Source organism: Macrobrachium nipponense, chromosome 3 (assembly GCF_015104395.2).
Source record: "Macrobrachium nipponense isolate FS-2020 chromosome 3, ASM1510439v2, whole genome shotgun sequence".
Lineage (NCBI taxonomy): Eukaryota > Metazoa > Arthropoda > Malacostraca > Decapoda > Palaemonidae > Macrobrachium > Macrobrachium nipponense.
In genome coordinates, this window is record NC_087202.1 from 60788829 (window position 1) to 60860917 (window position 72089).

At 39.5% G+C, this 72089-nt stretch overlaps 3 protein-coding genes across 3 annotated transcripts; 1 reads left to right on the top strand and 2 right to left on the bottom strand.

Annotated features, from left to right (window-relative positions):
• The first annotated feature begins 6991 nt into the window (after nucleotides 1–6991).
• Nucleotides 6992–7678, top strand: LOC135222209 (uncharacterized). Its single transcript, XM_064260351.1, has one exon. The coding sequence runs from the start codon at nucleotides 6992–6994 to the stop codon at nucleotides 7676–7678; it is 687 nt and encodes a 228-aa protein (XP_064116421.1).
• A 14628-nt stretch (nucleotides 7679–22306) lies between these two features.
• On the bottom strand, nucleotides 22307–45367 carry LOC135222400 (myosin-1B-like). The gene is made up of 6 exons (XM_064260487.1): nucleotides 43858–45367; nucleotides 25410–25558; nucleotides 25188–25302; nucleotides 24162–24822; nucleotides 23286–23742; nucleotides 22307–22408 (listed from the first exon to the last, which is right to left on the bottom strand). The coding sequence occupies exons 1-6, from the start codon at nucleotides 45365–45367 to the stop codon at nucleotides 22307–22309; spliced, it is 2994 nt and encodes a 997-aa protein (XP_064116557.1).
• Nucleotides 45368–45789: 422 nt separating this feature from the next.
• On the bottom strand, nucleotides 45790–46470 carry LOC135222401 (protein BCAP-like). Its single transcript, XM_064260489.1, has one exon. The coding sequence runs from the start codon at nucleotides 46468–46470 to the stop codon at nucleotides 45790–45792; it is 681 nt and encodes a 226-aa protein (XP_064116559.1).
• Nucleotides 46471–72089: the final 25619 nt, after the last annotated feature.

Here is a 72089-nt window from a genome sequence, read left to right on the forward strand (position 1 = left end):
AACACTGGAAAGATAATAATTCAAGTCTCACAGACAAACTAACTCAGTTAACCCCCCAGTATTTCTCAATCAGTAATTAGTCACACCAAATCTCTTCTCCAAAATATTATAGTTCCCTCCACAGGGACCCTCGGCCCCCTAGGACTCTCGGTCCCTCACTAGAACTGCCTGTTTAAAAGACAGGAGAACACACTAGTGAGCACACACACAATTGTAAAGACAAGTCAAAAGATTAAACATCTTTACAAGATATCAAACAAGCCATCCCTTTGGCTAAAGTATGATCCACTTACCCATTGCAGCCTGGAACTTTAACACTGAAATAAAAAGACTTTTGCAGAGCTATCCCAGCATTCTGCCTTTGCTCCCACAGCTGTCTCCTCGCACAGACCTCTCCGTAAGTCTCCCATAGATTTGGCTAAAGATGCCATTATGAACGGAGGAGGCGCACACGTACACACGAACTCACACTCTTCGGTAATGCCTCAATAAAACTGGTCACAGCCAGTTTTCAAAGGCACTTTGAACAAGCCCTCGTGAACCCACATAACTACAGAACGAACGTTGACCCGCTTAACTATGCATCTTCGTATCGCACCATCCCAGAAATGATTTATCAGCTTTCTCAGGTCATTGCTTTGGACTCTGAATCTGCGCATTTTAAAAAAGTCACAGCACATCACAATGGCATATTAAATATATTATTAATTATAGCCCTCTTTCATCTGGACAGAGCTCTGCCACCTAAAATTGTTAGCCCCTGCCTAGCCATAGGTCGCACAAAACAGCTCATATATATAAAAAACATTGGCCGTCTCAAAAAAAAAAAAATATAGTAATAACTGCACGTCTCTGGCATTATAAAGTAATGTCTATCACGCTTCACCTCCCATAACACTTGGCGTATAAATTTTTTCTGCATTTTGGAGTCTTGAATATCCCTCTTTGTCTGCAACTGGCTGCACAGACGTAGCAAGCTGTAGGAAAGCGAACGGCCTCCCTCCCTGTAGAAGACTTCTAATGGTTCCTGTAGATCAAATAGTGCCGTATAACTCTGTAGACTCGTAGAAACTCTCGTAAGTACCCCGAACAAATGACAGCAACATCTCTGCACGGCTGGTGGACGTCTTGCTAGCGTCGGGGAACGATGATTATGGTGTATGTATGTCAGTCAAGTCATCGGTCAACCAAAAAAGAATTAATCCCAGACATACTACTTCTATCAAATAATGACCCCAAAAAGTCAGAAATGCTAACTGAATGTCTCCCAATTAACTCCATTTAATATGACCACTAAATCATAAGTCATTATCACAACTCGCAAATAATAAAAAAAAATATTAAGTTCTCTAACCCACTTCTCCAAACTCACACATCAGCACACACAATCCAAAACTCACAGTAACTCCACGGATTCTTTTGCACTCAACATTTCAAAACTCGAAGGTTCTCACAAGTAAACAAAAGAAAAAAAGGTAAGAGCCCAAGAAAAAAAAAATCACGTAACAAGCCCAGCCCCAAAAATCAAAAATGTTCTCTCAAGCTCTGATATTACAGCAACTCACAAAATCAGTAAAAATCTCCAATGTTTGACAGCAAAAACCCCTTACTGCTCACATAATTAATTACCAAAGAGAGACTTAATGTCAAACGCCCATTTATGTAAATCAAAACCCCGATAAATTACATCACCCGTCCAAAAAGAAATGCTATTCAAAACTGAATCCCCAATTACATCTCTCATAGGAAAAGGAGGAACAATAAAAAAAAGATAATCACAAATAAACTTCCCCCATCACAAAACACATAATATAAGTATGATATACGTATCCTCGCGTTTTCCCCCAAGAAATGCAATATGCATAGTTACGGAATTTTTGCCATCGCAACTATTCATCGACCGGACACGGCCAGAAAGCAACCCATTACACATGCACTTTCATGAAATGCTATGGTCAACATTTCCAGATATTGCAAAACTCTGAGCAATCACCACTAGAGGAAGGGAATCAGCACACCGGACTCATCACAGCACTGTCAGCAGAAAAATCCACCTGCGGACATGTGTGCTGGAACAGCAGCATGAAAAATGTCTAGTCACACTCGCAAGTTCAGAAACTCATGATTCTCAAAAAAAGGTTCTATACTGACACGCAGTAAGCACATTTCACTAAATTAACTCCAGGATATGACTAAGCTGCTCAAAGATTGTCTCGAAGACATCTCTCTCACATGTTACTGCCCAATTATATAAAAAATTATCACCTATCCAGGATAAAAAAAACGATAAACTCGTAATGCAGCAATTATATGCCTCCAAAAATAACACACTTGTGAACATAAAAAATGCACATCTCCATAGGACCACAATGCAGTAATGCCACTCATCTCCAATTAATCATGAAACCAAAAAGAAAGAACCACAGAACTCTTCTCTTGGCTCGAAAAAAACTCCAGGAATTCAACTAAAAAAAATCATAACCACAAAAATGGTCACCCACCAAAGATTAATTCCACTTCCATATATATAAATATATAAACCACACCACCATATTCCCTCTTATTTCCCCAATAACCATATGTTAATAAAAAAACCCACTTCCAGCAATAAAAAAATATTCACCTCTATTTTGGCCAATAAAAATACTTACCTCTATTTCCCCAATAACTCCATGTGGAATAAAACAAGTCTCCCAAGAAAATATTAAATCTCCAAGCATGATAATCAAAAATGAAACCCCATCTCCAAAAAAAATGCACTCGAAGCATCTAGCTGACACACCCACAAATATTGCCCCACATATCTCCTCAAAAATGTGTCTCCATTTGCAACAAAGATGGCTGCAAAATAACTGAACTAAACATAGCTCACACCACCCCAGGCAAATATCAAATAGCCAAAATATATCTCCAATATATTATATCTCAAATTATATCTCCAAAATAATATACCTCCAATTCTCCAGAGAATAACTCAATGTTATAGTAAAAAACTATAAACTCTCTCCTTAGCATAACTGCTGAAAAAGGACAAAAACTCGGCAAATAAAATTGTCTAGGAAATTCTAGAAAAAAATCACCAATGTGCCACAACTCATTATAACAAAACTCCAAATTCAAAGTGTCTAAGCCAAGACTTCTCCATATGCACTACGACATAGGCCACTAGAAGCTTAGCCAAGTTTCCTATCTCTGGCAAAGTGTCACAAATACAACAAAGGTATTGTGCAAGAAACACGTACGAATTTTCTGGAACTAATAAGTTAAGTACCAGAGAAAAAAAATGTAGTGCCATTACTTATGCATTAAAAAAAATGCAAAATTCTCCCCTAAATCTCTCTGCAGCATCAAACCGCTGAAAACACAAACACATCACCGAATAATGACTCTAAGTCACGAACTGAGATACTAAAAAATTCACACAAACTGGAGAGAAAAAATAAATACAAATTCACCCATGATAAAAAAAAAAAAACTTGTGTCAGCGATGGCTAACTTCCAAAAAAGGGAAAAAGAAAAATCAACGGTTCTGTTAACTATCCCCCATAACTCACGTATATGTCAAGCAATTATCTGCTGAACTCATAAAAAAAGGAAAACAAAAAAAATGTGTTGTTAGTTCCTTGCAAATTAAAAAAAAAACCAAAAAAAAAAAAAAAAAACACCACCACCCTTGACAGCATTACACCACCCACATATTAGTATATAAAAAAATCACCAGTATCAGAAGTATCATTATCAGCAGTAACACCAAAATTGCTATCATCAAAAATCACCAGCATTAGTATAAAAACATCACCAATGTTAATGCTTGCCCATTCACCAAAAAATCAGCACGAATTCAGCAAAATTCAGCAAAATTCACCAGGATTCAGCCAGATTCATCACTCATGAACGACTGACATATTCTCCAAAGTTACAAAAACTCAGCAAATAATTAACCACAAAACTCCTCCTATAATTCATTGTAATAATTCTCCATAATATAAATTATCTGTAATAATTATGAAATAATCTCCCATGAAATATCTAAAATCTCTCGTAAAATATGTCTCAAGTAATGATAATTCTACTTAAGTAGCCCCCTGTAAAATATCTCGAGTAATAATGATAATAAGAATTCCCCAAAACTCAACACCATTTCCCTAGTATACACCAATATTGCCAATCCCCCACAATCAACACCCACCTGACAACACCAGTCAGCAATCATCATCAGTCAGCACCAACGGGCAATCACCAACTGACAACATCAGTCATTACCACCCATCAGTCAGCACTCACCACCCATCACCACTTAGCACCACTTTTAAAGCAATCTCTCCAACACAATAAAAAAAATAATCGTTGTGTCCCCATTATAACTAAGCCTTCCAAAGCATAAGGAAAACTTACACACATCCAATGCATTTCATTTTCTTTTCTCTTCATTCAAGACAAAGAAAATCTCTTTCAAAAAAAAACCCTACGGGCATCTCACATCATCAACTAATCATTATCAGCTGATGTCCTGGCATTGAAAATTCATTATCAAGGGCAAATTCATCCCCCAACACCCCGGCACAAAGAAAGAAAGAAAAAAAAAAGGAGTTCACCCCCTACTGAAAAAAAAAAAAAAGTGTTTCACCCTCCACTGAGCATTAAAACACCCCCCTGAAAAGTGTTTGAGTAACCCCTGAGGCAGATCACTGGTACTCTCCCTTGCAATACCCCTCTGGGTCGGCAGACAATACGCTGAGCGAGCAAGAACGAGTGGGCGCTCTTTGTCTCCAAGCAAAAAATGGAATTCAAGCACAGTTTCGCATGCATGAAAACTATTCATACACACGTATACACTAAACAAAGACTAATGCGTCTCTTCCAAACATGCGCCAATAAAGAAAACATGTCACTTTCTGCTACTATGGGGGCAAAAAATGTTATATCCTAAATCAGTCCCATAACACAAAATGATTCCAAAAAAAAACCCAGGACTAAAAAAAAGGCTCTTTAACACACCCCTTCATAATGAGAAAAAAAAAAAAAAAACAGAATTTGCACAAAACACGCTAATGCACACACACGGACGTCTCCAGGAATGCACTCACAAACGTCTCAGTTCCACCTGACCAACCAGCTCTCTTGAGGCACCTCGCTCTGGGCAAAATTGATGACTCTAGTTCAATTGTCTCGGAAGGACATTTCTCATTACCTCTCAATTAGCAACTGAAATCTAACAATTTAAGAATTTTCCACAATTTCACAAAAAGCTTTGTCGTTCGAAACCACCGCTAACTATTATGTCTGTGACATGATCATAACCCCTGTCTAACTGGTCACTAGTCTCTTCGTTAGCATACCTACAGCTTATGAAATATATAAAAAGCCTCGTAAACCACCTGCCACCAAAACTGTTACCCATTCGCTAACTCCTATTACCAGCGAAGGGTATTTAATATTTGGTATGAGTTAAACCTGAGCGTTAAGGCGAACTGGTTACACTCAATCCTCAACTCCCCCTCTCTCTCTCTCTCTCTCTCTCTCTCTCTCTCTCTCTGGCATAGCCTTCTCTCTCCTCTCTCTCTCCTCTCTCTCTCTCTCTCTCTCTCCATTCTAACAGGTCATCAAATTAGAGTCGGAGTTATATAATATTTATTCAAAATAACATACTAAGTTAGAATTGACTCAAATTCTTACAAGATCAACACTGGAAAGATAATAATTCAAGTCTCACAGACAAACTACCTCGGTTAACCCCCAGTATTTAAATGTCTCAATCAATAATTAGTCACACAAAATCTCTTCTCCAAAATATTATAGTTCCCTCCACACGGGACCCTCGGCCCCCTAGGACTCTCGGTCCCCTCACTAGAACCGCCTGTTTAAAAGACAGGAGAACACACTAGTGAGCACACACACAATTGTAAAGACAAAGTCAAAAAATTAAAAAACTTTACAAGATATCAAAAAAGCCAGCCTCCCTTTGGCTAAAGTATGATCCACTTACCCATTGCAGCCTGGAACTTAAACACTGAAATAAAAAGACTTTTGCAGAGCTATCCCAGCATTCTGCCTTTGCTCCCACAGCTGTCTCCTTGCACAGACCTCTCCGTAAGTCTCCAATAGATTGGCTAAAGATGCCATTATGAACGAAGGAGGCGCACACGTACACACGAACCACACTCTTCGGTAACGCCTCAATAAACTGGTCACAGCCAGTTTTCAAAGGCACTTTGAACAAGCCCTCGTGAACCCACATAACTACAGAACGAACGTTGACCCGCTTAAATATGCATCTTCGTATCGCACCATCCCAGAAATGATTTATCAGTTTTCTCAGGTCATTGGTTTGGACTCTGAATCTGCGTATTCTAAAAAAGTCACAGCACATCACAATGGCATATTAAATATATTATTAAATATAGCACTCTTTCATCTGACATATATATATATATATATATATAATATATATATATATATATATATATATATATATATATATATATATATATATATATATATATATATATATATATATATATAATATATATATATATAGAGATCATTCATATATAGTATCCTATATTATGTTGCGTGGAATCACAATTCCCTTAAAAATCATAGTGAGTGACGGCGTAGGTAAAGTTATGGACTGTTACCTAGGAGAGGGCACAGTTAATTGAATTAGGTATTTGTTATTATTGAATTATTGCATGGTTTAGCAACGTAGTGGCCAAAATTTTTATAAAACTATTGGTAATTCATACTTGTCACTTACGATAATACAAAAAAATTTGTATTTTTAGTAATAATTTTGTTTGAATACGACATCTCTCCTCTTCCAGGAGAGCAAAATTCATGGTGCTAAATGGCTAGAGAAAATGTTCGTCTTCCACACCACCAGGACTTGGATCGGTCTATTGCAATAGCAAAGATTTTGAAGCTTTGCTTCATCGCGGAACATAACCTCCCATTTCTTTTGGCGGACCATTTCACTGAGCTGTGCAGGAACATGTTTCCCGACTCTGAAATAGCACAATCCTTGCACATGAAAAGAACAAAGTGCAGCGAAATGTTTAAGCAATTCGGTAATAACATTCATGATGATGTTGTCTCACAGCTTAGGAATAATAAATTTTCATTAGTGATAGACGAGACAACTGATGGAAGTACCACCAAATGTTTGTCAGTGCTTGTGAAATATTTTGACTCACATGGAGGAACTATTAAGACCAAGTTGCTAGATTTGATTAATGTATATGAAAACCATTCCTCAAATGTTGGCTCCAGTGGAGAGTCATTGTGTGAAATGATTATGCACATCTTAAACTCAAAAAACATTCCATTAAATAATTTGGTAGGTTTGGCAGCAGATGGGGCCTCCAATATAATGGGGGCATACAACTCTCTGTCCAGCAGGTTGAGGCAACACCTTCCAGACCTAAAAGTTTTCAAGTGCATTTGCCATTCCATACATCTTTGTGCCTCAGAGGCTTCCAAAGTGCTTCCCAGGCAGTGCGAGGACTTGCTGAGGAACATTTACACTCACTTTTCTCACAGTGCCAAACGTAAATATGAAGTTCTGCAATTTCAGAAACTTTTCTCTCTAAAACCCCACAAACTTCTTCATGTATCACAGACGCGATGGCTAAGTCTCCACCAAGCAGTAGAAAGGCTTTGGAGCAATGGGAGGCTTTGAAGCAGTACTTTGTATGTATAGAAGGAGTGGAGAAGCTTAGGTCCCTTAACCTACTAGTAAATTATCTCAACGATCCCTCAATATATGTATATTTTAATTTTTTAAACTTTATTTTACCTTTTTGCAATAATTCCAATCTCTTGTTTCAAAGGGAGACACCAACAATATATTTAGTTCATTTTCATGTTAACAGGCTCTATAAAAATACTATCCAATATTTTTGTCGTAAGGAAATTATTAACAAATCAAAATTAGAACATTTTGATCCAAGCCAGGAAGTGAACCATATACCACTCAGCAACATTTATTTAGGGGATTCAGTTCATACACTACTGCAAAAAGAGGAATATTATAAAATCGTAGATATGATCGCTGATATCGGGAGGAGATGTTTGATTGTTCATGATAAAGCTGTGTGAAGAAATAAAAAAGAGATTTCAGTTACAGGATGATCTTTGGGAAATGGCTTCGCTGTTTAATCCAGAAAAGGTTTTAGAACCAACCACTAGAGATGTAATGCCATCCCTCGCCCCTCTTGTCGCAAAGGTACCTCGACTGTATGATGGTGATCTGCAAACCCTAGATAACGAATGGAGACACCTTGACAGCACTCCCATACCCTTAGACATCACTCACCAAACTTACAAACCTGTTGATTTCTACTTAAACTTGGGTCCTATATTTGATAATACATATTTGTTCAAAAGTGTCGCCACATTTGCTCTGAATATATTGGCTTTACCTGTAACAAATACAGATGCAGAGAGATTGTTTTCAAAATTAAACCTCATTAAAACAGATGTAAGAAACAGCCTTAGTACTGACTCAGTTAAAGCACTCACATATATTTCTGAATCTGTAAAAGAACAGGGGTGTTGCTACAACTTCCAACCATCAGAAAATTTAATGAATATTTTGTAGATTGGAGATACCTAAGTATAAAAATGCAGATTAAATTTTTCAAGTTTATTTGAAGTTGTTTTGTTTTGTATATGCTGTATGTACTATAGAGTACATACTTCAACCATTGTTTGATTTTCGGGTACGTACTAATTTTGTTACTAAATAACACTAACACAGTTATTAAAATGCGTGTAAACAGCATATAGTTGCTCAGTGTTCAGTAAAACAAAGTTGTCAATTATAATATAAATGGTGAATTCTGCATGCCCTTCAAGTATTTAGTGGAGTCACCCCTTACTTTTCCTGCTACACCAGCCACCCCCCTCGCGCATTTCTCTCTCTCTCTCTCTCTCTCTCTCTCTCTCTCTCTCTCTCTCTCTCTCCAAATTTGCAGTTTAAGAGAGCGAAAGCCTGATCCAGCGGAACTTTGATTAACCGGTTAATAACCTCACCTGACATCGGATTGCAACGCAACAACATCACGCGCTGCTTTCTTTATGAAGACTAGGCCGCTAGTATACGATGCACCACCGTTTCAATATCATTCAATATTAGTTATATAAAAAAATTATTGGGAAATTGATTATTATGGTGTGACATTAAAATGTGGAACAAGAGGAAACCAGGAGGTACAGGTATTTTGATAGTAAGGACAATAGTGAAGGAGATAATCACAATGGTATTCATACTCTCATAATATTAGAATTTCATTTTATACACGGCCACGTAACAAGTGATTACGAATATGATGGAGATGACAATGGCTCAACAAGCTCAGACCAATTCATTAAAGCTCTTAAAAGGAAGAAATATTAGGTGAGTTTTTTATTAGAATTATTCATATTTTGTTAAAAATGACTGCTGCTTCAGCACTATTAATCTTGTAAAGAGTCTTCTCTATCTTCTGATGACGGCTTTCTCGTTGTTGCTTAGACTGGCGAGCAACGCACCAAAGGGCATGGTAAAATTCGGTTGAGTCATTTGATTTATTATTACTTATACAATTCTCTCTCTCTCTTTCTCTCTCTAACACGACGTTTCCTCCTGATTCGACAGATGGACATTAAGCGATAAACTGCTGAGGGACTGAATTCCAGTGGTTGTTGTTTATGATTAAGCTGACCTTGTGTCAGCACGGGCTCTTGCTCACAGAGCAGCCCGGTACTTTCGAAAGTACCAGCGCGCATGAAACAAACATCGGACATGAGAATAATACCAGGGGTGACGTCACTCAGGTAGAAGCCAATCAAGAGGCTCCCGGTGATACCCCCCACCTGAGAAGGTCTACAAGACTCGTCAACGCCCGCCGTATAAGTCACTTTCCCAAGAACCAATAAAAACCCGACCTGCCGGAGAGGTGCTCTGACCGTACTCAAGAGTCTCGCAACACCACGATAAAAGGAGATGGACTCGCCACTGGTATATACGGGCTGCTCTACGAGCAAGAGCCCGTGCTGGCACAAGGCCAGCTTAATCTTAAACAACCACCACTGGAATTCAGTCCTCAGCAGTTATCGCTTGATAATGTCCTGTCGATCAGGAAGAAACGTCGCGTTAGAGAGAGAGAGAGAGAGGAGAGAGTAGAGAGAGAGAGAGAGAGACTTTTTTTTTTTTGAGAGAGAGAGAGAGAATTGTATAAGTAATAATAAATCAAATGACTCACGAATTTTACCATGCCCTTTGGTGCGTTGCTCGCCAGTCTAAGCAACAACGAGAAAGCCGTCATCAGAAAGATAGAGAAGACTCTTTACAAGATTAATAGTGCTGAAGCAGCAGTCATTTTTAACAAAACATGTCTACGAGAGGGTCTCCTTCCGAATTATTCATATTATGATATTACCGTTTATGTTATTAGGAAAAGAGTTGCTGGTTTTGTAATATTCATAGGTTAATGATAGTATATGGTTAAATATAATTATTTAACTCTATATTTTACTCGGTAGTTTACTGTAGTTGATTGTGTATTGGAATTGCTGTCGTTTTTTTTCACCAATCATGCTGGAATAAAAAACGAAGGGAAATTTGACGTCACCAGCAGCTACGAATTTACGGCAGCTCTGTGTGATGGCAACATTCAGTATTCCACAGTGTTGTGTAGAAAAACGGTAACCTGCTGCCAGTCCACCCTAGACCACTCGACGGATGAGCGTCCACACGTAGAAACTGTCAGTAGGAATGCTAATTTCCCTCATTAACCCCGAACTGGGTGATAAGGAGATGGGTCGCTACAAGACTACATTGCAGCCGCGGCAATTGACTTCAAAATAGAAAAAGAAGCAAAAAGGCGTAACGAGTTTGGTGTAAATATTGCCTGGAGGTTGGTTCAGTTATTTATGAAATGGACCGTGAAGCCTACTTTCACTAGTAACACCTTTCATAAAAAGTCAGGACACTCGCCTAGGTCTAATAAATTGTATTTATCACATAGAAGTAGTCTTTATTTATTATATGAATTGGATTCACATCATCTGCAAATATCGAGGCAGGGTCTAACAATGAAATTGATTAGGACTAAATATAATTCATTCATATTCTGGTCCGGGCGGCTGCGATCCTTCCCAGGCGAAATCCAACAGCGAACTGTTATAAAATTCGTTGGTTATCCGCCCATATGTGCGATCACCTGTCAGTCGGTCGAAAGAGTCAATGCCATCCAGAGTCAAAATAAACAGAGCCTACTCACGAGGCGGTACTAAAACCTATCCCCGCCCCTTGTGAAACGTCATCAGTTACAAAAGGACCATATCTTTATGAAACTATATTTACGATAACATTTTCATTTAACTATTTTTGCGATGGCGTTTTTTTATATAAATTTTCCTTTTATTGTATGTTGCTGTATACTACGTTAAAGTACAAAGAATGTTTTTTCAAATTATGTATAGCACATTACAATTACGATTACTTTCAAACCCACAAGCGCGCACAGAAAAAAGATTAACTACGCACACAAAAATGTGCAATTAACTTCATCCGTCAACCTACATACATTCACGTTTCGTAGCGTACTGACTAAGGGATGAGAATAGAAAGAAACTGAAAAATGGATTAGAATGCTGATAAAATTTACTTTATAATGCATAAATAAAATTGATAGGTGTTCTTTGAAATTTTCGAGGAATTCTAGGTCAAAGACGGACCAAAATTTTTAAATTTATGTAAATATTTACCACATTTTTCTTACATAATTTTTCATCTTATTACGTTTTGCCATATACCATGTAAAAGTACCCTTTCAATTGGTATATGACACATTACAATTACAATTACTTCAAGCCCATAATCGCGCCCAGAAAATATTATCTACGCACGCAAAAATTATAAAAAATTAAGCGTTCGTGGGAGATCTGAAATCTAGCCCCGCCCCTTGTGAAACGTCATCAGATACATCCAGCCAGACTGACGAATGACTTTTTGTACTTTTTTCGAAAATATTAGTACCTTTATGTATACAGTTTATGTTATATGTAAACGTATGTGTTCGGAAGTATATTTATGTGATATGAAGTGCTAATGAGAAATTGTCTGGAAATGTGTTCCCTGTATCATTTTCTTCATTTATTCCTTTGATACCTTATATCGTATATGATGTAATTCTTATACTTTTGATATTGTTTTCTTTTTTGTGGCCAAGTCGTGGAAATGCAACTGCCATTTTTTACACTGCCTGTACCACATTTTCTTTGTAATTTATTTACATAACAATAGTATTTCACAAGATTTGGAAAATATAATTAATCTATCATTTTAACCTTTAATCATAAAAAAAAGTTGCTTTTCAAAGTGAGGTATGAACACAGTGACAGAACTAAATACATTTCTTAAGAATTATTTAAAATCTTGATAATATTAAACTACCTGACCAGATGAGAGAGAGAGAGAGAGAGAGAGAGGAGAGAGAGAGAGAGAGAGAGAGAGAGAGAGAGAGTTTGTCATGTTTAAAAGAAATGGACTTGAAGAGAAAAACAGCAAACCAGTAAGTAAATAAATAATTAAAGAATAAACATATGAAGAAAGCTGGAGTAGATGTGTGTTCAAACTGGTATATTTTGTGCAATAAAACAAGGTTTGGTGACTAAATGAGAGAATGGGTATTAAAAAAATCAAACATGTAACCTCTACAGATTTTATCATCAAGATTTTATGAAAAACACCATGCGACATGGATTATATGTATAAAAACTAAGGGTTATTTAAGTAATTCAGTGGAGAAACACTGGAGTGTTACTCTTGTGACGTCACAGACCCTATATACTTTGAATGGTTATTAAACAAAAAACATCAAGCATGTTCCTACCTCTATGGGTTTTATCAGATTTTATAAAAAAAAAAAAACATCGATATGGATTAAATGTATAAAAACTAAAGCTTCTTTAAGTAATTCAGTGGAGAAGCGCGAGTAGTGTTACCTTCTGACGTCACAGTATTAACTCCGCCCCCACTGCCGAGTTGAGCAGACCCTATTACTTGACTCTGATGCCATCAGTTTATCAGTTCTGTCCAGTGACTGACTCCGGCCACAAACTGTCGTCCCAAAAGTGTGTATTAACGCAGGTTTCGATGAACTAACCAACTCATTCCTAATAGGTTTACAATACTTGAGAGCAGGTAATAAGGAGAGCTCCATAATTGCAAAAATGGAGTAATTTAATGAATCGAAGCGACCGATTTAAATCAATGCGCGTAAACACCCCAGATGAACACTCATTACACGCAAGAGGAATTATCAGTTAACTTATCAAAATGACAGAGCAACGACCAGATCATCGAATGCAAGGTAATGAAGCTGAACTGCAAATGATGTTGCTGTTGTAAATATGAATGGAGAGAGAGAGAGAGAGAGAGAGAGAGAGAGAGAGAGAGAGAGAGTGTGTCAACTGATAAAAAGAATATCACAATTTACAGAACTGACATCATTCTCTATGCCTAGAATGCCTCTCAAGAGAATGTTCTTCGGGAAACAGCTTCCTCATCAAGGAAAAAAAAAAAAAAAACTACGAACTGGGTCACCACTCACGCAATTTACACTCAGCAGAATGTTATTTAAAATATGAAACATGTGAAGGATCATCAATACACAAGCTAATTTTTAGCCATTTCCTTAACAAATACGAGTGCTTCTTAATAGAAATAAGAACCCCAAATGCCTTCCAATAAGCAAAAATAAACGAAAAAGGTTGTGAAACAATTCCAAAGCGTGTAGAATATTCCAGTTTTGCGCATCCATTCGGTTAGCAGAATACGAATGCCAAATTTGAAGTCTAATTTGGATATGTTAACAGTTATGGTCCATGCTAAATTCCTATCTGAGTCGTGTAAGTACATTACGGACTTCGCCGTCAAGGTGATGGGAAAAGGGAAATCTGAATTACTTGATATTAACGACGAGGTTTATATATAAATACATAAATTGATGTCACAATCATGTCGTCGGGCTTAACCGAAATACTACACATAGAATTTAAGGTTTCACACGTGTCAGCAATGGCTGAAGTGTAGGAATGAACAGAAATGAACAGATGAAATTCACCAGAGCCCTCATCTTGTGTCATAAATGAAGTTTTAATAGGATATTGACGTTCTCAGGTAACATGGTTTTCCTGTTTCCCTGACATTCACGTCTGGAAATAGTGGGAACAAATTGGAAGGCACAGAGTTATTTACTTTTTAAACTACTGACGTCCAAAGGAACTGCAAGAAGAGTTCATTCCATTTCCCAGGAAAGAAATCCATCCAAGAGAGAGAAATTTCTCAAGGAAACTGGGTCACACAGTGGGCAACAAAACAGAATCAGGTTTGTGGTTTTAAATGGTACAGTAACTATACTTTACAATAATGGTCTCTTCCAATACATAAACACTGTTCATGGAAATGAACAGATCATAAAATAACAATTATTTGTAATTCCCTCTAACTGAATATAATAACACCCCGTTACAATAAATTGTAACGTACTTCTTTTGCTCTGGCTGGAATAATCAATGATGGTAGTAAAAGTATGGTATAGAGAGTGCTGTGGTTTTACAAAAGCAGCGAGGAAGCTACCGTTGTTTTAACAAAAAAAGATAAAAACTTGGGCGGATTTTCACTATTAGAAACAGATACATTCTCGTTTGTTAAATAGCCTGGATAACCAAGAGAGAAAAACTACAAAGGAAGGAGTGAATGTCAATTTCCTATTCTTTTACCGATAGATTACGGCATTGAGTACTGCAGCATTCAGGTATATATAAAAATAAAAATCCCGCGACCGTAAAACTGGAAATACCGATCGATGCCAATTCCAGTCATGGTATGGTGTAACTGGAGGCATTAAGTGCACAAAAATACTTTCCTTAGGCAGATCGTAGGCTAGCGGATAAAAATGTCGGAATATACGTAAAATTGTATTTACCTCAGTTCGAATATATATAGAAAGAGAGAGAGAGAGGAGAGAAGGAAGAGAGAGAGGTAGAGAGAGAGAGAGAGAGAGAGAGAGAGAGAGTTATCATATGGAGAGCGGACAACGCAGAGATTCGATATTATACTTTTTGCATTTGTTTAAGTCTAAACATGGTAGTGAGTACACCCATAATCTAACATTAACGGTAAGGATGACGGGAACAGAATGAGATTTTAAACTTTTGCTGGTAAAGTTACCTAGCTAAATAATCCCGAAAGTTGCCAATCACTGAGATATTATTATTATTTATATGGTAATGAAAAAAATTATATAAATGTACAAAGTATTTTGGGAAGAAACCATTGCTATCGTGCCATGTTATGACTGAAATTTCCCGCCCTCCAGCCAATACATGAGTGGTTGTCCCCGTCACCTCCCCCCCAAGGTGGTCCTAAGCAGCATTATTTCGAATATCAAACCTAACTCATGTGATTTACATCTATGAAATTATTTGAATATCCATTATTCTCCCTCATAACCAATGTCTTTTTATGCAGCCACGAGATACTAAACCTTCGTCTAAAGTCCATCGTTCGTTTGAGCATGAATGCAGAGCGACTGGCTCTTCTTTCATCCCTTCCATCCTACTCTTTCCCTCCGGGTAGAGTAATGCGAACCGTTACACGCTGGACCGACCATAGATATAACCTATCTATTCCTTTTATTAGCAATATAAGCAGATATCCACCCCTTCCCTTACAAGGCACGAAAGGGGACCTGGCATAAGTCAATCCCTTAACTCGTATTTGCCTTATAGTCTCCGGCTCGTTTGCGTTGACCTGATCTAAATAAGGTGTGAGGGGTGCTTGTATATATAAGCATTCAGATGTATTATTAGTGAAGAAATGTTTTTTGCATCTTCATCTCAGCAAGCCTTAAATCTGCTATAGCGTCCGACATGTTCATTCCGTGATGCGTGCAAGAGGACGCTTCATTATTGTCATGACGACTTAATGCCGACAATGCCCTACCACACATTGGGTATGTGGGCGTTCCGTCATAAGGTTGGCATATTTACAAGAGGTTCCTGCAACAAAGGCGATGCCCCGACCAATAATCCCAAAATATCGTTCTCATTGGTAGCCTACACTGTAAAAAAATTTTCCGTTGAAAAAACGGTAAAAATCCTGGCAGTAATGTTGCCAGGCATTTACCGTTAAAAAAACGGGTCCGTAAGTTTTTAATGTACCATATTTTCTCCTTGTATTTGAGAAATACCGTATAAACCAAAATAACCGTAAAATTTACGGTTTTACCGTTAAGTTAACCACAACATACTGTATAATTTACGGTTAATATTTTTACGGGATTTTCTCAAATACGGGTGAAATACATATATACAGCTGGAGCAAATCAAATGCCCGAGTTTTGATAGGCTATTAGGACAAGTAAACCAAAACATACTTACAGAATTATTTGTTGTTTTATTCGAATCAGTATACAATGCAGTTTTGTGATCACTTGTTGAAGATGGCATCAGGAAGATGGTGGCCATCTGTAGCGATGAACTGTTGAGGCGATGTCTGAAGTTTTCAGCTGCTCTTCGGTTCATCTCACTTTCGGCCACACAGTTTGGAAGAATTGAAGATGTGAATCCGGGAGGAAATCGCTACAATACTCCTCGAGATGTGCCGAAGAGCAGCTGAAAACTTCAGACATCGCCTTCAACCGTGCATCGCAACAGATGGCACCATCTTCCTGATGCCATCTTCAAAAAGTGATCACACAAACAGCATTGTATACTGATTCGAATAAAACAAATAATTCTGTAAGTATTGTTTTGCTTTTCCTAATAGCCGATCAAAAAACTCGGGCATTTGATTTGCCCCACCCTGTATATCACTGCGCTACACAACTCCACCCACCAAACTTTGGAGTGGCTAATTTAAGAAAAAAATAATCCTAAAAACATTTTTATACCTTCCATTGTGGGGCCACATTTTATAAAACATTTGTAATTTTTACCAATAGTCATTTATACATGTTTTTTTAAATTTATTTTTTGTAAATTATAATTACATCTCATACATATCTAAACAGATAAAAGCTAAATTGGTAACAAATCCTATACATGTAACATATTTATGTAAATTATTTGACATAGAGTACTACAGTAACTTTTTGAGATTTGTACATGATTTTTCTAATATTTCTTTGAATTTAATGTTAATATTTCTTTGCATTTATGTACAATTGAAATAGTAACCTAAAATTCCTTGTGCAGGTCATATATCCAATTGGAGAAAATAATGAGAAGATTAACTTTCAAAAAACTTTATTCTTGAAAAACAGATTTTTAACTTTTTTAACACAAAATTTAACATTAATTATTTATACAGAAGAGTGTGAATGCTTTTTCACTCCTTATTCCATAAGCTCATTGAACTTAATATTGCTTCGATGGATGTGTGCCACGTTTTTTCTTTGTTCTGGTATTTTTTTGTCCCTTTTTCTGCATTTATTTTTCAGAAACACCTGTAAAAATGACAAGATATATGAACATAATGGTAAAAATATTGTAAAACACTGCTGACCACCACACATATTACAAAGTTACAGTACATGGAACATTTAATATAAATTACTTCCCTGATATTCTTAAATAAAAAGAAAAAAAACTCCAGTAACTTATTACAACAGCTTACCTCTGCATAAATTCCAATATAACTGAAGCTTCTGATGGGTAATAAATATCAAATATCATAAATGCTGCGAAAACCATGGCCATCGCAGCACGAGTGAAGTGAAGTCTGAGTTGATGAATCTTCCATCAACTGCAACTATGAAGCGGATAGCCTGGAGCACTGATGTTTCTGAAAATTAAGCCTTGGTGAAATACTGTAACAATAGAATTTTGTAGTAGCATGTGTGGTGGGAATAGAAAGCATGAATTAGATGAGAAAACAGAGAAAAATGCCAATATATATATATTATTTAAGTGAGCATTGTTTATTGCAGAAACTGCCAGGCAAAAAAATATTTTCACAGTGGGTGACAATTAGAAGGCCAAACACTAACAACTGGTAGGAAGAGTAACTGATATTACATAAAAAAATAGATTTCACTAGACAGGACAGTTTATGGATACATCATGCATTAGAATGCAGATTAACAAATTATAAGGTCCCTGCAAGGCAGTTGCAGAATTCAAGTACTAATCATTGCACACATGCAATCGTACATTCAGACTATGAAAGGCAAAAATTTTGAGTTATATAGCATGGAAATAGGAATAGGGAAGTTTAAAGGTAGTAATAGTGTACAAATAAAGACAGTCCTGAAAATAGTATATCAGGAACAGCAGCATGAAAAGTTGAGATGTGGAATTAGAGAGGATCATATGGAGCATCACAAACAACAAAGAAAGGTATAAACTTTGAAATAAAATAAAGCATAAAGGTGGTTTCAAATTGAGAGATTCAGAGCATAAGCATGCAATGTTAAAAAATCTTACTATAATGTATTAAGAGTTAGGAATGATCAGATTTAGTCACATGCAATCCTACTTATATATAGTATATATTTAATAATTATATGATTTAATGATTTAGATGAAAAAAAAACCTTCACCAATTTTGCAAAATTCAAGGCAGGCCTAGGATCTACCATTGTTAAAGAAAGTTATCACATTATTTACATAAACTACTTTAAAACTTCTGATTCTTCCAGAATGACAGATTGAGTATTTTTTTAAATTTTGCTCACAGCATTCAAGTGGGCATGAAATACACATACTAATCTCATTTCTGTGTAGCCTATAGTGATTGAAATATGAAACAAATGATGGCAGAGAGTTATTACAAATACTGAAGTTATACATCTCTGGAATGAATTGAAGCTCTGTAAGAAGAGGAATCTAGTCTAGTTAGTAATTTATTTAACCCAAGGTATTGTTTTTAGCTGGCATAGGCTAATAATTATAATATAATCCACATTAAGCTAGTCATAAAGATCTTGTTAAGTTTTCTCTCAACTTATAACCCTCCTGCACCCTGGTTTTCTCTTTAAATAGCCAAGACCATTTTGCTTGATATTCAGCCACGCTTTTTTTAAGCTAATATCAGGATATTCCTTTGAAAAAGGGATTGCCACTCTACCTTGTTATTCTGCAACCTATGGTAGGTTAATACCACTCAAGGGTATAGGCTACATAAGACTGAACCAGAATATAGCCTTTCAAAATCTAGAATACTATTTTTGCACTATGTCCTTTTTAAGTCTTTTCAAGTTTAATACATGGTATTACTTCATTATAAATAAACGAGGTTTGACGAAGGAAAACATTATTTTTGACCAAGGCAGACCTGGGTCACTCATGGAGACTATTCACCCCTGTACAGGGTGGGGGCGACTCTCGAAATAATTATCAAGAAGTCTAAATAGACCAAAAACGCCCAAAGGGCTCTCTCACAGGCTAAAAGCATGTATATGGAGAGAAGTGACTTTGAATTTCAGGTCTGCCTTATCGAAAACAACCATTCCAATGTCAAACCTCCTCCCTACAGGCAAGGAGAGCCGTTCCAAGAAAGAAGAAGAACAGCGCATTCCATCCATCAACTGTTTCCACCCATCGTTACCATGTTCACTATTGAGTTAATATAGTGTTTATCGAACTGTGTGAAAGGTAAAAGGAAAGAAAACCATGAAGGGTGGGGTCTGAGTGACCCAGGTCTGCCTTGGTCAAAAATAATGTTTTCCTCGTCAAACCTCGTTTTTTGACCGAAGGGCAGACCTGGGCGGGTCACTCATGGAGTACTTACCAATTTTGATTCATAAAAAAAAAAAGAAAAAAAAAAAAAAAAAAAAAAAAAAAAAAAAAAAAACAATTTTATGACAAGGAAAAGAAGGGATGGGAGAGGAATCAGCTGATGGAAGAGGAATACCCCTGAAAAATAGCTAATTGATGTATCCTGAGGTAATATCATTGGAAAAAGCAAATTAATGAGAGATATTCAATAATACTATACTTAAATATAAGGATTCTCGATCTTAACCATGTTAAGAATTGAATAAAAATAACGTGCAGTAACCAAGTAGTTATTTACTCAAAAACCCTTAACCAAATCATTATCCACAATAGTATAAAGAAGACACAAACTCAAAATTTAATTAAGGCAGACCTAAAAGATAGGTATCGGTACTAGAAAATATGAGAAAATTATACTTATACTTAATAACTAGAATACCAGGAATCCAGTTGACACAATGACGTCAACCCCATTATGTTGTTAACACAGAGACATAAATTGTAATCTGAATATATACTTATAATAGAAATATATATTTAGACAATATGAAATGGTACCTTATGTATAAATCGATAACGAAAGACATAAAACAAATCTATTAAATTTACTAAGTTAGGCTTCCAGATTCAGAACCCAGCACAACAAAAGACGAGGAAATACTAGAGATCTGCTTCAAATAATGTTTTCTGAAAACATTTATAGAAGACCATCCAACAAGATCACAAATTCTTTGGCTATTCATGCCTTTTAGGAAAGCAAAGGAAGTTGCGACTTTTCTCAAATCATGAGTTCTGGGAAGGAACCTGGATCAGCCCAACGAATAAGTTGACACATAAATAATCTCAACTTATTAATTTGATATGTCAGAAATTTTGGTTTTAAAAAAATGGGTGTACAAAAATTTTAAAAGACTTTGTATTGCAGGTCAAAACAAGGTACTTTTGCAAATTATGCACCGGACATAAAGGATGATGACCTCCTTTATCATCCTTAAGTCTAGTGATAAAAATCGGTTCACGTCTGGAATTAGGACGTTCATTCTTGGCCAAAAAATTAGGATTAGGAAACAGTCTGACACCCTCTGAAGAAAAATCAAGACATTCATCTGACCTCAGTAGTGAATGGATTTCACTAATCCTACTTCCTGTAGCCAAGGAGATTAGAAACAATGTAATGTATAAACTATCTTTAACACAAGGGTTCTCTTGGAACCTTGAAGACAATGCAAAGTTTAAAACCTTATCTAAAGACCAAGAAATTTTTGTACAAGGAATATTGGGTTTGATGTTAAAAAGGGCTTTGATAAATTCTGGAAATGGATGAACCGATACATCAATGTTAAAAGCTAGTTTAAGAGGTTTAGATAATGCAGACTTATAAGTTGAAATTGTGGTAGGAGATAAATGTCTGTCATAAAAAAGGTTTCTCAGAAAAGCTAAAAGAAGTTTCCACTGAAATCTTACTAATATTACTAGATTTAATAAAATGACAAAAAGAGTTCCACACAGTCTGATATTGTCTATTGGTAGAAGTTCTTAAGGATTTAATTAAGATTCTTGCTGAATCACTAGAGTATAGCTTGCATATAAATCCTAATAATAAAATCCCAGCAAGCTAGTTGGAGGAGAATCTTTGAGGCACACAAGCAACGATTCCTCCCAACTAGTTGCGAGAGCACTGGATTTGGGATTATGAGTCTTTCTTTTGCCCTTGCTTGCCAATAGAGGGAACCATGGCTTGGGCAGTCCACAATGGGGCTATCAGCAATGCTTTTCCCCTGAAGCTTTCCAAATAACTGAGCACTCTGAGGATATCTTTTTTGGAGGAAAAGGTAGTAAATTACTTGCCACCTGTTCCAGTCCAATGTGAAGGCAATCGACCCCATACCTGCTTGAGAGTCGATCACTGGAGAAACAAAGAGGAGGTAACTGGGAATTCTCTCTCGTCGCAAAAGATCTATTTGGGGCATCCCCAACTGGGAGCAAACATAGTGGAAGGATGTCTGATCCAGAGACCACTCCGATGGTATTGGATGGCTTCTGGATAACGCATCTGCAATCACATTTCTCACCCCTGCCACGTGAAACGCTGTCATCATTAGGTTTCCCCTCTGAAGAAGCCTCAGAATAGAAAGAGTCCACTTGTTTTAGAGGCTTTGATTTTGCAGACCCCTTCCTGTTCAGACAGGCCACTGCTGTTGCGTTGTCTGAATGTAATCTGAAGTGGATCCCTGGCTGGAGATTCAGCTTCTTGATGGCGATATACACTACAGCTATCTCTAAAATATTTATATGGCAAGCTGAAAGAGGATGAGACCATACCCCCTGAAACATTTGCCCTGCAGATGTGTGAATCCCCCAGCCTGTCTGGGAGGCATCTGTGTATACATCCAGACTGGGTGGAGGTGGACGGAAAGGAATCACTGCCGAGAAAATCTCTGGATGCATCCATCTTTCTAGAGCCTCTTGATGAAAGGAGGGAACGGACATAACTGATCCCTTTGCTTTCTGTTGGCATTCTTGATTAAAAAATGATTCAGTACCCCTTTAAAAGGGCTTTGCCCACAGGGTCGACTATCGAGGCAAACTGGAGCCTTCCCAATATCTGCTCCACTTGCCAACGAGACACTGATGTTCGCTTCAAAAATAAAGAAAGGGTTCGAGATAGAGACAAGACCTTGTCTCTCGGTAGATACAGGGTACCAGAAGTGGTGTCACCCAAACCACCCCCAGCCACTGGAAAGTCTGTTCCGGAGTTAATCTTGATTTTTCCCTGTTGATGGAGAAAAACCTCTCCTGGACAGGGTCTGTAAAGCAATCCTTGTTGCCTTTAAACAATCTGCCTTTGAATTCGCCCATATCAGCCAGTTGTTTCCAGGTATACCAATAACTGGATACCTTTCTGCCTGAGTTCCCTCAGAATTGGACGACAGATCTTCGTGAATACTCTCGGAGCGATGTTGAGGCCGAAAGGTAGAGCTTTGAAACGAAACTCTTCCCTTCTAGACTGAATCCGAGGAACTTCCTGTAATATGGGTGTATCGGAATATGCCAATATGCGGTCTTTCAAGTCGATGGAGGTGGCAAAAGCTCCTATTGGCAACCAACAACCTTACGTCTTGCAAAGTTGTCATTCTGAAGGTTGGACATTGTATTGATTTGTTGAGGGTTGACAAGTCTAAGATGATCCTTCTTTGTTTGTATCTTTTTTCGGACTGAAAATAAAGGGCCCTGAAAGAGGAGGGAGGTTGTCTCCTCTATTGCCCCAGCTTTCATCATGTCTGAAATAAATTCTTGAGTTGTGGATTTGAAGCCTGAAAGAATGGACGGAAGGGTGGTGGAGGGCTGCACCACTTCCACGTCAGCCCCTTCTTTATGATTTGTGATACCATGAATCTCTTGTCCAATGCTGATGAAAGTATTGGAGTCTCCCGCCAACCCTCAAATTCCTAAATGATTTACCCCCTCCCCTATGGAGGACTGGTTACGTCTAGGGGTGCTTGGGGACCTCGTACCTCTGCCATGAGGATTACGTTTCCCGACCTCTTGGGGTTACCTGGTGTGGGACGTCTGTTAGGAGATGAGGAAGCATACTGATTCTGGTAATTCCTTCTGTAGTTACCAAAGTTCTGATTTCCCTGTTGCTGGTCTCGATTTTGAGGCTGTTGCTGTTGTTGTTGTTTCTCTTGTTGATGGTTCTTTTGGCGCTTTGAAGTCCTGATTCTTTGTTGTGAGGAAGGGCGCTTTGTAGCGGAATTCCTAAAACCAAGCATGGTCAGCATTGACTTGGCCTGATGATCAGCTTGGGTGACTACTTCCTCCAAGGCATCCTTATGAAACAGGTCCTTTGAAAGTGGATCTGAACTGAGGAGCTTTAAAACCAGAGTATTTTCCATAAAGCAACCCCGAAGTGCGAGCTTCCTCAATTTTGTATTTCTTTCTCGCGAAGATGTTGTAGGCTGTCCACAACGTCTGTAAGGACATCTTTAGCAAAGCGTAGAGAGCTGAAGAGTTGAGATCCTCTTTAGGGGTCTGTCTGGCTAGTGCTTCCGCTGCGATAGTCATGTTTAACGAGCTGAGGAAGTTCTGACGTGCGCCCCACTCGTCTTGAATAGCATTCTTAGGAAGCGGCTGTAATCTGTCTGAGTTAAACAAGGTGGCCGTTCCATGAGAGCAAATTCTCCCCTCTCAAATGTCTTAACATATTCCATAGTAGATGTTATGGGAGAAATAGAGTCGGGGATAAAATTTGCGGGACAGGAGGCCTCGTCCCATGATACTTTTGCATTCCTAGTTATAAGCCTTGACCCAGGAAGATGAGGAAGCAAAAAAGGATGATATTATTGAAGAATCATCTAGATGCACGACTACTGCCCTTTCACCCCTCGAACCTGGAGGATGAAAGGGGGTTATCTGTCCATTCTGAGATAGCAGCAGGATCAGATGCAAGACGATCAAAAAGGGCCTCATAAGCTTGGCGGACTGGGATGATGCCCTTTATTTTCTTGGATGAGCCAGATCTCTTTTTGAACCTCCAAATGGGACGCTCGTAGGAATGTTCATCAACGTCTACTGAAAGGGGGCCAAAGAGCGTCCCATCAGCAAAGACTATGGATCCGGGATCCACACCCAAGGACATTCCATCCTTGAATGGTTGCCAGCCCTCTGGAACAAGATCCATTGAAAGCTTCTCAATAGGAGGGTCAGCAAAGGAGACCATTGAGGGATGAGGACAAATCTCATCTGATGCATGAACCTGTGCCATTACTTGTTCCACCACCACCTCCCGAGAGGAAGGAATTGGAGAAGCTGTAGATGTCTTCTGAACCTGTGCTTCCTGAGTGTTTCTAACTAATGAAGTATTCTTTTGGGTAGAGGTGGCGCCAGAAGAAGAAACATAGTTAGATTTCTTAAAGGGATGTTCCTCTAGAGCAACAATCCTCTGTTGCATATCCCTAATTGCGTCAAGGATAATCTCTAAGGCATCCTGAGAATTAGACTGAGAGGGCGGCGCCTTGAGGTGGCAGGGGCTAACTGGGACCAAGAGGGCGACTGTGAAGGGCGGCAGAAGTAGAGCATTCTTCTTGAGTCACTGCTGAAGAATTGGAATCTTTGGATGAGGCATCCTTCTTAGAGCCTTGGGAAGGACGAAGCGGCAGAGGATTTGGATGTCGACTTACCCTTAGAGGGTCTGGATCCACGAGATCTAGATTTGGGGCTAGATGCTGAGGATGGCTCCTTTGGCAGGGCGGCAGACTTAGTGTCAGAGGTCTTATTTTGTTTAGGGGGTTCTTTAAAAAGGCGGTAGGTGAAGGCTTAGAAATTTGCAGTGGTGAGGTTCCAGTGTTGCGTCCGGCAGGTTTCGAGATGCATCAACTTCGAGAACCACCTCGGAAATAGAGGATGCAGGAGCCCACCCGCGAAGTGGAACAAGGGCTGAGTCTCTGGTGAGGGCGGCAGACAAGAAGCCCACGAGGAAGCCACATCCTGTGCAACTGCAGATAAGGACTCCTCTTCTGGGTCCTCCATTATCTGCAAGAGAAGACACGCGTCAGAGGAACGTCTACAGGGATAGTTCACGTAAATGAGACTAACCCTAAAAATTCAACATCCTGAGCTAAGATAAAGAAAATACCTACCCTGGATTGAGATCCAGCAGGATTAGTCAAATCCAGGCGCGGTATGTCTCTCAAATTCTGATGAACATCATGAAGTTCTTGAAACTCCGCTCTCTCGTGAGGATCAAAGAAATGGTCTTGGCCTTTCTTCCTGTATTTCGAGTTTTTCCCTAACCCCGTAAATCCAGTCACTAAGAACCTTAAAGGCAATGATGCGTCTTCGGGTTGGTCCAAATTACGGGCCTTGTCCCATAGTTCATCACAGTTGCCACAAATTGTGCCATGATATTGATGATTCCTTGAACAAAAGGCATGGGTCCTGCACAAGTCGTGGGTTATGTCTTCTGTTGCGTGATTGCATTCGCGGCAGGGCATCCTGGAAGGAAGAGTTCTTAATGAGTTTAAATCATCAAAAATCCTTTGCCGCCAAAGGTGGCATCCCTCCTTAAGGCGGCAGACAAGCATTATTCCAATTATAGTCCCGCCGCCACAACGGCAGCAATTAGCGTAATCCTATAGCTGCTACGAAAGTTGGGGGTGGGTGGGGCGGGGTGGCGGCAGGATATGTAATCAAGGTATTCATTCCCTTCAAAGACCTGTCGTCCCAATCGCGGCAACTGCAGTGAAAGGAGACTAGTATAATCCTGCGGCTACCATGAAAAAGGGCGAGCGCGGCAGGTAAGGCTGATAAATTAACTAGGGCGGCAGGTAAGGTTGAGAAATTAACGAGGGTGGCACGTAAGGCTGATAAATAAACTAGGGCGGCAAGAAACCGCAAACAAATATATACAGACTATGTATATACATATACATACACACACACATATATATATATACAATTAATAACATATATATATATATACAATATAAACTGCAGAATGGAAATGAATAAAACACATCAAAGAAAAATATATATACACACTAGGAGTCATTAACGCCAACGCGGCGGACATTAGCAATCTGAATGTCTGCCGCGTTGCTAAAAACCATTCATGAAATGGTATGCCGCTTAAGTAAATACAGCCTAAAGTTAATGGAAGCTGCCCTGCCGCCTTCTATCACCTATCCTAAACAGATACCTGGTTCGGGATAGAAGAGGTAAATCGCCATCGCGGCAGACATTAGCAATCTGAATGTCTGCCGCATTGCTAAAAACAATTTCATGAACTGGTAGCCCGCTCAAGTAAATACACGCTCAACTTAATGAAGCGGCCCTGCCACCTTCTATCACCTATCCTGAACAGATACCTGGTTCGGGATAGAGGAGGTATCGCCAACGCGGCAGACATGCAATCTGAATGTCTGCCGCGTTGCTAAACCATTCATGAAATAGTATGCCGCTCAAGAAAATACAACTGGTAAATACCACCTCAAACTCAAAGGAAACGGTCCTGCCGCCTTCTTCCACCTATCCTGACAGATACCTGGTTCAGGATAGAAGAGGTATCGTACTGCACCCTCCGTGAGACAGTGCTGCCGCGAAGGACGAGATAACTCAGGGGGTTCTCCTACTCACCATCAAAAGGCTGATAGGGGGAGAACAACGGTACCCAATACACCCTGGCCGAAGACCGAGAGGGGAGGGCTACCTCTGGGGAGCACACCTCTAGGAAGGGGGGGGGGGGGCTGAGGGGGGGTTGCCTAACCATAGCCTACCTTCTAAACTGACCCTAGGTCATCCTAGAAAAGGTAAAACACGAATAAAAAACACAAACCAAATAATATAAAAGCTAGGCTAACTTATCTTAGAGCATAAGTATATAAGCGAACCCCATAGTTCATTAAGGCTGACAACAAAAATGGCCGCCGCATTGGTCAGGATGAGTACACAGTCTTGACCAGCCAATTAACAACGAAATACGCATGTATTAAGCAAAAGGAAACAACCAAAAGAACTATGGGCTAAAAGGAATAATTAATGATAAAAACTCACATTAGGATGAAGATAATAATCCCAAAAACTGGAAATAATTGAGAGTCACACAAAAGGGTAAACACCTGTCAAGGCGAAATAGGTGAACATGGTAACGATGGGTGGAAACATTGATAGATGGAATGCGCTGTTCTTCTTCTTTCTTGGAACGGCTCTCCTTGCCGTAGCGGATGTTTGACATTGGAATGGTTGTTTTCGATTAGGCAGACCTGAAATTCAAAGTCACTTCTCTCTATATACATGCTTTTAGCCTGTGAGAGAGCCCTTTGGGCGTTTTTGGTCTATTTAGACTTCTTGATAATTATTTCGAGAGTCGCACCCACCTGTACAGGGGGGTGAATAGTCCTCCATGAGTGACCCAGGTCTGCCCTTCGGTCAAAAAAAGAACATATTATGATTTAATTATTCCACACCTAAATGCACAGCCTACCAGATCCCATAAGTTCACAAGTTACATAACACAATTACTTGCTATGTACCCATACAGTTAGGCTAGTGACTCCCACAGACTGGTTTAGCCTACGATAAACAACCGAGTGGACTAGCTGTGGCCACCTTAACCATCTTAGAACCACCTTCAGAAAAAGTACTTTAACATATCCTGATACCAGAGATGGGCACCAGTCACGATCACCTCGAGACATGAGACTCATGACTGGTACCCATCTCCTGTGTCAGGGCGTTTTAAAGTACTTTTGCTGAAGGTGGGTCCAAACACGGTTAACGTGGCCGCAGCTAGTCCCTCGGTTGTTTACACTATAGGTATATGGTCTCGGTTAACAATCTATGCTAATGGGATGTTTATCAAAAGTTTACCACATAGCTTCACTAAACAATGTATGGTAATTGTACTTACTAGTCCTGGATTATTTATTGCCATCTAAATATACAGGTTGTATAAGGGGGGAAATACTCGTCCCGCGAACCGTTGACGGCAAGCAGGGTCTTCATACAAAATAGTCCTAATCTAATCTTATTATAGGCCGCAACTACAGTAAAGTTTTATCATATAAAATACAAAAGCATACACCTGGTCTTAAAACTCACCTGATGCTGTTCACAACTTCACTCTTCGTAACAGTAGAAGAAACCATAAGAAGACTTATCACTGGAGAGCTGAGGACTTCGTTGTTTTCAAGTGTTTCGATTCGGCGCCTCCGACCGCCAGAAATGAAAACACACGCATTGCGAAATGCGTATCTGATCGGGATAATCGTAGTATATATGATGTTTTTGGTCCGGTTGAATATACAGTGGAATTTTTTATTTTTTGCCCGTTCCATAAAACGTAATGTTGGAAATGGTAAATGTACAAGTATATTATTATATTAATACACTAATAATTCTGTAGTTACATGGGATGGTAGCGGATGGCAACTTCATATGGACAGATGCCAATGCGATAATAATAAAACTAATAGTAGAAAATTTTAAGCTTTTAATGTTTCATATAGGCTTAGTCTTAACATTTACCACAATTCTGTCAGAAAATATTTAAGTTATATGAACCATTATGATAAGGACTATACCTCAAATACGGGCCTGCAACCGTAATTTTGGGTAGGAGGTCTTATAGCAATCGTATTATGGTAAATGACCCGTAAAAGATATTAACAATTTACGATAAAACGGATGGCCACCCGTTTTCTGAAATACGGCTGGAAACCGTATATTTTTACGGTAATTTTCTGATTAAAACTAGGGTTTTTTTTAACAGTGTAGCTATGTATATGACTACACGAATGACAATTGAAAGCACTGCGATTTTTATGGGTTGAGTAAGCTATCTTATGGGAGCCTTGCCCTTGCGTAGGGAAATCAGGGATATTATAACGCATTAAATGGGATCCTGAAATATGACAACAAATATAAATGACATTTATCGGTCTACGTCGAAATAGATTCGGCCTTACTTCCCCGTAGGGAATTAAATAAAATACAAATTCAAAATAAGAGGATCCAATACCAGATTCACAAAACGGAAAACAAAAAATTATGAATGTGAAGTGTAACAAAAATTTTAAGTTGCCAGTCTTCCAGACACGGATGGCGGAAAAGAAAGCCCAGTTCGAGAACTTCTGTACGCATACATAGCTATAGGCTAACCTGACACATAAAAAACCATATGCATGTGGTATTATTAAAAATGGGATCTTCCTGCCCAGCAGTGTCTGAAATTGAAAATAATATTCCAGCAAGGGTATAGGTTAATGGCGTATTTCAATAGATTCACATTATCCTAAAATGTAATTGAAAATCATGCACCCTACACATTAGGCCTACTACTCATTAAGGCTATCCACAACTTTGTCCACTAGGTATATTCTATATCTGGTAAGCACATTTACAATTATTAATATGCATAATGAATCAGCATGCAATGGCCAAGTAATAAACAAAACGGGGAAAATACAACTTCGAAATCAAGTGGCATAAAATCAAGCAAGGTAGTACGTAGCCTGATGCACTTCTATGGAGACTGTAGGCTAAGTAATCCTGCCCGGCTGGTGGGATTGGATTGAACCTTAACGTACTTCGTGACTTTCTGCCCATTGTCCCTAATTAATTCCTCTTCTACTTCGTCTCTGACATTACTATAATTGATAAACAAACTCACCAATGAATCCTCAGACGTAGTAGCGAAACTTGGGAAACCGAACAAGGTAAACACATACACTCAAATACAACGTTCACGACTGAACAGGTGAGCCAGGGAGCCTGAGCGGCTGTGTCAGTGTGTCGCCAAGCATTGTGGGAAAAGCCGGCCGTTTTCTCTTGGTCTACGTGGGACTAAAATAAATCTATAGACAAGGAGTTAAATATAAGAATTGATTGTTCTTTAGTGCTAATGTTAATTATAAATGCGTTTCGCTTCTTTATTATTTAATCTAAAGATTCCTCTTGAATTCATATTCAATAAACGTTAAATAACATCAAGTAAGTCATTACAATGGATGTGATAAAAGTAATTAAGAAAGGAATATAGTATACAGGTACGAAAAGAAAAATATTTCGTACCGTATAAATAAAGTGTTGAAAGAGCCACTTATGTTTATATTCTACTTACGTTGAACTTAAGAGTGCTTATAAAGTCAACGTTAGAGCCATAAGAATATGTAGCAACCACCCAAAGCAAGCTTACACATACAGTAGTTCCACTTATCTTACCTTTCTTTTCATAGTTTTCATGTAAAAAAAATCGGATAAATACCTTAACTAAAACTGGTTTTATCAGGTTATGGAAGCTGATGTATTTTCCTTCTACTGCTAGCTAGACATAAACGAAAGCATTAATTTAGCAGGAATTTTGATACTATCATGCAATGCTGAATGATACTGGGTCGAGCTTAACAGGACCATTAAAAAATTGTTCTAGCGAATCTTATTATTTTCTTCCTAGGAGCTGAATGCAAGCATATATAAACAGGTATGCCCAACACTGACAGAGGGAGAGGGTGACCGAGTGAGTGGGGAATGTTGGGGAGGTGGCAAACGTTTACGTACACCTTGCGGCAGACCAGGTAATGTACACACCAATTTATCTATATCTTCGTACACAACATTGTTTCTGGCGTGCCGCTATATGGATGTATCAACAATTGGGGTCGTGTTAGGCGGCGGGTCAGCCAATCAGCGCTTTTGTTATTGCTTCGAGAATGACAATTAGCGTTCAGAATACTTCGTAAAAAAACACTTTATCGGCGTTATTGATGGTATTATAGATTGCGGAGTGCTAATAATACAACCATGATGAGACTGGGCAACTTAAATTCTACGAAAGTGTGTGTGTGAGTAGCCTGGTCGTCTCCGGGTAGTGCACAAAATACCAACCCAACTATACCTGGTTCACTTAAGGTAGATTCTTGGATGAGCCGTATGCCTACGAGACGTTTGTTTAGTGGCTGCTGATTGGCTGGTACCGGGAGGTAGGCAGCTCCCCGCCAATCAGCGCCCACCAAACAAACGTCTCATAGGCATAGGGCTTACCCAAGAATCTACCTTAAGTGAACCAGTTATAGTACCTTTGTCGGTGGCTTCTATGGTAAAGGTTCCGTTTTTGTGTTCAGATGATAAGTCTTTTCTGGTAATAGGCCTTGGTGATAGTGTTGTTATTGGGCAAGGCGGTGTCATAAGAGGTAAAAGCAAAGAGGAAATCAGTGATATTAAGAGGAAGGGAAAGGTTACAAGTAAAAGGAAGGCTAGTAGGGTGAAATAGAAGAGAAAACGATCTGCTTATAATAATAACGATCATAGTGAAGTAGCACTTCAGTAACATGTAGGGGCTTCCTTATATGAGTGATAGTCATTTGGAATTCGATGACCCATCCCCATGAGTCAGCCTTGTCAGTTTTGAAGTCAGCGCCACCACCAGCAGTTATTCTCAACCTGTGGAAATCAGGTACCAAAAATCCTGCTCCAGTCAAAAAGGCCGGTGCCCCTCGCAACTGCAGGAAGACTTTTTTCCAAAGCAGGGATGAGGCGATTAGTGTGATGTTTAACATCCTTATTAATCAATGGTGAATACACCATGCAGCCCTTTAATAAAATATTCACATGGAACGCATCGAGAGGGAGCGATTTAAAGTTGAAGAAACCAGGAAGAGGTGAACATTGAGCAACTTTGTTGCTCTCAGTGGTGTGGAAATAATCTGCTGTGGTCCTTTCATCGTTACATATTCAAAAATCTCAGTGAAGATCCAAGTTGCCATAGAAATATTGTCTACGTGAGGAAGAACAATTAAGAGCCGGAGGAGCACGACCCCAAACGCTAGTCAAATAACTGGTCTTTTTATAGTATGTACATGAACGTATACAACTTCTTCCAGCTTGTTACAGCCATTATACCCATGTACGCACCTGAGCAGGCTTTATTCTGAGTCTCGCTCAGCATTGGTGTTCCGTGCCCACAAGGTTTGCAACATCTGCTTTCGTCCTGTGAAGGATGATGCCACAATGTCAGTGAGCGGCTCACGGAAACTCTTGGTGATAGGAGCTGGGCTGGACAAGATATTATGCCTCACCCTGAACAAGAATAAAAGGCAGAGAGTGTGAAAATGTAGCTTCCAATACCAGACTGCCAAACTCTGATCTGGCACCTGACCATGCCAGGTCCTTGTCACTTTTTCCCAGCTTGGGTACTATAAATATAAATTGTGGCGAAGTCTTTTTTTACATTTCCGGTCTCTCTCCACGACTCGTTTATGGTCCCCGCTTATGGATGGATTAATACAAATGACTACCCTACAAATATAATAAGACAAAAACTCAACCTATAGTGAGTAATTTTTTTTTCTTTTGCCACTACTCATCTTTGTCTTGTATTTTAATCCATGAATAACTATTGTTATGCATTAATCATCATTATCTTCATCATAAATCATTATTAACAATTTTGTTAGGATCATTATTAGTATACCCCATGTTAACTGATGTACATTACGGTGGGTGACAATATTATATTTTTGGATTGATTTCTAACGACCCTGGAGACAATAACTACAGAGAATTATTGGAAGGGAGTGAATGGAAGAAGAATCAAAATCAAAGTGAAACCAGAATAGACGGTCTGTAATTCCTGTTTCAGAGTGAATTAGAATGAACAAAAACAATGGTTCCTCCTCCTCCTCCTCCTCCTATTTGCTAATTGAATGTTACCAAAAGTTTGTTTCAAGAAGTAGACAGCTATAAGTGAGGTTTGACACTGCATAATCAGGCCGTCTTCAGCAAGTTCAACAGCTAAGTTTGAAAAAAGGAAAACACGACTGAATCTCTGCTGTAGTCACTTCTTCAAGGGAAGTCAAGTTTATCAGTTTTCCTATGGCTTCTTGACGAAAAATGTATTAGAAAATGTGTTGATAATCTTAGGGAGGGTTAATAATAATAATAATAATAATAATAACTAATAATAATAGAATAATAATAATAATAATAATAATAATAATAATAATAATAATAATAAGTAATATATTAATAGTAATAGTAATAGTAATAGTAATAAATAATAATAATAACTAACAATAATAATAAACAATAATCAATAATAATCAATAATAATAATAATCAAAATAATAATAATAATAATAATAATAATAATAATATGTTTTGTTAAAAAATGACTGCTGCTTCAGCACTATTAATCTTATAAAGAGTCTTCTCTATCTTTCTGATGACGGCTTTCTTGTTGTTGCTTAGACTGGGCGAGCAACGCACCAAAGGGCATGGTAAAATTCGTTTGAGTCATTTGATTTATTATTGCTTATACAATTCTCTCTCTCTCTCTCTCTCTCTCTCTCTCTCTCTCTAACGCGACGTTTCCTCCTGATCGACAGGACATTATCAAGCGATAACTGCTGAGGGACTGAATTCCAGTGGCGAGTCCTTCTCCTTTTATCGTGGTGTTGCGAGCTCTCCAGTACGGTCAGAGCACTTCTCCGCAGGTCAAGTTTTTATTGGTTCCCGGGAAGGTGACTCATACGGCGAGCGTTGACGAGGTCCCTTGCAGACCTTCTCAGGTAGGGGGTATCACCGGGAGCCTCTTGATTGGCTTCTACTGCGTGACGTCACCCCTGGTATTATTCTCATGTCCGGTGTTCGTTCCATGCGCGCTGGTACTTTTCGTTAGGGGGGAGGGGTGTGGTCCTCCTCACACACGTCGGTATCAGGAACGCTTCTTGTGTGGTATTGAGGGAGGTTTCTTTTCCTCGAGGATGCAGCGCTTCTAGGAGCACGCAGACGTGTGGGTCAGGTGCTCTCCCGATGATCTTAATATTCCTGACGATGTCGTCTCTCGTGATGTTTCTGCTGTGTACTGCAAGGGCGTGCTGCCTAATGGCGCCCTCCTGGGCGTGGCAGGAAATCCTTTTTGACAGGCGCATTGTCGTCATGCCGATGTAAATCCCAGGGCATCCTTGGGCGGGGCATACGTATCGGTAGACGACGTTGGACTGCTTCAGGGGGTCTCCTGCTGGTGGGGAGGGGGTTGTTCTTCATCAGGAGTCTTTCGTACGCCGATTCTTGTAGTAAATAATGAGGGACACTCTCTTTCCTTCCTCCATGGGGGGGAGTGTTCCTCTATTATTTCTTCATGGCTGCTTCTTCTTCCTTGTATTGGTGGTGCATGAAGGCTTTATAGAAAAGTTTGATATCCTCCGGGGGCGGAATGTTCCTTCTCTCTTCCTCCGTCATCGGCAATGACGACGATGCGCCTGTCAAAAAGGATTTCCTGCCAGGCCGAGGAGGGCGCCATTAGGCAGCACGCCTTGCAGTACACCGCAGAAACATCAAGAGAGACGACATCGTCAGGAATATTAAGATCATCGGGAGAGCACCTGACCCACGACGTCTGCGTCTCCTAGAAGCGCTGCTCATCCTCGAGGAAAAGCCTCCCCTCAATACCACCCAAGAAGCGTTCCTGATACGACGTGTGTGTGAGGGACCACACCCCTCCCCCCTAACGAAAGTACCAGCGTGCATGGAACGAACACCGACATGAGAATATTACCAGGGGTGACGTCACGCAGGTAGAATCCAATCAAGAGGCTCCCGGTGATACCCCCTACCTGAGAAGGTCTGCAGGACTCGTCAACACCCGCCGTATGAGTCACCTTCCCGGGAACCAATAAAAACTCGACCTGCCGGAGAAGTGCTCTGACCGTACTGGAGAGCTCGCAACACCACGATAAAAGGAGAAGGACTCGCCACTGGAATTCAGTCCCTCAGCAGTTATCGCTTGATAATGTCCTGTCGATCAGGAGGAAACGTCGCGTTAGAGAGAGAGAGAGAGAGAGAGAGAGAGAGAGAATTGTATAAGCAATAATAAATCAAATGACTCAACCGAATTTTACCATGCCCTTTGGTGCGTTGCTCGCCAGTCTAAGCAACAACGAGAAAGCCGTCATCAGAAAGATAGAGAAGACTCTTCATAAGATTAATAGTGCTGAAGCAGCAGTCATTTTTAAACAAAACATGTCTACAAGAGGGTCTCTTTCCGAACAAAAATAATAATAATAATAATAATACAATGCGCAACTGGAATACAATACTTACAAGCTCTGGAATAAGACAGCATAGGTTAATATCAGGAGAGGGATCTTCCAGGGAGACTCACTGTCCCCACTACTCTTCGTAGTAGCCATGATTCCCATGACAAAAGTACTACAGAGGACTGATGCCGTGTACCAACTCAAGAAAAGAGGCAACAGAATTAACCATCTGATGTTCATAGACGACATCAAGCTGTATGGTAAGGGCATCAAGGAAATAGATACCCTAATCCAGACTGTAAGGATTGTATCTGGGGACATCAGGATGGAGTTTGGAATAGAAAAATGCGCCTTAGTCAACATACAAAAGGGCAAAGTCAGTAACAAGAACTGAAGGGATGAAAGCTACCAGATGGGAGCAACATCAAACAACATAGATGAGACTGGATACAAATACCTTGGAATAATGGAAGGAGGGGATATAAAACACCAAGAGATGAAGGACACGATCAGGAAAGAATATATGCAGAGACTCAAGGCGATACTCAAGTCAAAACTCAACGCCAGAAATATGATAAAAGCCACAGACACATGGGCAGTGCCCGTAATCAGATACAGCACAGGAATAGTGGAATGGACGAAGGCAGAACTCCGCAGCATAGATCAGAAAACCAGGAAAACATATGACAATACATTAAAGCACTACACACAAGAGCAAATATGGACAGACTATACATAACACGAAAGGAAGGAGGGAGAGGACTACTAAGCATAGAGGACTGCGTCAACCTCGAGAACAGAGCACTGGGGCAATATCTGAAAACCAGTGAAGACGAGTGGCTAAAAGAGTGCATGGGAAGAAGAACTAATAAAAGTAGATGAAGACCCACAAATATACAGAGACAGGAGAATGACAAATAGAACAGAGGACTGGCACAACAAACCAATACACGGACAATATATGAGAGATTAAAGAACTAGCCAGCGATGACACGTGGCAATGGCTACAGAGGGGAGAGCTAAAGAAGGAAACTGAAGGAATGATAACAGCGGCACAAGATCAGGCCCTAAGAACCAGATATGTTCAAAGAACGATAGATGGAAATAACATCTCTCCCATATGTAGGAAGTGCAATACGGAAAATGAAACCATAAAACCACATAGCAATCGAATGTCCGGCACTTGCACAGAACCAGTACAAAAAGAGGCATGATTCAGTGGCAAAAGCCCTCCACTGGAGCCTGTGCAAGAAACATCAGCTACCTTGCAGTAATAAGTGGTACGAACACCAACCTGAAGGAGTAATAGAAAACGATCAGGCAAAGATCCTCCTTTGGGGACTATGGTATTAGAACAGATAAGGGTAATATGTGCAAATAGACCAGACGTGACGTTGATTGACAAAATCAAGAAGAAAGTATCACTTATTGATGTCGCAATACCATGGGACACCAGAGTTGAAGAGAAAGAGAGAGAAAAAAATGGATAAGTATCAAGATCTGAAAATAGAAATAAGAAGGATATGGGATATGCCAGTGGAAATCGTACCCAAAATCATAGGAGCACTTGGCACAATCCCAAGATCCCTGAAAAGGAATCTAGAAAAACTAGAGGCTGAAGTAGCTCCAGGACTCAGCGAGAAGAGTGTGATCCTAGAAACGGCGCACATAGTAAGACAAAAGGGTGATTTCCTAAGGAGGCAGGATGCAACCCGGAACCCCACACTATGAATACCACCCAGTCGAATTGGAGGACTGTGATAGAGCAAAAATAATAATAATAATAATAATAATCAGCGTAAGTTGTGACCTTTTCAGCTGTTATGATTAGAACTTGTTCATGCATTTTATAAATTATAGAACTTGAAAAAATTCCGCACCATGCTATATTTTTTTAAGATTATACCAGCGAAAACAATTTCAAATGATTACAGTAATTCGTAGTTGTACCGTGGATAGAAGAGAGGGCTTACATTACTAAATCTAAATTTCAGTACGCTGGATACAGCGCAAATCCTGCCTCTTTTTCTAGAAATTATCAAATAGCTTTCAGTAAATTACCCGTCACTCTAAAATTGCTGTCAGACATTGCCATCAAGTATCTCGCTCAAAACTTTTTCACATTAATCTTGAACCTTTTGTATAAGTATTTCAGAACTGTACTGATACATAGTACCTTATCATCATCATCATAAAACAATTATTATTATTATTATTATTATTATTATTATTATTATTATTATTATTATTATTATTATTATTAAGTTGTGTAACTCTCACAAACTCTCGTTTGAATGCCACTTTCGTTATCTTTCCATTCCATACTGCATTGAATCTGGGCTATTCGGCTGGTTTCACTAGGTCCCTTACTCCCCGCAGCTTCTAAGATTTTTTGAAAAAATATTGCATTGAATAACACAATTATAAAACTCCTCTCTCTCTCTCTCCTCTCTCTTCTCTCTCTCTCTCTCTCCTCTTCTCTCTCTGTGTGTGTGTGTGTGTGTGTGTGTGTTTGTGTATGTGTGTGTGCGTGTGCATGTGTGTGGTTGGCCATTCATGATTCCAGTTAGGAGCCAGAGAGCTCTGGCTTTGTGGTAATTTCGAGCGGTCGTTTTAACAGCAGCTGGTTTTGTTAACCTCAATGATCTAGCCTCTAGGCTTATGATGAATAAGTCGTTCATCGAAGACTTTTCATATTGATGTCTTCTCCAGCCATTTCATGCAAATAGGGAAAAATTTCTGTTTCTTAGTATGTCTCTGTTCATTCTTCGAAAACAATGATTTGAAGTTTCTCATTGAATAAAAAGGTTAAACAGATCATTCAGTGCAATAGCAATCGCACTTAGAGTGCCATTTCATATCTACTTTTACTCGAAAATAGTTAACGAGGTGCAAATATTTAATCCTCGCATACGAAAGGGATCACTCAGTGCAATTATAATAGCACAGAAAGTTTTTCTTGTTTTGCAGAACAAAAGCATTGTTTTGGATATATATATATATATATATATATATATATATATATATATATATATATATATATATATATATATATATATATATATATATCCAAAACAATGCTTTTGTTCTGCAAAACAAGAAAAACTTTCTGTGCTATTATAATTGCACTGAGTGATCCCTTTCGTATGCGAGGATTAAATATTTGCACCTCGTTAAATATTTATATATATATAGATCTCTAATATATATAGTACTTATAATATAGATATATATATAATAGAGATTATATATATAATAGATATATATTATATATATATATACACACATCACACACACATTATATATATATATTATTATATATACTATATATATATATAATATATTATATAATATTATATATTATATATAATATATAATAATATAGATAGATATATATTATATATATATATATATATTATTATATTATATAAATTATATAGTTTAGATTATATACATATACACACACACACACACACTCACACACACACATATATAATTAAAAGTGAATGTTTGTATGTATGTTAGTGTGCTATAGAAATCTGAAACACTTGCTAGATAAACCCGGACAAAATTTGGCACACGGCCCTTAGGAAGGTTATAACTCAAAATGAAACACCTACCCCTGTGACAGGCATCTTCCCCAATAACATCAATTTCTAACCAGAATTAACGTGAATTTTTATTATAATTTGTGATAATTATTAATATAATTGTTGGTTACATCTATAAAATCATACTTGGAAACCTATATCGAATTGTTAAATATAGAGTTCTGCTTTCTGTGGTAAAAAAAGCCGAGGGTGCCTTCTCTATCCGTGGATGCGTAGTAGCTGCTGGTTAAGCCCGACGCTCAACACCATATGTTCCTTTCGTCCGATGGACTTGGAATTTTGCATGGTTACTCAATTACTGTGGCATTGTATTCTTCCATGAACAGTAGGACAGCAGGATCTCTAGTGACCTTAGTGTGACCTCTCGCAGTATCTCAGGATTTGTATGAATGAACCTTTGGATTTTTCACGAGTTCTTTGATGTAGGATCCGTTTTCTACAAAACCCTCCCCCTTCCCTCTTCCTTACACCTCCCCTCCCCTTCCCCTCCCCTCCCCTTTTCTTCTTTCTATCTCCCCATCCCCTCCCCTTTCACCTCCACTTCTCCTCCCCTTCCTTCTTCCTTCCACCTCCCCCTTCCCTTCCCCTCCCCTCACCCTTCCTCTTCCTTCTAGCTCCCATTCCCTCTTCCACCTCCCCTCCCCTCCCCTTCCCTCTTCCTTCTACATCCCTTCCCCTCAACCTTCCCTCCTCCTTCTACCTTCCCTTCCCCTCCCCTTCCCTCTTCTTCCTTCCCCTCCCCTTCCCCCTCATCCCCTCCCCATCCCCTCCCCTCCCTTCCCCATCCCCTCCCCTCTTCTCTCTCCTCCCCTCCTCCTTCCACCTTCCATTCCTTCCCCTCAATAGATAAAAAAATAGGTCTATTGTTGAAAGGGAGACATGACTCCCCCAGTTGGCCTCCAACCCCCGCTAAGCACACACAAACACAGACACACCTGAGTAGAATTGTAGAATACAGTATTATTTATTTATTGTCTTTGTTCAGTGGAGATGATTTTTACTCTTTTCTAATTGAGGAACTTGAGGAACGTAACTTCCCCTTCTCATTCCCTCCCCTCTCCCATCTCCCCCTTACAATTCCACGTCCCCATCACTCTTCTTTTCTATTATTCTCCCTCCTCCCATATCTTTTCCCTTCCTCTCCTCTTACCCACCCCATCCCCACTCCTCCCATTCCCTCCCATGCCAGTGTACAGCAGCCCCCCAACTGCTGTCGGTTCGTGCCTCGTGCACCTCTCCAGGGAATGGCCAGTGAGCATCCATCTGCCCCCCAACCGCTGTCTGTTTACCAGCCTTGGGTGCCTCTCCTGGTTAGGGCCAGCGACCGTCCAGCGACCCCCGAACCACTGTCCATTTGCCTGCCTTGGATTTCTCTCTTGGGCACGGCCAGTGAGCCCCCAGCCTTGGGCCCTTCTCCCTGGGCAGGGCCAGTGAGTGTCCAGCGGTCCCCAACCACTGCCTGTTTGCTAGCCTTGGGCGCCTCTCCTGGTTAGGGCTAGCGAGCGCCCAATGTCCCCCCAACCGCTGTCCATTCACCATCCTTGGGCGCCTCTCTTGCACATGGCCAGTGAGTGCCCAGCGGTCCCCCAACCCCTGTCTATTCACCAGCCTCAGGCACCTCTTCATGGCCTGCCAGTGTACAGCAGCCCCCCCCCCCACCCCCACTGCTGTCTGTTTGACAGTCTTGGGTGCCTCTCCTGGTTAGGGCCAGCAAGCGTCCAGTGGCCCCCAACCGCTGTCTGTTTGCCAGCCTCGGGCGTCTCTCTTGGGCACAGACAGTTAGCCCCAGCGGTCCCCCAACTGCTGTCCGTTCACCAACCAGACTCAGGCGGCTCTTCATTTCCTGCGAGTGTCCAGCGGCCCCCAACCACTGTCCGTTCAGCAGCCTTCGTCACCTCTCCTAGGCAGGGCCAGCAAGCATCCAGTGGTCCCCCAACCACTGTCTGTTAGCTAGCCTTGGGCACATCTCCTGGTCAGGGCTAGCAAGCATCTGGTGGCCCCCCCCAATGGCTGTACATTCACAATCCTTGGGTACCTCTCTTGAGCGCCCAGTGGTCCCCCAACCTCTGTCCGTTCACCAGCCTTGGGCACCTCCTCATGTCTGCCAGTGTACAGCAGCCCCCCAAACTGCTGTCTATGCGTGCCTCATGCATCTTTCCAGGGCATGGCCAGTGAGCGTCCATCTACCCCCCAACCACTGTCCATTTGCCAGCCTTGGGTGCCTCTCCTGGTTAGGGCCAGTGAGCGTCCAGCGGCCCCCCAACTACTGTCCGTTGCGCCAGCCTCGGGCGTCTCTCTTAGGCTTGGCCAGCGAGCCCCTGGTGTTCTCCCCCAACCGCTGTCTGTTTCAACAACCTTGGGCGCCTCTCCTGGGTGGGGCCAGCGAGCGTCCAGTGGTCCCCCAACCACTGTCTGTTTGTGGCGCTCTCCTGGTTAGGGCTAGCGATTGCCCAGCGGCCCCCCAACCGCTGTCCATTCACCAGCCTCGAGGGCCTCTCTTGGGCACAGCCAGTGAGCACCCAGCAGTCCCCCAACCCCTGTCCGTTCACCATTCTCGGGTGCTTCTTCATGGTCTGCAAGTGCACAACAGCCCCCCAACCCCTGTCTGTTCACCAGCCTCGGGTGCCTCTTCATGGCCAGTGAGGTCCCCAGCGGCCCCCCAACCGCTGTTCATTCGGTAACCTTGGGTGCCTCTCCTGGGCAGGGCCAGCGAGCATCCAGCAGTCCCCCAACCACTGTCTGTTTGCTAGTATTGGGCGCCTTTCCTGGTTAGGGCTAGCGAGCACCCAGCAGTCCCCCAACCGTTGTTCATTCACCATCCTCGGGCGACTCTCTTGGGCACGGCCAGTGAACTCCCAGCAGTCCCCGATCCCCTGTTCGTTCACCAGCCTCGGGCGCCTCTTCATGGCCTGCCAGCGTACAGCAGCCCCCAACTGCTGTCTGTTTGCATATCGTGCACCTCTCCAGGTCATGGCCAGTGATCGTCCATCTGCCCCCCAACCACTGTCCATTTGCCAGCCTTGGGTGCCTCTCCTGGTTAGGGGCAGTGAGCGTCCAGCGGCCCCCCAACCACTGTCCGTTCGCCAGCCCCGGGCGTCTTTCTTAGGCATAGCCAGTGAGTCCCCAGTGGTCCCCCAACCGCTGTCTGTTCAACAACCTTGGGCGCCTCTCCTGGGTGGGGCCAGCGAGCATCCAGTGGTCCCCCAACCACTGTCTGTTTGCTACCCTTGGGTGTCTCTCCTGCTTAGGGCTAGCAAGTGCCCAGCGGCCCCCTAACCACTGTCCATTCACCAGCCTTGAGGGCCCCTCTTGGGCACAGCCAGTGAGCACCAGCGGTCCCCCAACCCCCGTCTATTCACCAGCCTCGGGTGCTTCTTTATGGTCTGCCAGTTCACAGCAGCCCCCCAACCGCTGTCTGTTCACCAGCCTCGGGTGCCTCTTCATGGCCAACGAGTGTCCAGCGGCCCCCCAACCGCTGTCCGTTCGGCAGCCTTGGGCGCCTCTCCTGGGCAGGGCCAGCGAGCGTCCAGCAGTCCCCCAACCACTGTCTGTTTGCTAGTATTGGGCGCCTCTCCTGGTTAGGGCTAGCGAGCGCCCAGCAGCCCCCCAACCGTTGTCCATTCACCATCCTCGGCCGCCTCTCTTGGGCACGGCCAATGAGCTCCCAGCGGTGCCCAATCCCCTGTCCGTTCACCAGCCTCGGGCGCCTCTTCATGGCCTGCCAGTGTACAGCAGCCCCTCAACTGCTGTCTGTTTGCGTCTCTTGCACCTCTCCAGGTCATGGCCAGTGATCGTCCATCTGCCCCCCAACCACTGTCTGTTTGCCAACCTTGGGTGCCTCTCCTGGTTAGGGCCAGCGGGCGTCCAGCGGCCCCCCAACTGCTGTCCATTCGCCAGCCATGGGCATCTCTCTTGGGCACAGCCAGTGAGTCCCCAGCGGTCCCCCAACCGCTGTCTGTTCACCAGCCTTGGGCGCCTCTTCATTACCAGCGAGTGTCCAGTGGCCCCCCAACCGCTGTCCTTTCAGCAGCCTTGGGCGCTTCTCCTGGGCAGGGCCAGCAAGTGTCCAACAGTCCCCCCAACCACTGTCTGTTCACTAGCCTGGGGCGCCTCTCCTGGTTAGGGTTAGCGAGCGCCCAGCAGCCCCCCAACCATTGTCCATTCACCATCCTCGGGCACCTCTCTTGGGCACAGCCAGTGAGCTCCCAGTGGTCCCCGATCCCCTGTCCGTTCACCAGCCTCGGGCGCCTCTTCATGGCCTGCCAGTGTCCAGCAGCCCCCCAACTGCTGTCTGCTTGCATCACGCGCACCTCTCCAGGACATGGCCAGTGATTGTCCATCTGTCCCCCCAACCACTGTCTGTTTTCCAGCCTTGGGTGCCTCTCCTGGTTAGGGTCAGCAAGCGTCCAGAGGCCCCCCCTCCAAACCGCTGTCTGTTCGCCAGCCCTGGGTGCCTCTCCCTGGGCAGGGCCAGCTAGTGTCCATCGGCCCCGCAACCATTGTCCGTTCACCACCACGCACACCTCTTCGTGGCTTATGAGTGTCCAGCAGGCCCCCAAATGCTATTCTTTCCCGGCCTGTGTGTTCAACAGACCCCAACTGCTCTCCTCTGACTAGCTTTGGGAGTGTCTGTCAGGCTAGTGAGCTTCCAGCTGGCCCCCAACCTCTGTCCAATCACCAAAACTTGGGCTCCTCTTCATTTCCTTTGAGCAACAGTGGCCTATGAATCGCTGTCCATTTGCTGTCAGTTCTTCCTGGGTGCGTCTTGCTTGCGTCTTCCTCTTCATTTGGTTCAGGTTGCACTGCTATGTTTTATTTCTTCGTCACTTTCCATATTGATATCGTGCATTGTAATCAACTCATTGAGGTTGCTTATTATCTTTTTCATATCCGTTTTCCTCTTCTGATTTTCCTCCAGCAACTTGAGGGCTCATTTTGCAGACCTTCAATTGTTGCTCGAAATTCAATTTCTTCATTTTTCAACTTTTTAATCTCCTCATCCTTTTTCAAATTATTATTCTGCAGGTTAATCAACAATTCTTTTAGGTTGGTTATTTTCTTTTCCATTGTAGATTCCCTCTTCTTATTATCTTCCATCAACTTAATGACTTCATTTTCCAGACCTTTAATTGCCTCTCCAATTTCAATAGCTTCATATTTGAACTTTTTAATCTCCTTGTCTTTTTCCGGATTCATATCGCGCAGGTTAATCAACTCTTCTTTGTGGTCCTTTATTTCCTCTTCCATCTTAGTTTTCCTCTTCTGATTATCCTCAATCAACTCGATTATCTCATTTTCCAGACCCGCAATTGCCTCTCCAGTTTCAATTACTTCTTTATTCAACTTTCCAATCTCCTTGCCCTTTTCCATGTTCAGAGATTGGAGGTTGAGCAACTCTACTTTGAGGTTATTTATTTCCTTTTCCTGTCCAGCTTTCAGGGTCTTCTTTTCTTCCATCAATGCGATGACCTCATCTTCCAAACTATGAATTAGTTGTCCACGTTCAGTTAGCTCTTTTTCAAATTGTTTCAGGTCCTCCTCCTTTTCCATGTTTAGAGACTGGAGGTTGCAACTTCCTACTTTGAGCCTTTTTTTTATTTCATTTTCCAATCCAGCTTTTAGGCTCTTCTTTTCTCCATTAAGGGCGATGACCTCATCTTCCAAATTATGAATCATTTGTCCACGTTCTGTTAGTTCTTTATCAAATTGTTTCAGGTCCTCCTCCTTTTCCATATTTAGAGATTTGAGGTTGAGCAACTCTACTTTCAGGTCTTTTATTTCATTTTCCAATCCAGCTTTCATGGTCTTCTCTTCTTCCATCAAGGCGATGACCTCATCTTCCAAACTATGAATCATTTGTCCATGTTCAAGTAATTCTTTTTCAAATTGTTTTACCTCCTCCTCCTTTTCCATGTTTAGAGATTGGAGGTTGAGCAACTCTACTTTGAGGTCATTTATTTCCTTTTCCTGTCCAGCTTTTAGGCTCTTCTTTTCTTCCAACAAGGCGATGACCTCATTTTCCAAACTATGAATTAGTTGTCCACGTTCAGTTAGCTCTTTTTCAAATTGTTTCAGGTCCTCCTCCTTTTCCATGTTTAGAGATTGGAGGTTGAGCAACTCTACTTTCAGGTCTTTTATTTCATTTTCCAATCCAGCTTTTAGGCTCTTCTTTTCTTCCATTAAGGCGATGACCTCATCTTCCAAATTATGAATCATTTGTCCACGTTCTGTTAGTTCTTTATCAAATTGTTTCAGGTCCTCCTCCTTTTCCATGTTTAGAGATTGGAGGTTGAGCAACTCTACTTTGAGGTCTTTTATTTCATTTTCCAATCCAGCTTTCATGGTCTTCTCTTCTTCCATCAAGGCGATGACCTCATCTTCCAAATTATGAATCATTTGTCCATGTTCAAGTAATTCTTTTTCAAATTGTTTCAGGTCCTCCTCCTTTTCCATGTTTAGAGATTGGAGGTTGAGCAACTCTACTTTGAGGTCATTTATTTCCTTTTCCTGTCAAAAGCTGCTCTTCCTTTCTTCCATTAAGGCGATGGCCTCATCTTCCTGACCTTTAATCGTTTGTCTCAATTCAACAATTTCTCTTTTAAACTTTTCATTCCCCTCCTTTATTTCCTTATTCAGATCCTGCTGTTTAATGAGCTCTTTACTAAGGTTATTTACTTTGTTTTCCATTTCTTTTATATATTTCTTCTTTTCTTCAAGTAAATTCTGGAGTATTTTCTCAAGATCTTTTATTTTCTCTTCCTGTTCAGTCGCTTCTTTGTTAAACCTTTCAATCTCTGCTTCCTTTTCTGTATTCATATCCTGATAGTTTATCAGCCTGTGCTTGAGGTCATTAACTTCCTTATCAAATCTATCTTTCAAATCTCCGATCTTCTCTTCCTGCTCAGTTTTTCTTTCTTCATATGGGCCATATTTATCTCCATTTCATTGTTCTGTCGGTCAAGATTCCTTAGGTCTTTCTGCAAACTGTTTATGGTATCTTCACTCTGAATGTTATTTTCTTTCAGATTTTCAATGTGTTTGTCCTTGCCCATATTTTCATCGCGAAGATTTTGGATTTCCTCCAATAGATCTCTAAATTGCTTTTTCTGTTCAGTCTCTAGTTTCCTTTTGTCTTCTGTCAATGTCTGGACCTCCTTTTCCAAATCTCCGATCTTCTCTTCCTGCTCAGTTTTTTCTTTTTTCATATGGGCCATATTCATCTCCATTTCATTATTCTGTCGGTCAAGATTCCTCAGCTCTTTCTGCAAACTGTTTAAGGTATCTTCACACTGAACGTTTTTTTCTTTCAGATTTTCAATGTGTTTGCCCATATTTTCATCTCGAAGATTTTGGATTTCCTCCATTAGATCTCTAAATTGCATTTTATTTTCATTCTCTAGTTTCCTTTTGTCATCTTCCAATGCATGGACCTCCTTTCGAAGAATCTGAATTTCCAATTCGAGATTCTCGAAGTTCATTTCATCGACGTCCTTGGAAGCCGACACTGCGTTGTCGAGGAAGTCTTCACTGTCGTCCTCCTCCTGGTCAGCTGGCATCAGTTCAGGTGTTACATTCGACAAAGATTTGATTTTCCGTCCGATGTTAAAAAGAGTAAACACTGTTCCGAGGAACAGGGCCAATTTTAAAACGATATTATCGATGATAATACTAACGGGGAAACCCGTAGCCACAAGCATCACCAATAATATCACAATAACGGATTCCGTTGGCGTAAATATTACCAATTTGCCGAAGCAAACACATTTTGGAAACACTAACAAAGTTGCAAGCGTATGTGTAGGCCTAGGGTTTTTGATTAATAATATATTGCCTATGGAATGTGAAGAACAGTGAGAAGCAACAACCTGAGAGTAGCTGAACAATGAGTTTCTATAGATGGTGTGAGATAAAATGCTTAGTTAGACAAGTCAATGTACTGAGTTTATTAACTTTTCTCAAAGTGCCTTTGTGAAACTGGATGCAGCTAGAATTGTGAGGTGCTAACGAAGTGTGCGTTCGTATGTGCGTGTGCGCCTCTTCCCTTTAATAGTTTCATACACAAGTCTATTGGATGATTTTGATAGAGGCATCTTCAAGAGAAAGGCAAGATGCCGTGGTGCTCACCGGGGAGTTTTTGTGACATAGTGTTTATAATGGTCCGGTTGCTTGGGTGAGTGTTAAGATTAATTTAGCCAAAGAGCGGCTTGTTGTCTATTTGAAATTTTTTATGATGATATCCAATATTTAACCTATGATTGTTAATCTTGTGTGTGTACTTACCGGGATGTGTTCTGTGTCTTTGAAACAGACGATTCTGGCAGAACTGGCAATGGAGGGACAGATAGTTCCCAGAGGGGTGTAGACTTTTTGGTGACTAATGGTGACTATACCATTACTATCAGACATTTTGCTGTTCGGGGTTTTTTGAGTTAGTCTGTAAGACTTGATTACTTGATTGATTAATTATTTGTTCATTGTTAATAAATGTTAATGTTATGATGCGACTCTCTCATTTTCATTACCTGTTAGAATGGAGAGAAAGAGGTGGAGAGGGAGAGAGAGAGATTGCTTAGAGAGAGAGGTGTCGGTGCTAGAGAGAGAGAGAGAGAGAGGAGAAGAGAGAGAGAGAGAGAAGCGTGTGTAATACTGTGTATTGGTTTGCCTTCCGTTCATGCTGCACTCTTACCTGATAAGTAATGTGGAAATATCCCATTACAGGTTTGGTGGCTAGCGGTGAAAAAAGTGGTATAAAAGAGTTTTTTTTTTTTATGCCTAGGAACGCCAATGTAGAGATAGTTGACCAGTTAAAAAAAAAAATAAAGGGGTTATGGGTTGTGGCTTAGCGATAGTTTTCAAACGACAAAGCCTTTGTGAGATTGTGGAAAATTGTTAAATTGTTAGATCTCAGTTGCTAAGTGAAAAGGGGTAGAGAAATAACTATCCGGCTGGTAACAGAAGGGAGGGGAAGGATTTTATTGGACTCAGCATTTTTCCCAGGGAGTCAGCCTAGGAGCAGTGGGCGCAATCAGTATGACTTTTGCTTGTGATGTGTCGAGTGCATTCCCGAGACAATCGTGCGTGTATCACTGCCGTGCATTACACGAATTCCGAGTTATTTTTGTTCCCATTATGGAGTGGTGAGTGTTAAAAACTATTGTTTTGAAGGGGAGGGTTGTTTTAAATATTTCAGTGTAATGGGATTGGTTCAAGAGGTCAAAAAATTTTCTTTCTTTCTTTCCCCATAGTAGCAAAGTGACGTGTTTTCTTTATTTGCACGTGTTTATAATAGACGTGTTCGTCTTTGTTTAAAATATGAGGGTGTATAAAGACGTTTTTTTTTCCATGCATGTGAAACTGTGTTTAGATAAGCATATTTGGCTTAGAGACAGAGCGGCCACAATTTCACGGTCAGCACATTTCTGCAGAGAGGCGCGTTGCATTGTGGGTACTGCATGCCTCGAGAGGGGCATTGCGAGGGTACTGGCATCCCTTGGGTGATAGTTGCATGGAGGGTACCACTGGCCTCCCTAAGAGGGGGTTGCGAGATGGGTACTAGTGTATACCTTGGGAGGGGGTCCTCAGACACTGTTCAAGAGGAGATGGGTACTACTGGTCTGCCTCGGGCTGTTCTGTCGCTTGACTGAGTGGTTGTTCTAACGGGTGGGGGGGGGAGAAACTTTTTTTTCTGAGTGTGGGTGAACTCCCCCTTTCTTTTTTTTCTTTGTCGGGCTGTTGAAGACAAGTCTGGCCTTGACAATGAAATGCTAGGACATCAGCTGATTGATAAGTTGATGAAGTGAAACGCCCGTAGAGTCTTTTTTTTAGAAAAGATATTTTTTTTATCTTGGATGAAGAGAAAAGGAAATTAAGAGAGAATTGAAATACATTGTATGGGTGTAGGTTTTCCTTGTGCCTTGGAAGACACAAATATAAGGGGGATACACAGATTATTTTTTTTATTGTGTTGGAGGGATTACTTTGAAATGCCGATGATTGGTGTTGTATCTGTGTTGTGTGGAAATGGTGTTGCATCTGGAGAAATTGTGTGTCATAAGGTTCAGCATTACTGTTGTATGCTATTTGAATTTCGCCCTTACTTGAGATCTTTGCAAGAGAATTATTGCTATGGAGAGTTATTATTATTATTAATAATCATTATACTTGAGATGTGTCACGGGAGGGTTGCTCAAGTATAATTATCATTACGGGAGACATACTTTACGAGAGATTTTGAGATATTTCGTGGGAGATTATTTGATAATTATTACGATGAATTAATGGGAGAAGTCTTGTGTTAATTATTTGTTGAGTCTTTGTAACTTTGGAGAATATTTCAGTGATTCACTAGGACGAGTTTTGCTGAATCTTGATGAATTTGCTGAATCTTGGTGAATTGTGTTGAATCTTACTGAATTTTGTGCTGAATTCCTTGGAGAATGGACAAGCATTAACATTGGTGATATTTTTTTTTTATACTGATACTAGTGATTTTGATGATAGCAAATTTTGGTGATTTTGTGATAGTGATATTTCTGATACTGATTTTTTATATACTAATACATGGGCATTTTAATGCTATATCAAGGGAGGTGAAATCTTTTTTTGAATTTGGGAGGAACTAACAACACATTATTTTAGTTTTTTTTCCCTTTTTTTATGAGTTCAGCAGATAATTGACACATCTAGTGAGTCACGGGAGATAGTTAATAATGCCGTTGATTTTTGTTTTCTTTTCTCCTTTTTGGAAGTTAGCCCATCGCTGACACAAGTTTTTTTCATCATGGGTGAATTTGAATTTATTTTTTCTCTCCAGTTGGTGCGAATATTTTTTAATATCTCAGTTCGTGACTTAGAGTCATTGTTCGGGCCGGGAACGTGTTTGGGTTTCAGCTATTTGATGCTGTAGAGAAATATATGGGAGAATTTTTGCACGTTTTGAATGCATACGTAATGGCACTACATTTTTTCTCTGGATATTTGTGTTCCAGAAATTGTGAGTTTTCTTGCACAATACCTTTGTTGTATTTGTGACAACTTTGTGAGAGATAGGAAACTTGGCTAAGTTTTCTAGTGGCCTATGTCGTAGTGCATATGGAGAAGTCTTGGCTAAGACACTGTGAATTTGGAATTCTGTTATAATGACTTGTGGCACATTGGTGATTTTTTCTAGAATTTTCTAGACAGTTTTATTTGCCGAGTTTTTGCCTTTTTTTTTTTAGCAGTTATGCTAAATGGAGAGAGTTTTATAGTTTTTGACTATAACATTGAGTTATTCTCTGGAGAATTGGAGATATGTTATTTTAGAGAGATAATTGAGATATATTATTTGGAGTTATAATTGAGATATATTATTTTGGAGTTATATTTTGAGTATAATATATGGGGATATATTTTTGGCCATTTTTGATATTTGCCAATGTGATATGAGCTATGTTTAGTTCAATTATTTTGCAGCCATCTTTGTGCAAATGGAGACACATATTGGAGATTATGGGGCAATATTTGTGAGTGTGAGTTAGATGCCTTCAGTGCACATTTTTTTGGAGATATATTTTTTGGAGCCTTGTTTTATTCCACATGGAGTATTGGGGAAATAGAGGTAAATATTTTGTATTTGCCGAAATAGAGGTGATTATTCTCTATTCCTGGAGTGGTGTGTTTTTTTTTTATTAACATGTGGCTATTGGAGAAATAAGAGAGAAATATAAGGGGGTTGGTTATTAACCAAATGGAGGAAATATTTTTATAACCAGAGTGCTGTTATTATTAATATGGTGTCTCATAATGGAGTTGGGATTAATCTTTGGCGGGTGACCCTTTTTTTGTGGTTATGGGAGTTTGTTTTTTTGAGCCAAGAGGAGATTTCTGTGGTTCTTTCTCTTTGGTTTCGTGACTATTTAGAGAGGAGTGGCATTACTGCATTACGAGTCCTATGGAGATGTGTGCATTTTTTATGTTCACAAGTGTGTTATTTTGGAAGCATATAATGGGGCAAAGTCATGGTGAGAGAATAAGTCTTTGAGACAAATTTTTGAACACATTAATCATATCCTGGAGTTAATTCTGTGAAATGTGTCTGTTAGACTTTTTTTGAGAATCATGAGTTTCCAAACTTGTGTGTCTGACTAAACAATTTTTTATGCTGCTGTTAGAACATGCGTCCGCAGGCGATTTTTCTGCTGACAAGCGATGTGATGAGCCGTGTGCTGACTTTTTTCCTCTGAGGACGATTGCTCAGAATTTTCGCAATATCTGGAAATGTTGACAATAGCATTTCACGAAAGCGCATGTGTGAGAGTTTGCGTTTCTGGCAAATTCCGTAACTTTACATTGGAACAAAATTTCTTGGGAAAATGCAGGGGGTTATGTATATCATACATATATTATGTGTTTTGTGATTGGGGAAACGTACTTGTGATTATCTTTTTATTATTTTTCCCAGGGAGTCAGCCTAGGAGCAGTGGGCGCAATCAGTATGACTTTTGCTTGTGATGTGTCGAGTGCATTCCCGAGACAATCGTGCGTGTATCACTGCCGTGCATTACACGAATTCCGAGTTAATTTTTGTTCCCATTATCGAGTGGTGAGTGTTAAAAACTATTGTTTTGAAGGGGAAGGGTTGTTTTAAATATTTCAGTGTAATGGGATTGGTTCAAGAGGTCAAAAAATGTTCTTTCTTCTTTCCCCATAGTAGCAAAGTGACGTGTTTTCTTTATTTGCACGTGTTTATAATAGACGTGTTCGTCTTTGTTTAAAATATGAGGGTGTATAAAGACGTTTTTTTTCCATGCATGTGAACTGTGTTTAGATAAGCATATTTGGCTTAGAGACAGAGCGGCCACAATTTCACGGGGTCAGCACATTTCTGCAGAGAGGCGCGTTGCATTGTGGGTACTGCATGCCTCGAGAGGGGCATTGCGAGGGTACTGGCATCCCTTGGGTGATAGTTGCATGGAGGGTACCACTGGCCTCCCTAAGAGGGGGTTGCGAGATGGGTACTAGTGTATACCTTCCTTGGGAGGGGGTCCTCAGACACTGTCAAGAGAAGATGGGTACTACTGGTCTGCCTCGGGATGTTCTGTCGCTTGACTGAGTGGTTGTTCTAACGGGGGGGGGAGAAACTTTTTTTTTCTGAGTGTGGGTGAACTCCCCCTTTCTTTTTTTTTCTTTGTCGGGCTGTTGAAGACAAGTCTGGCCTTGACAATGAAATGCTAGGACATCAGCTGATTGATTAGTTGATGGAGTGAAACGCCCGTAGAAGTCTTTTTCTAGAAAACGATATTTTCTTTATCTTGGATGAAGAGAAAAGGAAATAAAAAGAGAATTGAAATACATTGTATGGGTGTAGGTTTTCCTTGTGCCTTGGAAGACACAAAATATAAGGGGGGGATACACAGATTATTTTTTTATTGTGTTGGAGAAATTACTTTGAAATGCCGATGATTGGTGTTGTATCTGTGTTGTGTGGAAATGGTGTTGCATCTGGAGAAATTGTGTGTCATAAGGTTTAGCATTACTGGTGTATGCTATTTGAATTTCGCCCTTACTTGAGATCTTTGCAAGAGAATTGTTGCTATGGAGAGTTATTATTATTATTAATAATCATTATACTTGAGATGTGTCACGGAGGGTTGCTCAAGTATAATTATCATTACGGGAGACATACTTTACGAGAGATTTTGAGATATTTCGTGGGAGATTATTTGATAATTATTACGATGTATTAATGGGAGAAGTCTTGTGTTAATTATTTGTTGAGTTTTTGTAACTTTGGAGAATATTTCAGTGATTCACGAGGACGAGTTTTTGCTGAATCTTGATGAATTTGCTGAATCTTGGTGAATTGTGTTGAATTTTGCTGAATTTTTTTGCTGAATTCCTTGGAGAATGGACAAGCATTAACATTGATGATATTTTTTTTTATACGGATACTGGTGATTTTGATGATAGCAAATATTGGTGATTTTGTGATAATGATATTTCTGATACTGATTTTTTATATACTAATACATGGCGTTTTAATGCTATATCAAGGGTGGTGAAATCTTTTTTGAATTTGGGAGGAACTAACAACACATTATTTTAGTTTTTTTCCCTTTTTTTATGAGTTCAGCAGATAATTGACACATCTAGTGAGTCACGGGAGATAGTTAATAATGCCGTTGATTTTTCTTTCTCCTTTTTTGGAAGTTAGCCATCGCTGACACAAGTTTTTTTTCATCATGGGTGAATTTGAATTTATTTTTTCTCTCCAGTTGGTGTGAATATTTTTAATATCTCAGTTCGTGACTTAGAGTCATTGTTCGGGAACGTGTTTGGGTTTCAGCTATTTGATGCTGTAGAGAAATATATGGGAGAATTTTTTGCACGTTTTGAATGCATACGTAATGGCACTACATTTTTTCTCTGGATATTTGTGTTCCAGAAATTGTGAGTTTTCTTGCACAATACCTTTGTTGTATTTGTGACAACTTTGTGAGAGATAGGAAACTTGGCTAAGTTTTCTAGTGGCCTATGTCGTAGTGCATATGGAGAAGTCTTGGCTAAGACACTGTGAATTTGGAATTCTGTTATAATGACTTGTGGCACATTGGTGATTTTTTCTAGAATTTTCTAGACAGTTTTATTTGCCGAGTTTTTGCCTTTTTTTTTAGCAGTTATGCTAAATGGAGAGAGTTTTATAGTTTTTGACTATAACATTGAGTTATTCTCTGGAGAATTGGAGATATGTTTATTTTAGAGAGATATTGAGATATTGATTTTTTGGAGTTATAATTGAGATATATTATTTTGGAGTTATATTGATATAATATATTGGGGATATATTTTTGGCCATTTTTGATATTTGCCAATGTGATATGAGCTATGTTTAGTTCAATTATTTTGCAGCCATCTTTGTTGCAAATGGAGACACATATTTGGAGATTATGGGGCAATATTTGTGAGTGTGTGAGTTAGATGCCTTGAGTGCACATTTTTTTGGAGATATATTTTTTGGAGCCTTGTTTTATTCCACATGGAGTATTGGGGAAATAGAGGTAAATATTTTGTATTTGCCGAAATAGAGGTGATTATTCTCTATTCCTGGAGTGGTGTTGTTTTTTTTATTAACATGTGGCTATTGGAGAAATAAGAGAGAAATATAAGGGGGTTGGTTATTAACCAAATGGAGGAAATATTTTTATAACCGGAGTGCTGTTATTATTAATATGGTGTCTCATAATGGAGTTGGAATTAATCTTTGGTGGGTGACCCTTTTTTTTTGTGGTTATGGGAGTTTGTTTTTTTTGAGCCAAGAGGAGATTTCTGTGATTCTTTCTCTTTGGTTTCGTGACTATTTAGAGAGGAGTGGCATTATTGCATTACGAGTCCTATGGAGGTGTGTGCATTTTTTATGTTCACAAGTGTGTTATTTTGGAAGCATATAATGGGGCAAAGTCATGGTGAGAGAATAAGTCTTTGAGACAAATTTTTGAACACATTAATCATATCCTGGAGTTAATTCTGTGAAATGTGTCTGTTAGACTTTTTTTGAGAATCATGAGTTTCCAAACTTGTGTGTCTGACTAAACAATTTTTATGCTGCTGTTAGAACATGCGTCCGCAGGCGATTTTTCTGCTGACAAGCGATGTGATGAGCCGTGTGCTGACTTTTTTCCTCTGAGGACGATTGCTCAGAATTTTCGCAATATTTGGAAATGTTGACAATAGCATTTCACGAAAGCGCATGTGTGAGAGTTTGCTTTCTGGCAAATTCCGTAACTTTACATGGAACATTTCGGGAAAATTGGGAAAATGGGCAGGGGGTTATGTATATCATACATATATTATGTGTTTTGTGATTGGGGAAACGTACTTGTGATTATCTTTTTATTATTTTTCCCAGGGAGTCAGCCTAGGAGCAGTGGGCGCAATCAGTATGACTTTTGCTTGTGATGTGTCGAGTGCATTCCCGAGACAATCGTCGTGTATCACTGCCGTGCATTACACGAATTCCGAGTTATTTTGTTCCCATTATCGAGTGGTGAGTGTTAAAAACTATTGTTTTTGAAGGGGAGGGTTGTTTTAAATAATTTCAGTGTAATGGGATTGGTTCAAGAGGTCAAAAAATGTTCTTTCTTTCTTTCCCCATAGTAGCAAAGTGACGTGTTTTCTTTATTTGCACGTGTTTATAATAGACGTGTTCGTCTTTGTTTAAAATATGAGGGTGTATAAAGACGTTTTTTTCCATGCATGTGAACTGTGCTTAGATAAGCATATTTGGCTTAGAGACAGAGCGGCACAATTTCACGGGGTCAGCACATTTCTGCAGAGAGGCGCGTTGCATTGTGGGTACTGCATGCCTCGAGAGGGGCATTGCGAGGGTACTGGCATCCCTTGGGTGATAGTTGCATGGAGGGTACCACTGGCCTCCCTAAGAGGGGATTGCGAGATGGGTACTAGTGTATACCTTGGGAGGGGGGTCCTCAGACACTGTTCAAGAGGAGATGGGTACTACTGGTCTGCCTCGGGCTGTTCTGTCGCTTGACTGAGTGGTTGTTCTAACGGGGGGGGGAGAAACTTTTTTTTTTCTGAGTGTGGGTGAACTCCCCCTTTCTTTTTTCTTTTCTTTGTCGGGCTGTTGAAGACAAGTCTGGCCTTGACAATGAAATGCTAGGACATCAGCTGATTGATTAGTTGATGGAGTGAAACGCCCGTAGAGTCTTTTCTAGAAAAGATATTTTCTTTATCTTGGATGAAGAGAAAAGGAAATAAAGAGAGAATTGAAATACATTGTATGGGTGTAGGTTTTCCTTGTGCCTTGGAAGACACAAATATAAGGGGGATACAGAGATTATTTTTTTTATTGTGTTGGAGAAATTACTTTGAAATGACGATGATTGGTGTTGTATCTGTGTTGTGTGGCAATGGTGTTGCATCTGGAGAAATTGTGTCATAAGGTTCAGCATTACTGTTGTATGCTATTTGAATTTCGCCCTTACTTGAGATCTTTGCAAGAGAATTGTTGCTATGGAGAGTTATTATTATTATTAATAATCATTATACTTGAGATGTGTCACGGGAGGGTTGCTCAAGTATAATTATCATTACGGGAGACATACTTTACGAGAGATTTTGAGATATTTCGTGGGAGATTATTTGATAATTATTACGATGTATTAATGGGGAGAAGTCTTGTTGTTAAATTATTTGGTTGAAGTTTTTGTAACTTTGGAGAATATTTCAGTGATTCACGAGGACGAGTTTTGCTGAATGAATCTTGATGAATTTGCTGAATCTTGGTGAATTGTGTTGAATTTTGCTGAATTTTGTGCTGAATTCCTTGGAGAATGGACAAGCATTAACATTGATGATATTTTTTTTTATACTGATACTGGTGATTTTGATGATAGCAAATTTTGGTGATTTTGTGATAGTGATACTTCTGATACTGATTTTTTATATACTAATACATGGGCGTTTTAATGCCTATATCAAGGGTGGTGAAATCTTTTTTGAATTTGGGAGGAACTAACAACACATTATTTTAGTTTTTTTTTTTTCCCCCCTTTTTTTATGAGTTCAGCAGATAATTGACACATCTAGTGAGTCACGGGAGATAGTTAATAATGCCGTTGATTTTTCTTTCTCCTTTTTTGGAAGTTAGCCATCGCTGACACAAGTTTTTTTCATCATAGGTGAATTTGAATTTATTTTTTCTCTCCAGTTGGTGCGAATATTTTTTAATATCTCAGTTCGTGACTTAGAGTCATTGTTCGGGAACGTGTTTGGGTTTCAGCTATTTGATGCTGTAGAGAAATATATGGGAGAATTTTTTGCACGTTTTGAATGCATACGTAATGGCACTACATTTTTCTCTGGATATTTGTTTGTGTTCCAGAATTGTGAGTTTTCTTGCACAATACCTTTGTTGTATTTGTGACAACTTTGTGAGAGATAGGAAACTTGGCTAAGTTTTCTAGTGGCCTATGTCGTAGTGCATATGGAGAAGTCTTGGCTAAGACACTGTGAATTTGGAGTTCTGTTATAATGACTTGTGGCACATTGGTGATTTTTTCTAAAATTTTCTAGACAGTTATTTGCCGAGTTTTTTGCCTTTTTTTTTAGCAGTTATGCTAAATGGAGAGAGTTTTATAGTTTTTGACTATAACATTGAGTTATTCTCTGGAGAATTGGAGATATGTTATTTTGGAGAGATAATTGAGATATATTATTTTGGAGTTATAATTGAGATATATTATTTTGGAGTTATATTTTGAGATATAATATATTGGGGATATATTTTTGGCCATTTTTGATATTTGCCAATGTGATATGAGCTATGTTTAGTTCAATTATTTTGCAGCCATCTTTGTTGCAAATGGAGACACATATTTGGAGATTATGGGGCAATATTTGTGAGTGTGTGAGTTAGATGCCTTGAGTGCACATTTTTTTGGAGATATATTTTTTGGAGCCTTGTTTTATTCCACATGGAGTATTGGGGAAATAGAGGTAAATATTTTGTATTTGCCGAAATAGAGGTGATTATTCTCTATTCCTGGAGTGGTGTTGTTTTTTTTTTATTAACATGTGGCTATTGGAGAAATAAGAGAGAAATATAAGGGGGTTGTTGGTTATTAACCAAATGGAGGAAATATTTTTTATAACCGGAGTGCTGTTATTATTAATATGGTGTCATAATGGAGTTGGGATTAATCTTTGGCAGGTGACCCTTTTTTGTGGTTATGGGAGTTTGTTTTTTGAGCCAAGAGGAGATTTCTGTGGTTCTTTCTCTTTGGTTTCGTGACTATTTAGAGAGGAGTGGCATTATTGCATTAAGAGTCCTATGGAGGTGTGTGCATTTTTTATGTTCACAAGTGTGTTATTTTGGAAGCATATAATGGGGCAAAGTCATGGTGAGAGAATAAGTCTTTGAGACAAATTTTTGAACACATTAATCATATCCTGGAGTTAATTCTGTGAAATGTGTCTGTTAGACTTTTTTGAGAATCATGAGTTTCCAAACTTGTGTGTCTGACTAGACAATTTTTATGCTGCTGTTAGAACATGCGTCCGCAGGCGATTTTTCTGCTGACAAGCGATGTGATGAGCCGTGTGCTGACTTTTTTCCTCTGAGGACGATTGCTCAGAATTTTCGCAATATCTGGAAATGTTGACAATAGCATTTCACGAAAGCGCATGTGTGAGAGTTTGCTTTCTGGCAAATTCCGTAACTTTACAGGGGACATTTCTTGGGAAAATGTCGGGGGTTATGTATGTTATGCATATCATACATATATTATGTATTTTGTGATTGGGGAAACGTACTTGTGATTATCTTTTTATTATTTTTCCCAGGGAGTCAGCCTAGGAGCAGTGGGCGCAATCAGTATGACTTTTGCTTGTGATGTGTCGAGTGCATTCCCGAGACAATCGTGCGTGTATCACTGCCGTGCATTACACGAATTCCGAGTTATTTTTGTTCCCATTATCGAGTGGTGAGTGTTTAAAAACTATTGTTTTGAAGGGGAGGGTTGTTTTAAATATTCAGTGTAATGGGATTGGTTCAAGAGGTCAAAAAATGTTCTTTCTTTCTTTCCCCATAGTAGCAAAGTGACGTGTTTTCTTTATTTGCACGTGTTTATAATAGACGTGTTCGTCTTTGTTTAAAATATGAGGGTGTATAAAGACGTTTTTTTTTCCATGCATGTGAACTGTGTTTAGATAAGCATATTTGGCTTAGAGACAGAGCGGCCACAATTCACGGGTCAGCACATTTCTGCAGAGAGGCGCGTTGCATTGTGGGTACTGCATGCCTCGAGAGGGGCATTGCGAGGGTACTGGCATCCCTTGGGTGATAGTTGCATGGAGGGTACCACTGGCCTCCCTAAGAGGGGATTGCGAGATGGGTACTAGTGTGTATACCTTGGGAGGGGGTCCTCAGACACTGTTCAAGAGGAGATGGGTACTACTGGTCTGCCTCGGGCTGTTCTGTCGCTTGACTGAGTGGTTGTTCTAACGAGAAACTTTTTTTTCTGAGTGTGGGTGAACTCCCCCTTTCTTTTTTTTCTTTGTCGGGCTGTTGAAGACAAGTCTGGCCTTGACAATGAAATGCTAGGACATCAGCTGATTGATTAGTTGATGAAGTGAAACGCCCGTAGAGTCTTTTTCTAGAAAAGATATTTTCTTTATCTTGGATGAAGAGAAAAGGAAATAAAAAGAGAATTGAAATACATTGTATGGGTGTAGGTTTTCCTTGTGCCTTGGAAGACACAAATATAAGGGGGATACACAGATTATTTTTTTTATTGTGTTGGAGAAATTACTTTGAAATGCCGATGATTGGTGTTGTATCTGTGTTGTGTGGAAATGGTGTTGCATCTGGAGAAATTGTGTGTCATAAGGTTCAGCATTACTGGTGTATGCTATTTGAATTTCGCCCTTACTTGAGATCTTTGCAAGAGAATTGTTGCTATGGAGAGTTATTATTATTATTAATAATTATTATACTTGAGATGTGTCACGGGAGGGTTTCAAGTATAATATCATTACGGGAGACATACTTTACGAGAGATTTTGAGATATTTCGTGGGAGATTATTTGATAATTATTACGATGAATTAATGGGAGAAGTCTTGTGTTAATTATTTGTTGAGTTTTTGTAACTTTGGAGAATATTTCAGTGATTCACGAGGACGAGTTTTGCTGAATCTTGATGAATTTGCTGAATCTTGGTGAATTGTGTTGAATTTTGCTGAATTTTTTGCTGAATTCCTTGGAGAATGGACAAGCATTAACATTGATGATATTTTTTTTATACTGATACTGGTGATTTTGATGATAGCAAATTTTGGTGATTTTGTGATAGTGATATTTCTGATACTGATTTTTTATATACTAATACATGGGCGTTTTAATGCTATATCAAGGGTGGTGAAATCTTTTTTTGAATTTGGGAGGAACTAACAACACATTATTTTAGTTTTTTTTCCTTTTTTTATGAGTTCAGCAGATAATTGACACATACTAGTGAGTCACGGGAGATAGTTAATAATGCCGTTGATTTTTCTTTCACCTTTTTTGGAAGTTAGCCATCGCTGACACAAGTTTTTTTTCATCATGGGTGAATTTGAATTTATTTTTTCTTTCCAGTTGGTGCGAATATTTTTAATATCTCAGTTCGTGACTTAGAGTCATTGTTCGGGAACGTGTGGGTTTCAGCTATTTGATGCTGTAGAGAAATATATGGGAGAATTTTTTGCACGTTTTGAATGCATACGTAATGGCACTACATTTTTTCTCTGGATATTTGTGTTCCAGAATTGTGAGTTTTCTTGCACAATACCTTTGTTGTATTTGTGACAACTTTGTGAGAGATAGGAAACTTGGCTAAGTTTTCTAGTGGCCTATGTCGTAGTGCATATGGAGAAGTCTTGGCTAAGACACTGTGAATTTGGAATTCTGTTATAATGACTTGTGGCACATTGGTGATTTTTTCTAGAATTTTCTAGACAGTTTTATTTGCCGAGTTTTTGCCTTTTTTTTAGCAGTTATGCTAAATGGAGAGAGTTTTATAGTTTTTGACTATAACATTGAGTTATTCTCTGGAGAATTGGAGATATGTTATTTTGGAGAGATATTGAGATATATTATTTTGGAGTTATAATGAATTGAGATATTATTTTGGAGTTATATTTTGGAGATATAATATATTGGGGATATATTTTTGACCATTTTTTATATTTGCCAATGTGATATGAGCTATGTTTAGTTCAATTATTTTGCAGCCATCTTTGTTGCAAATGGAGACACATATTTGGAGATTATGGGGCAATATTTGTGAGTGTGTGAGTTAGATGCCTTGAGTGCACATTTTTTTTGGAGATATATTTTTTGGAGCCTTATTTTATTCCACGTGGAGTATTGGGGAAATAGAGGTAAATATTTTGTATTTGCCGAAATAGAGGTGATTATTCTCTATTCCTGGAGTGGTGTTTTGTTTTTTTTATTAACATGTGGCTATTGGAGAAATAAGAGAGAAATATAAGGGGTTGGTTTTTAAACAAATGGAGGAAATATTTTTATAACCGGAGTGCTGTTATTATTAATATGGTGTCTCATAATGGAGTTGGAATTAATCTTTGGCGGGTGACCCTTTTTTTGTGGTTATGGGAGTTTGTTTTTTGAGCCAAGAGGAGATTTCTGTGGTTCTTTCTCTTTGGTTCGTGACTATTTAGAGAGGAGTGGCATTATTGCATTAAGAGTCCTATGGAGGTGTGTGCATTTTTTATGTTCACAAGTGTGTTATTTTGGAAGCATATAATGGGGCAAAGTCATAGTGAGAGAATAAGTCTTTGAGACAAGTTTTTGAACACATTAGTCATATCCTGGAGTTAATTCTGTGAAATGTGTCTGTTAGACGTTTTTTTGAGAATCATGAGTTTCCAAACTTGTGTGTCTGACTAAACAATTTTTATGCTGCTGTTAGAACATGCGTCCGCAGGCGATTTTCTGCTGACAAGCGATGTGATGAGCCGTGTGCTGACTTTTTTCCTCTGAGGACGATTGCTCAGAATTTTCGCAATATTTGGAAATGTTGACAATAGCATTTCACGAAAGCGCATGTGTGAGAGTTTGCTTTCTGGCAAATTCCGTAACTTTACATGGAGCATTTCTTGGGAAAATGCAGGGGGTTATGTATATCATACATATATTATGTGTTTTGTGATTGGGGAAACGTACTTGTGATTATCTTTTTTTTAAATTTTTTTTTTCTTCCTTTTCCTATGAGAGATGTAATTGGGGTTGAGTTTTAAATAAGCATTCTTTCCTTTGGACGGGAGATGTAATTTGTCGGAGGTTGCTGTTTACGTAAATGGGAGTTTGACATTAAGTCTCATTGTGATTAATTATTGAGCAGTAAAGGGGTTTTTGCTGTTAAACATTGGAGATTTTTACTGATTTTGTGGGTTGTTTGAATATCAGAGCTTGAGAGAACATTTTTGGTGGGCCTGTGTTACGTGATACTTTTGTTTTTTTTTCCTTGGGCTCATTACGATTTTTTTTTTTTTTTTTTTTTTTGTGAGCACATTCGAGTTTGAAATGTGAGTGCAGAAGTCCGTGGAGTTGCTGTGATTTCTGAGTTGTGTGTGTGCTGATGTGTGAGTTTGGAGAATTGAGTTGGAGAACTTGATGTTTTTTTTTTCCTTTGAGAGTTGTGATAATGACTTATGATTTAGTAGTCATATTAAAGGGAGTTAATTGGGAGACGTTCAGTTAGTATTTCTGACTTTTTGAGATCATTGTTTGATAGAAGTAGTATGTCTGGGTTAATTTTTCTTAGATTGACCAATGACTTGACTGACATACTAACACACCAAAAAAAGTCATTTCCCGACGCCAGCAAGACGTCCACCAGCCGTGTGCAGAGAGTGTTGCTGTTATTTTACCCCAGGGTGATTACAAGAGTTTCCACGTGGGTGATCAAGAGAATTCTACAGCGTGTCTTTTGGGGATCTGCAGAAGCCATGAGAAGTCTTCTACAATGAGGGAGGCATTCCGTCTTCCTACAGTCTACTGTCTGTGCAGCTACTTGCAGACAAGCAAAGAGGGATATTCAAGAATCCGAAATGCAGAAAAAATGAGAGAAAAATTAGAGAAAAATTCTAGTGCTATTTGGAGATAAAAGCGCAGACTTTATTTTATAATGCCAGAGACGTGCAGTTTTTACTTGTATTTTATTTCAAGCCGGCCAGTGTGTTTTAGATTATATACGCTATTTTGCTAGGCAGGGGCTAGCGTGGTAGTGGCCGAGCCATGTAGGCCTAGGGTTTTTGATTAATAATATATTGCCTATGGAATGTGGAGAACAGTGAGAAGCAACGACCTGAGAGTAGCTGAACAATGAGTTTCTATAGATGGCGTGAGATAAAAATGCTTAGTTAGACAAGTCAATGTACTGAGTTTATTAACTCTTCTCAAAGTGCCTTTGTGAAACTGGATGCAGCTAGAATTGTGAGGTGCTAACAAAGTGTGCGTTCGTATGTGCGTGTGCGCCTCTTCCCTTTAATAGTTTCATACACAAGTCTATGGGAGGATTTTGATAGAGGCGTCTTCAAGAGAAAGGCAAGATGCCGTGGTGCTCACCGGGGAGTTTTTGTGACATAGTGTTTATAGTGGTCCGGTTGCTTGGGTGAGTGTTAAGATTACTTTAGCCAAAGAGCAGCTTGTTGTCTATTTGACATTTTTTATGATGATATCCAATATTTAACCTATGATTGTTAATCTTGTGTGTGTACTTACCGGGATGTGTTCTGTGTCTTTGAAACAGACGATTCTGGCAGAACTGGCAATGGAGGGACAGATAGTTCCCAGAGGGGTGTAGACTTTTTGGTTACTAATGGTGACTATACCATTACTATCAGACATTTTACTGTTCGGGTTTTTTTGAGTTAGTCTGTAAGACTTGATTACTTGATTGATTAATTATTTGTTCATTGTTAATAAATGTTAATGTTATGATGCGACTCTCTCATTTTCATTACCTGTTAGAATGGAGAGAAAGAGGTGGAGAGTGGAGAGAGAGAGATTGCTTAGAGAGAGAGGTGTCGGTGCTAGAGAGAGAGAGAGAGAGAGAGATTGAGAGAGAGAGAGAGAGAGAGAGGCTGTGTGTAATACTGTGTGTTGGTTTGCCTTCCGTTCGTGCTGCACGCTTACCTGATAAGTAATGTGGAAATATCCCATTACATATGTACTCATGATGAGATGTACCTACTACACGGTCGATTGATTTACCCGGAATAGGTTGCGATTTCCTGGAATCCGTGAGTCCTTCCGGTTGCTCATGTCTTCAGAGACGAAGAAGAACATTTGCGGACTCCAGTTTGTCTTCAGAGTGTGGGTGTCCTTAAAACGTTTTTAACGGTTTTTTGGGGTTTAGATGCTGGATGACGTTACCAACCCATACGAGGACTTCAGGAATTCGTCTTCAACACCTCTTCGTCTTCACACCCAGAAAGAGGTGGCATCCGAAGAATGACATGTTAATGGCTTCGGCCCTTGCTTCAAGGAGCTCTGGAGACTTGTAAATCCATCAGTCAAAATTGCTTCAAATTTCTTGTACTCGGATCTAGGGCTTTGCGTTGACAAGTGTATTCCAAAAAGCAAGAATAATTCAAAATGTTAAGAGGGCATTGTGGCTATTACACACACACACAGACACCACACACACACACACACACACACACACACACACACATATATATATATATATATAATATAATATATATATATATATATATATATATATATATATGTTAGTATACATACATACATACATGTATATTTTAATTTAAAATATAAGTGTATATGTAGAAAAATTTTAGATATATATCTATATATATTATATATATATATATATATATATATATATATATATATATATATATATATATATATTATATATATATATATATATATATATATATATATATATATATATATATATAAGTAATCCAAAAATCATGAATGGATTCTTTCGACACAGAAAAATTGCCTACTTTGATGCCGTCTGGCCTAGTTTACTTGTATGCTTGCAGTTCGTGCAACGAACAGACTTACGTGGGAAGCACTCTCCGACTGCTCAAAGTACGATATGACTCCCACATAGGGCATTAGTTACCACACAGGGATGAAGCTTTCTAGCCCTGAGCTTTCAAATATTAGAAACCATGCACAAATATGCAAATGCAGAATCAGCTACGATGATTTTAAGACCATTTTATCCTGCCCTAAAGAAAACCACCTCTCTATACTTCAGTCCTTGGCCATTAATGCAAATTAAGATTTTTCATCCATTCAAAAACACACAACACTGACCGTTTGTATTACTGTGAGATGCTAAGAAACTTCTTCATATTCTTTTAACGATCTTCGCAATGATTGGTGCTTGAGAAAGAGCATCGTGAAATGAGCCAAAGCAAACACTCCGGACCAAAAGCGTTTCCATTTATACAACCGCTTCTCAAGCCGTGCCCTCATACTAGTCAGAAATCTACTCAACTAACACGATAGCGTCAATGCTTCTTATGTTAACTTAATACTTTAAGTTAGGAACTTAGAGGAAAAAGAACTTGCCTCTTGTAAAAATAGTAAGTTTACAAAGAGGAAAGAATGAAACAAACTATGGCGAAAGATATCCTTGCGAATAAACAATGAATCCATGCGAGAGGTCCTTAACCAAGTTATTCAACCTCCTGAAACCGCCAGTGTAACAAGAGAGAGAGAGAGAGAGAGAGAGAGAGAGAGAGAGAGAGAGAGAATTTAAAATACTGAACCCAATAAACTTTGAATTTTAAACAAGGGCCATACGAAGTGAATTCTAATGCACGTTGAGCTGTCATCTCAATGTCAAGTCCTGACATGAACCATGAACACGTTTACATTTTTTGCTTGTTTGTTTGTTGGGGGGGGGGGGGGGGCGACCGTTAGTTGAACTACCTTTTATTGTGATGTTATATTGCCTTCGTCGTATCTTGAGCCTACCCACTGCATAGTTACTTTTTGATAAAACATTGTGTTAAAGCACCATACTAACGTTCTATGTGTAAACAACACTCCGGCTCTTTTGAAATGTATTGTATGGATACAACAGTGAATGAACACCCATGTAAAATGACCCAAATGATGATTTCATCTCAGATGCCAAAAACGGATTTTGTACAACGTCAAAGATGTTAATGCTGTTAAACGCACACTGGGCTTTATAAGCTAACTTCACTGATGCATTGGGGATTACATATACTGTATATAAGCTACAATTCAAGAGGGTTGCTTTTTAAAGTTATTTTGCTTCACACGAATATCAAAAACTCTACTGTGTTGGTATAGCGTTCCAATTCAATTGAGAGAGAGAGAGAAAAAAAGAAAAATGGTAATATTGAGAAACGTTGAAATACGTTGATTCTACAAACAAAGCTCGCAGTAAATTAAATCCAAATTTCCCAAAAACACTAATGTACTTCGATACCCTGAGGATACTTTTCACGTTCTTGGTACAAACTGTCGATAATCTTTGTCAAAGATTGATTCCAAACTATAACCTAAAATAATTCCATTCAATAATCTTTTGAAAGGGCGCAATGAATTCTGAAAAGCAATTATAAACCGTTCGTACGTACCAGGAAATTTCCCCGTACCACGGTTTAAAACTGCAAACCAAAATCAACACCATTATAATAAAACTGCAGAGAGAGAGAGAGAGAGAGAGAGAGAGAGATTCCCACCAGTGTATTGCATTATTAATATAGATTAAGCTGGTAACTACAGTAACTACAATTCATTCAACTAAGCATCTTTAAAACGTGTTACTTCACTTGGATACATACAAGATCTTACCATTTGCCTAATATCATAAAAATTACCGAAACCCCAACCATCAACAATACGAACTTCAAACCAAAATCATCATCATTATAATCTTAATCATCATCATTATTGTGGTAGCCAAAAGAGACTTCTAGGTTATTCCCAGGCTGAGGCTCCTGAGACCCGTCAAAAATAATTGGCATTAGTGGAAAGTGACAATTGGAGAGGCTGGTCAGGACAGACAGGTGCCATGGCTCAGACATAAATCTCAGGAAAATCATGAAGCATACGACCAAGAATGTATCTGAGGCCGAGGAGACGCTGCAAAGACCCTCAGGTAATGTCAACCTCCCAAAAAAGGCCCCCTCTTTTTAAAAGGTCATTCTTATGTCTCACAGAATCCAATCTATTGCTAGCAATGACACCAGGCTATTGGTATTACTACAACAAAAATCTACTAATATTTTAGTCATCTTGTGAACCAACAGAGAAACAAGGCCGCCACCCAAAACCTCACCACCCCCAAAAAATCTCCTTGGTAGAAAGAATGAAGACATCAACTCAAGTGTAAATTATTAGATAAAATTATTGATATCTTGTGGATTTCTAAAATGTACCCCCAAAAGTTATGAACACTAGACAGGATACTGCTATATAAAGTGTTTTACAATTCTTAAATAACAGAAATGGAACGCGAATTCAATGAAACCCGAAGAAAATGACTAACAGACTTCGTAAGAGTAGACGAAAATAAAAACCTGAGGAACACTTACTTTAGACAATCTTGTTGACTGTGGGTCGTATGAATAATTTCCATCATCTTTGGTCGATGATATTGCTATAGAGATGCGCAACTTCCTTTATGGCCATCATCCTTAAATGAAAATCACGAAGTTTAAGAAAGTGAAAAACATACATATACAAATATACAAATAAGAGCAAAGAGCACATGCGAGACAAGATTGTTTGAATAGCAAACACAAAAGCAGATATTTAAGATCATGATGTGGACAATAAAAATGATGAGTGATGCACTTACGTTATTTAGACACTTCTTAAAAGTACAGTCTTTTCCACAGGTCTTGATTGGTAAGCTGGAGGAGAGGATAGTCCTCTTCAGTCGAGGGCTGTACTGTATTACCCTACAAATCAAACCATCCTTATTAAGCAATTAAACCACAAATAACAATAGAGAATTATACGTAACATAAAATGATAGATCTTACATTTATCAAGCCTCATTTAATAACTAAGCCCTGTATAGGGATTTACTTCACGGGGTATAACCTGGCTTCGTTACTCTTACTATACGATTAAACAGCTCCACGGTAACCACAATCAGCAAACATAACGGGAAATAGTGGAAATTAAATACTGCCAGCTAAACAGATGGGTCTTTCATTAATTACTAAACACTTTTTCCAAGGAGTCGAAACCCACTCCAAACCCACAACGCAAAGTAAAGAAAGTCACAAGAGGTCATTGATCCCTTCGTCAATGAACGCCAAATACAATATTTCGAGTGAAAAATAATAACCAAGCAGAAAGGCGGTTAACCATTGTTATTTGATTATATTCCTGTTAGTAAAATGACTGAAAATGGAGTTGCATTTTAAACAATAACAATAGCCATGTGAATACAGACTTTCTTTTGCTCACTGCCAGACATTATTGAAAGACGTTTCCATCCAACTCCATCATTTTCACCCATAACAACTCTAGATACGTGTTCTAATGATGCTCTGATGATGCAGAACTTCATTATGTAGTCATTTAACGGAATTTAACTTCCGCTTAACCAGGAAATGTAACTGTCACTTTTATGGATTAGGCTACTATTTATCAGCTAAAATAATTGACGTCTTTTGGATTTGCAAAATGTACCCCAAAAGTTATGAACACTAGGCAGGGGTATACTGCTATATAAACTGTTTTTACAATTCCTAAAAAATACGAATGGAACCAGAATTCATATCTATCTGTCCCGAAGCAACTTCCATTATGGCCACCATCATCCTAAAATGAAAACCATGCAGTTTGATTAAGTGAAAAGCATACACATACAAATACACAAATAAGGCAGATTATTCAAGATAATAATGTGGAAAATAAAAATGACGAGCGGGCCACTTACGTTATTTAATCACTTCTTAAGAGTGCAGTCGTTTCCATAGATCTTGATTGGTAAGCCGGAGGGGAGGACAAATCTTCATTCGAGGGCTGTACTGTAGTGCCCTACAAATAAAAAAATTCTTAAGCAATTAAAAAACAAATAAACAATAGAGAATTATAAGCACATAAAATGATAGATCTTGCATTTATTGAAGCCTCATTTAAAAACTAAGCCCTGTATAGGGATTTACTTCACGGGGTATAAAACCGGCGTCGTTACTCTTACTATACGATTAAACAGTTCCTAGGGTAACTTCTGGGCAGTAACTCCGCACGACTGCAAGGAACGTTCCGCGAATACGGCGTCACTAGGGATTGTTGGCGTCAAAATGTATTTCGCCGTGTTTAGTACGAAGTCCATGGAGGGTTTTAAATTACAGTCCACCCCCCTAAAATAACAGTAGTCTCAATAAGTAACCGAAATACTATAGAAACTGCAATTTCCAAAGAAATACCCGACGCTCAGTTATTACCTACATCTACCAACACTTTTTCCAAGCCGAAAAAAAAGCAGTTATCCAGGCTGTTATCATTGTTATTTTTGATTATATTCCTTTTAGTAAAATAAGATTGAAAATGGCGTTGCATTTTAAACTATAACAATGGCCATGTGATTACACTTTTTCTCTGCTCACTGCCAGACATACTGAAAGACAAGCCTTCATCCCACTCCATCAATTTCACCCGTAGTATCTGTAGATACGTGTTCTAATGATGTTCTGATGATGTAGAACTTTACTATGTAGTGATTTCACGTAATCTAACTTCGGCTTAACCAGGAAATTTTAATAGTGTCACATGAATAAATTATGCTAATGGGAGTAGCACGTAGTTACCTACAAAAAAAAAAAAAAAAAAAAAAAAAGAATTTGCTGAATTAACGTGAAACTTCACGAAGACAGCGAAAGGGAGAGAAATGCCCATGCCCGACTTGAGCACTTACTGACTTATGGGTGTGGTTGCCGAGTCGTGCTTTCACGCAACAAAATAAAACAAATAAAATTAAATAAAAAAAAAACCTGATTCAGGTGCACTATGTTGTATAAACGCACGTATAAATGGAAACTACAGTAGTATACGAACTACTTCCTAAGCAAGAGAGTGCTGTGTCATAAATTAGAATTTTTTTCCGCCTTACCCAAGTCTTGCCAATCACAGACTGAATATTTCACAGAACTGGATTCAATTAACACTTAAGTTTTTCGTTGCAAATTTCTCGGTTTGTTCCACCCTTGAAAACTCATGCCATTAATAGGGTTTTTAAAACAGAATTTACCCTCAATTAACTATTTTTTTTTTATACAACCGACACGCTGGAACCACTTTCAGCTCTAAAATAAGACCGATTCTCGACAATCATTGTGTTCATTGGAACACTGGGATTCTAATCTAACAAAATTTTAAATTATTATACATCCAAGAAATAAATACCATCAGTTAAATATAATTTGCACAGAATTGCTGTCACGAATATTGCGGACACGACAGTTACAAACAGACGGCTTGCAAATACCGTCACGTCTTGTAGATAGCTGGCCCTACGAATTGCTCAAAGCGTCAACCAAGAGTTTCTTTTGGCCAATCAGAGACCTCCACCTCACCAAGAAACCATATCTATTGTTTTCTCTCATTGGCTGAAGCTATGAGCTTTGGCCAATGGATGGCAGACTTTCAAAGCGATTTCCCCGTTGGTTAGTAGGACTAAGCCCGACTTCCAAATAATTTTTTCCCCTCAAATGGTCATTGTCACCTTCAATATCTAGGGAATATTCCATAAACAGGCAGGCATAGAGTGAGATACCCAACAAAATTCATTAATAAATTGACTGATATAGGTAAAGACAGTAATAATTTGAAAAAAAAAAAAAAAACTGAAAGGATTAACATACAGAGGATGAAGCAGCTCTACTATACTTTGGATAACGTGCTGACAGTCATTATGAGTAAACCTATTTGATCTAGGAGCAGCCATTTACTACTTTGGAGGATGGGATATAACTATGAATTTTCAATGACGCTTGCTTTAACTAGGAAAGCTGCCATTCATTCTACCAAATAACAATATTAATGGCCATAATCGGTAGATTTTGGAAACATGAAAATGATTTTCATAAAGGATATAGACGTTGCGTAAACGTTCCTGAGGAGAATTATTTTTGAAATAACCTTAATTTCCTCAATTGGACGATTGCTCGGCAGAGGCCAGGTCGTGTTGTGGTTTCTGTCAAGGAAACAGGAGTTTTATACGACTTCTAAGGCACTGAAGGCGTTTTAAATGTACTCGCAGGTGTGAACATGCAAGTGACTATTTTGCCCCTCCTTTAAGTAAAGTAGGAATGTGAACTTAGCATTTATTTAGGTGCAAAACAGCAGACTCATTGCCCCGGTTTCCTGGCCGGGAAAACCATATGCCCGTCGGGCTATGCTCGAGGCGTCTCTATAGCCAACTTTAGCGAGTAGTAAAGTTGGCGACGACGCACAGTCTTTTGTGCCCAGCGAAAACCAGACGCAGTGACTTCCGTTTTCTGTGTCTCCAGAATGAATGCGCCAAGGTTGAAAAGAATTAATACCATAGGTATTAGATACTTAGTGGGTGCAATTTATGAAGACGACATTCCCTTAATTCTTGATGATACTTTACGTATACAGGACGATGAAATTGAGGGCATTGCAGATTTGGGGAAAACTAGATAATTGTTAAATTAAGCTCAAGAGAGAAATATGAAAACATTTGTGAAGATTTCGGTGGCAAAGAAATCAGTGTAAGAGACGACCTAAAAATCCGAGTTGAGGATTTGTCAACTTACAGGTCGTATGTAACAGTGCGAAATGTGCTTTGAAATGATGACTTTATGCTGAATGACATTCTTTACCAGATACGGAAAAAACCAAGTGAGTTATGTGAAGAAGAACACTCGAAGTCTGGGAAGATACAAAGGTATTGATAATGGTGTCAGAACAGTTTCTATGGATATTAATCGACAGATTCCTTCCTTCTTATATGTTGAACTGTGCCAAGGTTTTATATCTATATATACTATAAAGGGCAGACTAAAACTTGTAGACTTTGTGGGCAAACCAGCCATTTTGCTAATGAATGTGAAGTTGGAATTACACAAAGACCTAAACTATCATTAGTGAAGTAGACTTCCCTCATTTATCTGGCAATCAAGAAATAAAGAAATGAAATGCCAGTAAGCCGCCAGAACCCAGTAGACGTTCGAACTTGTGAAGGGATGCCCAAAACACTTCTATAATTGACCGTCCTGTCGAAGTCGGAAGTAACCCAGCATCCAACGGCCAACCAGACTTGCAAACGGAATCCGAAACGCTGATGGAGACTTGCCATTTGATTGACCTGCGAGATGACATTGACATTCCTCCAACTGTATCTGAAGAAAACAGTTTGGCCCCTATAATGGGACCTTAGAGCTTAATGGTGGGACAGACGTATTGAATGCAAGTTGCTTCATCGTACAACGAACTACTGAGACTGATGCAGTACCTCTTGTTGCAACCTACGGAACAATATCCGAGGAGGCGAACGTTTGTTTCGCCCGACAGTAATCCTGTCGAAGCTTCACCTAGTGAGAATGATATGAGATCTTGTGACGTCATGGAAGAATCAAGACATTTTGAAGGCAACGTTGACGAA

Excerpts from the sequence above, each read along its gene's own strand:
- LOC135222401 (XM_064260489.1), bottom strand. The coding sequence starts at position 46,470 with ATGCCAGCTGACCAGGAGGAGGACGACAGTGAAGACTTCCTCGACAAC.
- LOC135222400 (XM_064260487.1), bottom strand. The coding sequence starts at position 45,367 with ATGGAAAAGGAGGAGGACCTGAAACAATTTGAAAAAGAATTACTTGAA. Across the intron at positions 25,303-25,409 it reads CTGCTGGATCTCAATCCAGG|ATAATGGAGGACCCAGAAGA; the intron begins GTAGGTATTTTC and ends CTTCTCTTGCAG. Across the intron at positions 22,409-23,285 it reads ACGTAATCCTCATGGCAGAG|CGAACATCAGTGTCTCGTTG; the intron begins GTACGAGGTCCC and ends TTATTTTTGAAG.
- LOC135222209 (XM_064260351.1), top strand. The coding sequence starts at position 6,992 with ATGTTTCCCGACTCTGAAATAGCACAATCCTTGCACATGAAAAGAACA.